The 68757-nt window shown below is 37.3% G+C and overlaps 4 protein-coding genes across 7 annotated transcripts; 2 read left to right on the forward strand and 2 right to left on the reverse strand.

The window, feature by feature from the left end:
* Positions 1-7165: 7165 nt before the first annotated feature.
* On the reverse strand, positions 7166-17406 carry LOC105185437 (protein Fer3). 2 transcript variants are annotated; one of them, XM_011144950.3, is made up of 5 exons: positions 17051-17406; positions 9544-9675; positions 8471-8743; positions 7979-8183; positions 7166-7662 (listed from the first exon to the last, which is right to left on the reverse strand). In XM_011144950.3, exons 1-5 carry the CDS (start codon positions 17131-17133, stop codon positions 7384-7386), a joined length of 972 nt encoding a protein of 323 aa, XP_011143252.2. In that variant the 5' UTR covers positions 17134-17406; the 3' UTR covers positions 7166-7383. The 2 variants fall into 2 exon arrangements, with proteins under 2 accessions (XP_011143252.2, XP_025158318.1); XM_025302533.1 differs by lacking the exon at positions 17051-17406 and having other exon boundaries at positions 8471-9833.
* Positions 17407-17508: 102 nt separating this feature from the next.
* On the forward strand, positions 17509-26601 carry LOC105185439 (odorant receptor 9a-like). Of its 2 annotated transcripts, none has more exons than XM_019842467.1 (9): positions 17509-17680; positions 18032-18151; positions 18319-18436; positions 20999-21248; positions 21340-21462; positions 21600-21690; positions 22364-22500; positions 23307-23439; positions 25570-26601. In XM_019842467.1, exons 1-9 carry the CDS (start codon positions 17537-17539, stop codon positions 25588-25590), a joined length of 1137 nt encoding a protein of 378 aa, XP_019698026.1. In that variant the 5' UTR covers positions 17509-17536; the 3' UTR covers positions 25591-26601. The 2 variants fall into 2 exon arrangements, with proteins under 2 accessions (XP_019698026.1, XP_019698024.1); XM_019842465.1 differs by lacking the exon at positions 25570-26601 and adding an exon at positions 23499-23590.
* A 2663-nt stretch (positions 26602-29264) lies between these two features.
* On the forward strand, positions 29265-44639 carry LOC105185440 (odorant receptor 13a). The gene is made up of 9 exons (XM_011144953.2): positions 29265-29416; positions 31978-32103; positions 32190-32310; positions 36159-36420; positions 36892-37014; positions 38173-38263; positions 38412-38548; positions 43880-44012; positions 44085-44639. The coding sequence occupies exons 1-9, from the start codon at positions 29273-29275 to the stop codon at positions 44133-44135; spliced, it is 1188 nt and encodes a 395-aa protein (XP_011143255.2). The 5' UTR covers positions 29265-29272; the 3' UTR covers positions 44136-44639.
* Positions 44640-44764: 125 nt separating this feature from the next.
* Positions 44765-53015, reverse strand: LOC109504034 (odorant receptor 67a-like). 2 transcript variants are annotated; one of them, XM_019842472.1, is made up of 9 exons: positions 52654-53015; positions 51454-51573; positions 51187-51304; positions 50701-50980; positions 47092-47214; positions 46716-46806; positions 46491-46627; positions 44987-45119; positions 44765-44907 (listed from the first exon to the last, which is right to left on the reverse strand). In XM_019842472.1, the coding sequence occupies exons 1-9, from the start codon at positions 52807-52809 to the stop codon at positions 44857-44859; spliced, it is 1209 nt and encodes a 402-aa protein (XP_019698031.1). In that variant the 5' UTR covers positions 52810-53015; the 3' UTR covers positions 44765-44856. The 2 variants fall into 2 exon arrangements, with proteins under 2 accessions (XP_019698031.1, XP_019698030.1); XM_019842471.1 differs by lacking the exon at positions 52654-53015 and having other exon boundaries at positions 51454-51846.
* Between the last annotated feature and the right edge of the window lie 15742 nt (positions 53016-68757).

Below are 68757 nucleotides of genomic sequence, written 5' to 3' on the forward strand. Positions count from 1 at the left end.
GATCCCGATGGAGATGAGAATTCTGAAGAAATTAAAAAAAAAAATGTGCTTTTACCTTATAACTTCTCAGTTTGCCTTCTACTTCTTATTTGCGCACACACACACAACGCGTCATTATATTATTCCTATAATTTCTGGTAGATCTGTGATGTGACGCGACTCATCTGCGGTGTTCTTTCTTTATGTTACGTGACGTTAGGCTCCCGTAAAGGCTATTATGGTATCGCGTTTATGTTGCGCGTGTAGAGAAAAGAGGACACGTTTTATTTCGATACGTCAGGTCTTTCGACGACGCTCGCTTGCGAATAACGGGGAATCGTTTCACCTCGTGATCCTCTTAATATATCTGATTAGAGAAATATTCGAGGAACTTTTTATACGTAGACTTGACCAAAATGAGAGAATTAAGTGTTCTATGTACTTCTTTATGTACGACCGGATAATAATTGGATGTAAAAAAGGACAGTTCATTTCCAAGTTTTTCAATTTCTCAAGTTAAAACACCATTCTTTCGGTTATGTACGTTCGGTAGAAATATCGAGAACGCATTCGACAATCGAGCTTAACGCTGCGGCCGGAAGGAACGGTCAAAAACCGGCTGTGCATCTCGTGCGCAATGCAGTTTCTGGTTGAGCAACGAGTTTCTTTGAACACATGTCCTTCGGGGGCATCTTTACCGAGAACTCAGATTATTATATCATAACGATCGGCAGCGTGTTTATGATTTATCGGGCCACTCTCGCTCGAGGAAATCTTTTTATTTCTTTCTACCTCAATTCTGTTGGCCGCGCATCGGCCGTGCGTGATATTGGTTACTAAGCGGTCGTTTGTGCGCATTTCAATAGTATTCATAGATCTTGCAATCTCGATCTACGCCGACTCGAGAATGAAAACGCGTCATGACGAAGGCACTTGATGATTTCTTTCACTAAACTCCGCCGAAGATTAATTTTTAATAACTATCATCGACGTAAAGCGAGTAAAACTAATCGGTCGGCCTCAAAACGCTTATTCATTCTGCGGCACGCTTTTTCTTAATACAACAGGAAGCGTGAAGTTAAATAACTAGGCAGATTATTGCAAAAATTGTAGATTGCACGCACCAATACACTTGATTGATATGTAATTCATACGTACGTGATTCATACGTAAATTCAGAAATAAAATTTACCGTTGAGCTCTTTCTCTCTCTCGCTTTCTTTCTCTCTCTCTCTCTCTCTCTCTCTCTCTCATTCTCCCCTTCTTTTTCTTTCTTTTTATTGTGTAAGACAATAAAAAATAAATAAATAAATTCAATAAGAGAAAAATAGATTAAAATAAATAAATGAATAAAATAAATTCCATAAGATCCGAAAATATGGCTGTGCGATACTATAAATGGATTAAGCAGATTCTAGCAATCGGTTCCACGTCTTTCTGTTAGCACAATGATCTTCAATCACCAAAAGGATTAACGAGTTTCGTGAGCTGAGTGTCGATGATGGTTAGGAAAAATCCGGCCGACACGGAGTCAGATGGCCATAATCGTAACCCTGCGCGGGGTGCCAATTTTGACACCATAAGGGTAGCGGGAAGTGACCTAAAATTTTCTATTCTGGCTCGTTCCGTTGCTGTACCTGTAACCTGGAACGAATCTCTCGTCCTGAAGGAGCCCGCACCGCGAAAGAAGAAGTCGTGGTCTAAATTCGATATCGGTCATTGGGATTTTGACTCTTTCGGCAGAAATTCTAATGTGATTATTATTTGTCAGAAATCTTTAAACGTAGTTTTTGGGCAAATCTAAAATTTGTAACGCGAAATAGAATTTTATCTATAAACAAACATATATCGAATATTTGACGATAATAACGGAATCTGTTGCAAGAATTTCATATTTTTTGTATTCACATACATATATGAAATTACAAATGAAATTTTATCCTAAATTTCGTCGATGATCAAAAGCTAAAAAGCTCTGAAACGAGTTTTGACAATAAAAAAAAAGTCGTGATTTTGTGTTCAATTGTGTTGACTCAGCTGAATCAAACGGCTGCTGTATCGATGCGACTGTACAGGACGCAAACGACTTATTAAATGCTATTGAATTTTGATAAGAGTCAAATATATTTATTAAAAATTCTCTTAAGGGCTGTGACTAATAAAACAGTGCGGGATATTGATATTGCTAGAATGGTAAATAGTGGTCACGAAATTTGAGGTCGTTCACCTGCTGTCGTAACTGTCTCTGAGACGAACCGGCTTCATATTAAGGAGCGTGTTATAAGGAGAATTACTGGATAGATATGTTCCTTGATCGTCAGTACCCTTTTCGTCTGTGTGTCATATTTTCTATATCTAAATTAAAGAAAAAAAAAAACAAACGATTTGAACAGCTTTTTTCTGTGCCATTGATTTTATGATATTAACCGTTATGAGATGGATCGGTCTATTCTAATAAGGCATCCGAATGGATGCAAGAATCAATAATAAAATCGTCGAGCGAGGTCCAAGAAGGTCGAAGAAACCGTTTGTCTCGTAGGAACAGTTAATCGACGAAGCTTCGTCATTACATTCAATTACGAGTGACTCGCGTGTGAGGAATTATGAGAACCGCAAGAACGAGACGATAACTCGGATAACTTGGATGAGCGGAAAAAAACGCGAGAAAGGCGAAGAAAGATAATCGAATCGCTCGGAATCGTCAATTTGTTTTCCTGCTCGAATGGATGCGGTACGACGCGTTCGGCGCAAATTGTGCCTGAAATCGATTTTCAGCGATCCTTTAGAAGTTTGACCATTCCCGGTCACGCCCCACGGATCGAGTGACCACTCGGTCAAAATCTATCTCAGCTTCCCGCTGTCTCTCTTCGTTTTCTTCCCGACATTTTGTCCGTGCCCCCCGCCCCTTTAGCCATTCCCCTTTCCAACGGGATATTAACCATGCTTTTCTTCTAGCTTGCTGGCGATTGTTATTAAAGCGATACCTTTCGGTGATTACTTTTAACTGAATATCATTTGAGTATAATAACGATAGAACGATCGAATAATACTGACAACAATAATCCCATAACAGCAAACATAAAAAGTTTTTGAGACAATCGTTGGTAATTAGACGATTGAAAGCTTCATTACGAAACATCTGTAAATGAGTTGAGTGAAAGGGTCGCGATGAATGGTCGTCTGTTATATGGAATTTCATCAATCTCGGAGCATTGAATTGTCTTTTTCACACACACTACTCACATATAAACTATTCTTTTATTCTCTTATTTTTAATTACACGCAGTATATATCTCAAGGACGAAAATCTTGTTCAAAGGATTTTACTGTCCAGTAGATATATATCCCAAGAGATCGAGACTCTCTCTCTCTCTCTCTCTCTCTCTTTTCTTCTCTCTTTCTATCTCTTTCGTAGAAGCCTAAACGCCGAACACTGGTCCGACCGTTCAGGTAATTAATGATCGCTAATTACCGGACATCTGGTGCTGGAAGGGATCCTTATTTACGACAGAAAGGTGGACGTCCACCTAGAAAAAGAAACGAAAAAGGAAATCATACGAAATCGCTAACGAGCTCTATTGTGAGGCACGTGCCGCTGTCCGCCTACGTATATCTTGAAATGCGACGGATCTTTTCCTCTTCTCCTGATCTGGCCAATCCTTCTGGAAGGATAACGGAAGGATAGGACCCGATCGCGAAGTCTCTCCCATTTGTTTGTCACCTCGCTTTTCACACTGGAGCGAAGTATTATAATTCGTGGAGTGAATAAACAGGTGTATTTGATCTTCTCTCTCTCTCTATTGTGTTGAATTCAAAAGATGTGTGAAACAGAATTATAATGCTGTATTGTTATGACCCTATGTTGTCGGAAGTTTGATTGTTGAACTGAAATCGATATCGAACAACGAAGGAATTGAGAACGACAGAAAATTGATATGGCACAAGACAGTGGAAAGTGGAAAGAACCAAATAACATCTCGAATATGCAACTAGGGCTCTATAAGAGCACATTCTGCAGATTGAAAACTAGCGATTTAGCGAAAAACAAAAGGCGATTTTCCCTGATCCTCTACACCAGGTCCTCCATTAATGTGTTTAGAAGTCCATGAACACTATTTTAAATATTTGGTAAAAAATTATTCAATAATATGGAGAATCTATTTGTTTCCCTACATAATTTAATAAAAAACATAAAGTTGTTAATATCTTACAAAATATTACCTTCTCTATTGTTACGTCCTGTAGGAGGAACGTAATTGGCACTTGCTTTCACAAGCTCCGACGTACTAGCAAGTCTGCGGTGCAGACAAAGAATCGGAATGACCCCTTTATCTGGTGCGGACGTACGTTGGTGGTCCGTTTATTCACCCATTAACGCCCAAAAGTCCTAAAATATTAGCCTTACTTTGCAACTGTATTTTATGTAGAGAAACATATTATATAAGGTTGGAATAGCATTTCCTTATGTTTTCGGGATCGTTCTACAAGATTCCGGTATCAGAATTCGTTTAGATCCACAATAAAATTCAATATGGCGGAATTTTTGGAAAAAAGTTGTGAAAAATCGACAATTTTATTTTTTATAAGTTTGATTTCGTATCAAAAACGTTACTTTGATACAGATACAAGTGTCACATCTTATCTCAAAAACGTTGAACTTTCAAGGTACGCATTGGTGAAAATGTGAATTCAAAATGGCTGCCTCAAAATGGCGGTTTGAGCGAAAAAAACTTAAAAAATAATGTATTTTTAGAATAACTTCGCAAAATCCTAGTATTTAGCATCAATTTAGTATCCAGGGTACTGATTTTAGGATATTTGCTAACAACTAATTTATATTAGAGAATTTCAAAATGGCGGATCCAAGATGGCGACTAAAAGGCACGAATAATCGTGAAAATTTCCAGATTTTCATGAATTTTCTTCTATTATTGTCATATTCATGAATTATTTTCGAGACGTATACACGCACATATACATGGTGGGTAATTATAAACTTACAAACTTTATAAAAAACATAAAAAACATCGAAATAAGTACAATGGACGGGAAAAAATAGAAATCGACTACGTAAAATTTCGAGACAAATTGCTAAATAAATGAGCGAACAAACGCTCAGTGGGCATGCGTTGTGGGCAGCACACGTGTATGCCCGCAACGTTACATTAATCCGTCGACCCATCCGGTTTTTTCGGAAATGGAAGAAAGAACGAGCAGACAAAGAACAAATGCAATGCGAATAATTAGCGAAATTACGGAGTAGCGTTTATGCAAGCTGAGGAATTCTCACGGCGTCGAGGCATACCCGAATACTCGCGTTAACGTAAATAGGAGGAAGCGACTATTATCGAGGAGGATGTATGACGACAAAACTGAAAATAATGAAGGCGCCATCGAAGAGAGTGCACGTGAATCGCTCATATCCGGAATGGCACCCGGTGAACGGTTCTCGAGGTGAACCGAAACGGGGGAAACGGAAAGGTGAACAAGTGCGTGTGCCGGTCACGCGCCCGCGTGCAGACCGGAAAATCGACGTTTATGCACGAAATGACCGGAAGAGTGCGGTACGACGATCAAACGTCGCTATATTCTTCATACTTCCCATCGCGTACGGTGAACGTAACTTCAAACAATATACGAAATAAAGCAAGATTCTTCGTTGGACATTCCTTCTCTTACATTTTCAATATGGAATGTCAAAAAGTGGCGGTTTTATTCGCGATTGTGATCGCTGAAACATATACCTCTGATCAGCATGTTTCTAAGATCGCGACTTTGTCTCTCTCTCTCTCTCTCTCTCTCTGAAGGGCCGTCGTCAAACTCTGTAACACATTTTTATTTGTTTCTCTTGTGCCTGCGCGTGCAAATGCACAGTTCTTTATTTATAATAGTACAAAATTATATCACTATACTGTACAGTTGGTCGCGTTACACTTATCCGCTTTAAACTTGTACGCTTATTATGCGCAGTAATTTGTCTTATAAAGTTTTCAAAAATCTCCCCCCAATCCCTCTAACTATCCTATACTTCTTATTTTATTATAGAAAGTCTTTGGACACAATTTCTTCGTTACTATTCGTTACAACGCTATTCCTATTTCGAATCTTTGGCGTTGATTGTTTAAAAATAGAGCGCATTGTTTTATATTAAGATAGATAATTTAGATAGTGCAACATTCAACGTATAGATAAAATAGACAAATATCTTGACTAGATACGATAGTAATTAGAGATTTATAATAAACAATTCATACGTCTCATGTCGCTACTCGTTAAAATAATATCATTAATCTTAAACTCGGAACTTGTCGTTGGTCTTAAAACTTAAAACAGTAAAAAACTTCCATGGTAAGTACAATAACATATAATCATACAATAATTATAATCATCGATTTTATTTTATATCTTCGGTAGAGAAATCATCGAAGAATTTCGTTTTACTTATTTATATCTATTTATATGTTTTACTAAAATTACAAAGAGGATTGATATGGTATAATATACATATATATATACATATATATATATACATACATATATATATATTATAAATTTATAATAATTAAATAATAATATTTGTACACAGACAAACCTAACATATCTGTAAAGTTACAGATAGGCTTTCTTTATATCTATTATCGCGCTTAATCTTTGGAATATTAGCTGTTTTTTACCTTAAACCTTAGCCTTAAACTAAAATATATACCACAAAATACAGACGTATCTGTTCTTCGTTACATCGGTGACTCATATGTAAATATCTAGTTAACGAAGTCTAACACACTTCAAAAGCGAAGTTCAAAAGTATATTTTCGACATCTTAATTTCATGCAGCCATATATATTAGAAACATTTCAAATCAGATTATAAAAATACATATTTCAAAAATCACACGTATTATACTAGTATATATTAAGTACACAATGAAATCAGTTCCGATTAAAATGCTCTTCACGTAGTAACGATAAAAGTAATAACTTACAAAAATATTCAGCTCCAATAAGAATATGCAATTAAGCTTTATCGGTCACATAAATAAAATATTATGTATTAATCTTTCGAAATCAGTTTATAATAGCGTACATTTTTTATGCTAGCTGTGCGAGATTCAGTCTTCCTGCATTTTTCCAAAAATAGCCATACATAGCTCGCTTTTCTCTTCCAATATTTATTAAAACATAATTTGTACATGTTTTCTACTTTTTTTTTTTAGTGCTGTTTATAGACTACATGACTTGATTCGGTTTTGCTTAAAATTAGGAACATTACAAAGAGATTCAATCAATTCTCTGAAGGAAAAATATATCCAGAAGAAACACAGGAAAATTCATCCAAGATCAAATAGAAAACATTATTAAACATCATTAAATTAGCAGATAAAACGTATAGTATTTGCGTCTAATTTCATCTCTTTCCATCATGCCTTTGGAGAAGATCGCACAATGCTGCTATATAGCTCTGTGCCATCTGTAGGGTCTCGAACTTACTGAGTTTGTGATCGGTCCCGAGATTCGGCACAACTTCGCGCAATTTGTCGAAGGCGTCGTTCAGACCGTTCATACGACGTCTCTCGCGTGCATTTGCAGCAAGGCGTCGACGTTTCAAAACCGTCGGCGACGGCGGAACGTCGCGGGACCTTCGTCTGCCTTTTCGCGGACTCACCGGCGGTGTCGTCGACATTTTCTGCAAATTCATTAATTCATTAATTGAGCTACCTGCGATGCACGATTAATTGGTCGATTTTTAGTTTTGAAAATTTTCTGGCAATTATTGATTATCATTTCTTTGCATTTCAAATAATTAATAATAAAAATAAATATAGAAAAATGTTTCATATTAAATTAAGATGGGAAGATTTTAGAGCGTATATTTTAGTAGAATGTGCAAGCAATTGTTAGGCGAATCAGACTAAAAATTTTTATTTAAACGTCGGCTGTTTAAAGAACACATATAACGAAAAATAATTTAAAGACAATTAGACAAATAATCAAAGCTGTACTTGAGTCGAGATGACAGGCTCCCAACAACTGGCGCGTGGTTCAACGATCGTGATAGTCGGTTTGCTATTCTCTAGGGGTTGGTATCTCGGTTCCTGAGGAGGAGTTTCGTAGCAATAAGACGGTGGCTGATAGTCTATAGAATTCTCCTCGTATAATGTCGATCGCGGTGACATCGTCTGTTCCATCGAATGTGGCGGTTCGTATCTATAAATAATGCCAACGACAAAACTTAAGATGAACCGATAAGACGGCAGTAATTTTGCCGATTTAATTCAAGCGAGATTTTCGACCAGAATCGAAACAATTTCTAACTAACGATTAGCGATTGATCTGATCAATCAACAACCATATATTGACAGTAATATTAATCTGATACACAACGATTACTACTTTCGATTGACGGTAGCGCTTGAAAACGATCACGACAATCGCTTACACTTGACGCACTCGTGACAAAATAAACCGAAAATAAATCGACTGCGTCTGTTTACCTTTGTGGTGTGACAGGTGTCAAGACGCCATAAGATTCTCTTTCGTATACCTCTGAAGTTTTCGTATATTCGGACATCACGTCTTTAGTGTAATCGAGTGTCTCAAGCTCTCTTCGTGGCGTGAGCTCACTCTCGTGCGCGCAATTATCTCGGTATGTGATCCTGCCGGAGTCGTAGTTCGGGGAGTTGTACGGTGACGGATACAAGGGGTCGTAATTCCTCGCCACATTCGGATACGCAGGTGTCAACATCTCGGACTGCGTGTTCTGATAGCTACAGTGATGGTTCGACAGTAGAGCCATGATCGCGCAAACGAGGGTGGTTATTTGGGCTCGTTACTCATTGGCTGAACACTTCGGGAAATCTCTGTTTCATCGGACTGAATGCGCAAGGTAATCCTGTTTCACAAAGTCGGTCTCGCGAGATGAGTTTTACACAAGGCTTCTGCAGGGAGAATCGTTTTTCTTCCAGTATAAACGAACTCTACGGAATCTCTACTTTCTTCAAGTTACCCCGTTGTTACGTTACGTCGAGGCAAGGGATGGACCGCAGCGCGTCAACACTAGTCGCATTCCTTTGAGTTCATTAACGCGATCGGTTAATGGCTTTTGCGTGATGCACACTACAACAAATGATTTCGAGGCAGCCACCTCGAGTTTTTGATAACTCTCATTGGTCGCGATATGACCGTTGTCCTCCGTTCGTTAATCGGACTGCGAACTGTTGCGCGCCTCAACATTGAACAACACGTATCCAGATTAACGTCAAGAAGGGAATCCCTTGAAGAACATCACCTACTCGCGTATTCGCTAATTTCGTTTTCTCACTCTCAGTCCCCGTTCACTACGTTCGATATATCGCGTCTTTACCGTAATCAGAAACAATATGTGAAAAACACGGAGACTGCACTGTCGAGTACTCGGGTCAACAGGATACCAGAGTGGACAGCGCAGTCACCGATCCTCACGGTGTAAAGGCTCGAGTCTGAGTGCGGCGCGTGCCAGAACGTCCGTCAGCAGATCAACATATGGTTCCCACCTTGTTTTCTACCGATCCCTATGGGTGATACGTACACCTGGCAGCTCATTCTGGTTCCTCCTGTATCTACCCCTCTCCTCTTCAGGTTCTTGGTCGTCCGCTCCGCAGGCACGCCCGCACCGCGAGCGCGTCCTTCCTCCGTGACCTGCCGAAAAGCGGTCGACGATCTGAAAAGAAACGACCGCGAATATTCTCTGCCAGGAAACTGAGGTCTCCTATCGTTATTGATAGGATATTGATAATTATCGCAATACGCGGCGGCCACACATATCTCGACGTACACTGAGAGAAAGGAATGGTTAATCTCATTGAAATTTTAGCTTTATAAATAAATAATTAGTAAATATATATGTATACACACTATATATTTTTTATAACACAACTATATGGGGTTTGCTTGTGTATACACACATACAAGCAAACCCTATATAGTTGTATTAAAAAAAGTTATTCAAAATTTTACCCTCTATAATATATTTTAAAATAAAAAATTGGTGAGATGTTATCTTTTATATTTACTAAATAAATAAATAGCGATAGCAATAGTATTAATAATAAATAAATAAATAGTAGTATGTCCATATAAGGTTATGATCACCAATATTATAATTGCGTTGGGTAAAAAAATGGTTTTCCATGGAATATAATTATTTTATTATGCAATTATAACCATAGATACCAAATACTCTTCTCCCAATGTGTGAGTGTCACAAAAGATTATAGGAATAAAACATAAAATAATTGTATCAGTGTTATGTATCCATCATGATAGATACGTATCATTGACACATGATCATTGAATTTGGAATGTTTGAAAGATCTATCTCGAGTTTGTTAAAAACAGATGACGAGTCCGTAACAATACTCTAGCGACATTGTCAAATTTTACAGTGTTGTCCGACGAACGTCGTTGTTCGGACGTCATTCAGGCGTGGCGCGACGTGCAGAAATTAATTTTCAATTTCCGATTTCCCGCCTTTCTTTCTTCTCCGCTGTCAGCGTTCGCGTCACGAAGGCCGGCGGAACAACAGATGCTTTCACAATAGAAGCCATGCCACGTGTAATAACTATATGTGCTATATTATATCGCCGCTGTGTAGGTAACGTGAAAAGGACAACAAAAATGTACTTGCGGGGGTAAGCAGAAGGGGGAAGCAGCAACTACGGTTGTCGTATAAAAGCGGTTTGTCGTTGGGTCTAATTTGCAAAAAAAAAAAGGAAAGCGTTCCAATTTAAACGAGTTCAAAATTTACTTTTGCGTGACGGGAAAATGGAAATATTTCTTTTGCTAAATTATTTTGCATGAATTAACGGTCATTAATGGAGCTGACAGCATAAAAAAATAATACTGTAAAGTATTAAGATAGATTATCTAAGAAAAAAATAAAAAATATCAAACTTCTTGACATTAAATATCTAAACTTACTTAACATTAAAATGTACCTGAGCAAAAAGAAAGGTTACCTGAGGGTTCTATTTTATTTCAGAATGTATGTTTCATTTATGGGAATATTTAAATTTTTAGCAAAATACGCGCGTATATAATTTGTATCGTACGAACATCGATAGCACGTCATTGAAATGTTAGATATACATTCCCGCGTGTAGTTGTAATTAGTTAACTACGCATTAGCATGTAAATTATTTTTAATTATCTCTTTCGTCAGCTCATCATACCGTATAGCATGCGTTATATCATACGTTCAACTGTTTGCATACCGTGCACGTATGGTACGTTCACAAAGTTCCTCGAGATATCGATCGAGTCGATCCGCAATCGAACGCTAACGTCCTGTGAAGGAATCGTGCGGGATGACGTTGACCGATATGGTCAGAGAGTGCAGATAGAGTAGAGAAGCAGCAGGATACAACGGTCGCATGCTGCTACCACCGTGGGCTATTCGCCTTGAGACAATTAGCGATATCCATCTCTCACCGGGATCCACCCCTCGAACGGAACGGAAGGGAACGGAAGGGACCCAGACTCGGCGCGTGGCGTACGTCTACGAGCGTATAACGAAAGGAGCCGCAAGGTGTTGTTGCCCTACCGGCCAAGGGCGGGAGATTTCAGGATAAAGATGCGCCGGAAGGAAACCCTCGAAGGGGCATCCAAACCGAAACTCCTGTATTCAGTATTGCACCGTATGAGATTAGGACGCGTCAATGCTGATGAAATTAAGATTCGAGCTGTGACATAATGGGACTTCGAGACTTCAAAATAATTTTAAATATTGTTGTTACAAGCATGCTGAAGTATTTTATATTATTTTTTTATATTTTATATTCATTTATATTTTATATTTTATATTCATATATAAATATATATTATCTTTTATATACATATATATATATCATATATAAATCCCACATAGCACATAATATTACAGCAGTATCACAATAATATTCTTCTCTATTGTAATATTACAACATAATATTGTAGAAATATTACTACATTATTACAGTGATTTCACAGTAATATTATGGTGATATACTATAGTAATACGAGTATTGTGATAGTATATCATAGTAATATTGTCATAGTGATATATCCCAATAATATTATTGTAATACTGTAAAGTTATAGAATATTCTTACGGAAAAAACACTCAAATTTGAGTATATATTCCCAGATAACACACGGACGTCCAACGGACGTCCGGTGGACGTTTGAATTTGGACTTCGGGATGTCCATAAGACGTCCAAAAAAAATCCGACGGACGTTCATAGGACATCCATAGGACGTCCGTTTTTCACAATTCTGGACGTCCATAGAATATCCAAACCAAGGATCTAAAATGGACATCATTCTCAATTCTCCACTATTCGTAATTATTAGCGAAATAAACATTCAAAAATACGTAAAGGAAAGATTTATCAATAACAATAAAATTCTGAAATACAAAAAATATTATTTATTTTTATATCAATATATAAAATTTAATTATAAAATTTTATTTCTCTAATGCGTTTATCGATCTTTGGAAATTTCAAAATTATTAGGTTAACAAAAGTTAGGGCACTATTATATTAATATATTCTTGATAGTAAATAAAGTAAAAAAGTTTAATACTATTTTTTCTTTCGACGAATAGTTAGCGAGATATCGTAAGTTAAATGTTGAAAAAGTTACCAAGTTTTCCTTAAATATTTCAAAAAATATTAAGCAAATAAAAAATGTTTCAGTTGTTAAAATAAGTTGTTAAAATTGATTGGTAGAGAAAGAAGATATAATAAAAAATTGGGCTTTCTATTTTAAAAAATTTTAAAAAATTAAGTTGACCTTCAACTGACCTTGAAAATGCCTTCCAAATAAAAAACTGATAATGCCATTCTCTTTCCTCTTCGAAATCATGGAAGATGTATTTTAGCTTTTTTAATATCTTTCATAATTTTCGAGATTTTTTACTTATTACGTTTGAAATTTAGCACCTTGTATATATATACGAACGAAATCTAAACAAGTCTTAAAGCACACTTAGTGCGCATTAGTGCAAGCAATCAAATTCACTATAAAAATGTTTGGATAATGACCATTGACATCCAACATTGGACATCCTATGGATGTCCTAATATGGACGTTTTGATGAGTCCAAAATCGGATATACAATGGACGTCCATTTCACATTCATGGACGTGCGGACGTAAAATGGACATCAAATGGACTTCCATAGGACATCTTGTGCTGTCTGGGTTTGAGAGTAAATTCGAATAATTGAGTGTAAACACTCAATATTCGAATGTTTCTTTCATGAAAGTTAATGTTATATTAGTTAATCTAATATTAGATTTGAAATCGTTATCGTTGAATGATGTTTGTTAATCATTTATACTTCCTGAAGATGTAAGCAATTCAGTTTCCTATGATGTATTCACATCTTTTAGTTCGAACTTTTCTGCCTTTATTCTAAAATTTTACATCTAAAATTTTACAACTGTTATATCTCGAAAACTGAACATTTTAGAAAAAAATATTTTAGACAAAAGTATAGTTTCAAGGGATACATAGGATAATATTATTTTGTTTACAGATGATACCACTTTCGGTATTCACTGATTATTACTTTTCTTAAATGGGAATCCCATTTTTTTATTACCTTTTTCTATCAATTAATTTGAACAACTTTTATCTGAAACAGTTTTTTATTTGCCTAATATTTTTTTAAATATTTAAGGAAAACTTGGTAACTTTTTCAATATTTAATTTACGATATCTCTAATTATTTGTTGAAAGAGAAAATAGTATTAGATGTTTTTACTCTATTTACTCTTTTTTGTCTGAAACTTAATTTTTCTTAATATTTTTCATATTTTTCGAAATTTTTACCTGACTCATTTAAAATGGGATGCCCTATATTATCCCCAAAATATTTTATTTATACTCCAATGCGATGTATAACGTTTAAGTTAAAGTAGCAAGTGACATTAAATGACGTTTCAATGACGTTTCTAATGTCCATAAGACGTAACAAAAACGTCATTTGACATCATCTTGCTACTTGAGATGGAATATATATTGCAATACAATATTACAATAATCTCTTAATGTTACATATAACCATAATATATTATTCACTATTGTAATATTTCAACATTATATATGAACGTAATATATTAGTAATATTTCTGTAATATTGTATTATAATATGTAATGTTAATGATATATTGCAATCTAACTATGATATAACATTACGTGCTATGTGGGATATATTTTATATTTATATATTTTACACCCTTTTTCTTTTTCTTTGTGTTTCTTTTTCTATTATTTGACTAATAATACAACGATTTTAAATACTCATAATTGCAAGAAAAAAGAACAAGATGGAAGTTATAGAAGTTTCACAACAGATTAAATTTGAAAAAAATGACATCAGAATGAAATATTGGGACTCGCGGAAAAATTTGGCATTCCCTGCTGAAAGCTGAGTACCGTTATCCGTTGATTCTGGTACATTACAAATGAAATGGAAAGAGAAAGGTGTTGGAACAAAGGTTCAATTTTACTCGTGCAGCGATAGCTTGACGCCGATAAAGGTTTTTTAATAAGCTTCTACTACAAGAAGAATCGTGATGTGCGATTTTAAGGAAAGCGTAAGGTGTTGGTGACCGAAGGCAGGAGATTTCACGATAAGTCGAGGGGAAGACAACGTAGTGCACTCGAGAGGAAAGACACCTTGTGGCTGAATAAGCAAAATGGATTAGTCGGTACTACCAAGAGGACATTTAAATGCATTTAATATCCTACGTAAATAACATAATTTAGACGCTTTTATATAAATTTTCCGAATTATTCATAAATCGATATATTAGGTTGAATTAGTTCTAGTCCCTAGCAATAGATAGCTTTAGTAACAAATTAATGATTAGTATGAATGTTGAAATCTGACAACACTGAAAGATTTGACATTTCTCTATGACATATGACAATTTGCGTACTATTATTATTAATAATTTCATTGTTTATAAGCTCCATAAATAGATCGTACAAAATTGCATTTTCGATATTACTTCTTCTGTTTAATTTAAAAAAATCGGCAACTAAAGTTCATGAAATGCTTATTACAACTTATGGTGATAAGATTTCCATCGTATTACAACTGTAAATTTTGGTTTCGACGATTCAAAAGTCGTGATTTCGATTGGAGGGACAAAGGACTGGTGAAGACATACTGGTCAATCAAAAAAATTCGAAGATTCTGAATTGCAATTATTAAATGCAAACACTGCTCAAACGAAAAAAAAAACATTTGTCTGAACAACTCAACGTTGTTCAATCAACAATTTCTAAACGCCTACACGCCATAGGAAAAATTCCAAAGAAAGGCAAATGGATTCCACATGAATTGAGTGGAAGTATCATTGTAAATCGTTTGAATATCGCCATGTTTTTGCTTGTTAGACAAATAAGTTTTTTGTAGCGAATTATGACTGGAGGTGAAAAGTGCATTTATTTGGATAATCCAAAGCGAAAAAAATTATGGGTTGATCCAGGACAACCATCAACATCGACACTAAAACAGAACATTCACGGTCACAAAGCAATGCTCTGTATTTGCTGGGACGTGGAAGGTGTAATGTACTATAAGCTTCTAAAACCGAATAAAATAGTTACGTGGGAGTGGTACTAGCAACAATAGAACAAATTGAATAATGAACTGATGTAAAAAAGGCCAGCGATAGTCAGCAATAGACGCAAAATTCTTTTGCGCGATAATACTCGTCCACATGTTGCTTCAGTCGTTAAATAAACATTGTTAGAGCTCGAATGGGAAATTCTTCTACACCCAACGTACTCTCCAGACCTAGCACCAACTGATTACCATCTATTCCGATCCATGCAACACGCTTTAGCAGATACATACTTTAAAAGGATATGCAAAAAGAAGTGTCTGATTAGATTGTTTCGAAAGACAGATTGTTCTATCGTCACGAAATCGCTATGTTGCCAGAAAAATGGGAAAAAGTCAGCTAACGACGGAAAATATTTTGATTGATGTAAATTTAATCATTTCTTTAAAACAAAGATAAAAATGTTAACAAAGTAAGACCAAAATTAATTCAACCTCCTAATATTACCTATGAATAAATAGCAACTATCTGTTAAAATATATCTCGGTGTTCATGTATAAAGGAAATACTTTTTCGGTTCTAAATTCGGGGCAAATTTAGCCGTAGCTGCGATTGAATGCATTGTCATATTATAATCATTAACTTTTCATCAGCCTGTATTTAATTTTATATCCAATTAGGAACGATCAGAGGGGCAGAACGCGTGACGAGCATGTGATAGATCGATATTGCTGTTTTCAGTTTCGACACTTCGCTTATGTCGAAAACGAATCGTTCCCGAGAGCCATATGGCATCGTGAACGCGTGGCGGAATGCCGAACACAGCCTAGTAAATTTTCACGGAATAGTTCGTGTACGCTTTATCTTCGAGCGTTTTTATTCGTCTCAAAGACGTTACTGCTCGTGGATGGTGCCGTAACGAAGTAGGTATTATTCATTCGTTATTTCGTTGAAACGAGTCGCTTCAACTTGAGGCTCCTAACTACATGAAACCTGCAATTCCACGTTGTACCAACTGTTGCATATTGAAGAAGCATACTGAACATGTGTAACCGTATAACGGACTGATGCATGGATTGAATTGAATCATAAATAACTTCCGTTTCTCTTTTTAATTTTTCTTCCTATATTTCGTCTGCCAATCTAATATATATTCGTTATTAGATAAGAAAATAAATAAATGATTAATGACTCGTTTTCCCAACTAATAACTTATCCCGCTTCTTCTGCGGGAAACAAATAAATATTATTTATTGTTTTTGTCAGAAGTTATTTGTAACTGGAATTAATGATACAATGATACAAACACCGTATAACTTGATTTGATTTACAACTTAATGATTTTGAGACACTTTTAGAAATATCTTGAAGTATAGATACGTGTTAAATATATACACATACATAATAAATCAAGATTTATCGCGTTCATAAATTTTGTATCTAACGTGACAAATTCTTCACCGGATACTTACTTTCGACGAACGTTTCTTGCAATAATGGAAGCATTACGCGTACACCGTACGATTGAAAACACATCGATAGTAAGTATATCCATAATATCAGTTCCGTTTCTTTCCTCGGTCTTTCAGTGCACCAACAGAGACAAAATTAGAGAAATTCTGTGCGTAAATCGAGACAACATCGGATAAATTACCCTGAAAATTGACATTTTCAATTGAAACGACAGATAATAGAGAGGAAAACACAAGACACCCTGATGATCTCGTTTTTTTTCGATTTGGTATCAAACAGCGCATGTAGATATGTATACGTAGCATCAGTAATCGTTCATATTGACTATAAGAATCTAATTGGTATGATTGCTTCGACAATCAAGTCGTACAAAGAATTGATAACGATGAGAATGATCACGTATGACTAGTCGACACGGTAGGGTTCGAAGTCGCTTCAGTGTCAGCCTCAGTGCTAGTTTCAAGTTCTTGTAACTTAAGTGAAAAATGAACTTCTTTGATGGACATAATTATAGAATCAATAAAATTCTACTATCGACAGTCGGCCAGTGGCCGTACCAATCGTCTAGAACGAGTCACGTTATAGTTATCGTCATAGCTACTATAGCTTGTTCGCAATTTCTTACTAAGGTACGAAGATGAGATATCAATGTTATCATGTTAACTTTTATTTTGAATAAAAATTCAAAATAAATTTAACTCTTACAAATAAATCCTTAAATTCACGTTACCTTCGTAACACTGCATAAACTCTACAAAACTACGAAATCGATATATCGCCAATTTAATTACTATTTTACATAGTTAATATTGCAATTGAAAACATTAAGAAAAAAATCCTATAAAGGTTTAAATCACGTTTGTAAAGATTTGGTAGACTTATTTATTTTGAAATTTGCACATAATAATTTTATTATTATTATCAAAACAACCTTTATCTCTTGTGCTTAAATTGTATATTTATATTTGATTCCGTTGAAGCTGTGTGGTATGTTCTCTTATATTCATGACATGGACGTTGTGATCGAATGTCTTATACCGATAATGATCGATATATCAGGTATAACGAAAATAACAAACTCCATACTGTATGCGGATGAGGTATATGCAATTATAATTTTTAGTATATGGTATATCACAGTTATTAATACAGTTTTATTCGACGTAGTCTATCTATATATACTTTTGAGCTATGTTATCAAATAATGTATACTGTATATCATATATTGTCAAATCAAAGTGGATAGCTGTAACAAGTAAATTTGCAGATAAGAGCAATGCTCGATCGGATACAAGCAGATTTTTGTTCGCTAAATAATTTTGACGACATAGTAATTCTTCAAAAATATGCAAACAATGGTAAAAGATTCTCGACTATTTATATCTGTGAGTAAGTAATGATCTTAGGACCCCTCGAAATGACTGTAAATATTTGGTATATTATATTTATTCATTAGGTTTAATTATGTATAACTTCTGTTTTCCCTTTTAGTTAAATTAAAGTTATCCTTTAAATTGTATTTTAAAATTTATTTATTTTAAAATTTATGTCCTTTGTAAATTTTATAATGCAGTCTAATGTAATATATGTCCGTCGTTATTAATTATATATATATTATAATTAATTATATATATATATATATTTCGTGTTCTCAACTAATAAACAGCTCATCTAACTTTTTTTGAATGAAGATGAAAAAATAAATATTAATTTAGTTAAAAAATTTACTTCAATTTTTAAATCAAATATGACTTTTCTTTTATTCAATGGAAACAATTTATTTATTAATCACATAATCGCCATCTTTATCTATGATCTTTTGCTGACATTCTGGCAACAAAATATTATCAACATTGTCACATGTATTAGGTAATTAGGAGATTGAATTAAAGGCTTTAGTTTTGAATAAAAGGCTTTAGTAACAAGTTAATGGTTAGTACGAATGTTAAAATCTGGCAACATTGAAAGATTTGACATTTCTCTTTATGATGATATTTGTTACAACTTATGGTGATCAAGTTCCATCATATTCCAACTGTACATTTTGGTTTCAACGATTCAAAAGTGGTGATTTCGATTTGAGTAACAATGAACGTATTGGTCAACCAAAAAATTCGGAGATTCTGAATTGCAAGCATTATTGAATGAAAATGAACAGTACCGCTCAAACGTAAAAACAATTGGCTGAACAGCTCAATGTCGATAAATTAATAATTTCTTACTTCAATAAACGCTTACACACCATGGAAAAAATTCGAAAGGAAGACGAATGGGTTTCACCTGAATTGAGTAAAAGTGCCATTGCAAATCGTTTGAATATCGCCATATCTTTACTTGGCAGACAAAAGAGTATTTTGTAGGAAGTTGAATTATAACTGGAGATGAAAAGTAGATTTATTTTGATAATTCAAAACGATAAAATCATGGATTGATCCAGGACAACCATCAACATCGACACCAAAACGGAACATTCACGATCACAAAACAATGTTCTGTATTTGATAGAATATGGAAGGTGTGGTATACTATAAGCTTCTCAAATCGAATAAAACAGTTACGAGGGAGCGATACCAACAACTATGGAACAAATTGAATTGTTACGTCCTAGAGGAAGAACGCAACTATATTGTTAGCGCAGAGTTTCCAATTTTATAACTAAAACGTCGAACACATCTGGAGAACGTTCCCAGATATAAACTTTGCATAGAGACGTATAGGTTAGATTTTTACAACAGGGCACTATTTCTTGTTTTTAAATTTTTCCGGATCACCTTTGATTTGACGCGTGCGGCTGTTCGCCAGATGTATCTGTTTCTTATATCCGTTATATTAAGAAAATAGAGGTTCGAGAGAAAAAAAAGAATTTTTTAATTGTCCGGAGTACGCAGGACGCGAGCGTAACATTATTGATGAGCCAGTATACATATATTGTGAAGTTTTAGACCTAGAGCTTTACGCTTTGTAAATATATGCTTCTTCCATGTTAGTTACCGATTTAGATAAAGATAAAGGCCTAGGTATTTAACTTCCTCAGCTTGAGGGATTTAGGTTCCATTTAATTTTACCGGGGGACATGGATCACGTTTGGTGGTGAATGTGACTTGTACTGATTTAGTTTCGTTTACTTTAATGCGCCAGTCCCTGAGCCAAGTTGAAATTTTGTCAAGGCTACTTTGTAGCTTGAGTGAGGCTATGTTAGGATACTGAGCAATAGCCAAAATCGCTGTCATCAGCAAATGTTCCAGTAACTACACTCTTCCGTCACTGGAAGATCCGTAATATACAGAGGATATAAGGTAGGGCCCAAAACGCTACTTTATGGGACCAGCCAGGATTTTACGAAGATTAGTTGTAGTCTCACCATACTTCACTAGAAAATATCTATTCTCTAGGTAGGAACTGATGAAGGTATAATAGTTAATTAGGAGTGAGATTTTGATCTTAAACAAAAGACCTTTGTGCTAGACACAATCAATCGTCTGGGATATATCCAGGAAGACAGCTGAACAATCAAGTTTATGTTCAAAGATTGAGTGTTTTCTTTAAATATCTTAAAAATATTAGGCAAAAAAATGTTTTAGACAAAAATTGTTCAAATTATTTGATAGAATAAGCTTATTAATAAAAAATTGAGGTTTCCGTTTAAGAAAAGTATGTTCAATGAATATCTCGAAAGTGCCGCCATTTGTAAATAAACTGATATAGTTGTTTTATGTCTTCATTGAAACCATACAACTTTTGTTCGTAACGCTTTTTTTTCTAAAATACTTAGTTTTCAAGATATTTTACAGGTCCGGGATTTTTGGACACCTTGTACGTGATGTTATTTTTTGGAAGTTTGGTCAAATCTTATGATTGATCTAATGTTTGCTAAGTTCATGAGGATTTACAACTCAGTCCGCAATAAGTATTTCAGATGTCACCGAAATCATAAATATTTGTTTAAGGCGTAATGTACTCGGTAACAATACTATTCATGCTGACGCCGTTCCAACCGTTAATCCTTCATGTTGTAAACGCTACGAGTCGCCCGATGTTGCACAGGGTCGAATATTACGTTGATATGGATACATATTACTTTCCAATTTTAATTCATGGATATTTTACCGTGATTATTTGCATGACTTCCATTGTCGCAGTGGACGCCATATTTATAATATTGGTGCAACATGTTTGCGGACTCTTCATGATTATTAGGTGAGTGACAGTATCTTATGATAGAATATTTGATATGGAATGTTTATTTCTTTATATGTCTCTTTTCAATTTCATCTTATTATTTTCCAAGTACGCGAATAGAACGTGTGATACAGGAGAAACATTTAGTCGGAGATGCCGATCCTCCTGTTGTAAGAGATAAGACATATCAAAATATGGTACGATGCATTTACGACCACAAAGCGGCTATAAGGTTTGTGCCATTCGTGCTCTTATTGTTACTGACCGTTATTGTTACTTATCTTATTGTTACTGTTAGACCGTTAAAGTATCTATACACGTCGTGTATTAATGTAATATTACGTGTATTAATGTAAAATTCAAACTAAGGTTCGCCGATCTCATGGAAATTGCATACTCGAAACACTTTCTATTCAACGCCGGGTTAAATATGATGGCTATGAGCGTCACGGGTGTTGGGGTATGTGTGATTCATATTTTAGGTTTGTTGAGTTAGATTAGGATAAATGTTCGGTGATAAATGTCTTTGATCAATTTGAGAACAGAGCAGGGAATGGCGAGCAGTCAAGAAATGTAAATCCTATATTAACTCTAGCTAAGAGAAAAGCGATTGCAGGTTGATGAACAAACTTTTTGTATCACCATGCGCGTGCGTGGTGTGTGCGTATGCAGATATCGTTTCTTAATTTATTATATTTTCCGATTTAATGTATTTAAAAATTTAGTCTCGCCAAAATTATTTAATCAATCTTTAATTCAATTCTGATTAACACATTGAGTACCATGTTAATTTTCGTAGAAAATAATTAAACCTCAACTGATGATTAATTATCAAAGATATGATAAATAAATATAGTTTGTATATATACATATATCTTCTTGTTATTTTATTTTATTAGCTTCCTATTTTTCAAATGCGTTTAATTATATTTTTTTATATATACTATATTTTATATTTTATAAGTTATATTTTTTTATAACTTTTAATGATATCATTAACTATCATTAAAAAATACATATAAAATATAATTAATCGCATTTGAAAAGTCGATCATCGATTAATTACATAATATTGAACGTTTTAATTTAATATCAGGCCTGTGTTAATTTAATGTTAGACATTTAATGTTTAGGCCCTGGCAAAAATAGACGACCCGTCTGAGTTTTTCAAACTAATAGCGATCTCGTGGGCATTACTGTTTCACTTATGTTTCGAGTGTTCGAACGCTCAAAGACTGATGGATTACAGCGAATATCTTCATATGAAACTGTACGTATTTATTGACACGAGATTTAGTCCTACTGTAAACAAGATGGTTGATATTAAATTATTATTGATAACACAGCCCTACAAAAAAAATGGTCGGTACCGGACAAAACCGGACAAGTATATTCTTATGTATTTTGATCCGCTGAATTCGAATCCGAGGTCAGAATTGGACAATTGCTAACTATATCGTCCCTAACTTCAAAAAACTGATTATAACTTCACTTAACAAAATTAAGCTATATATGGTTGAATTCAGATTAAAAAATGCTACAATTCTTGTCGTTACAAAAATTTTCAATTTGCAAAAATAAAGATGATGGGAGGGGGATATAAAAAAATATAATATTTTTAAGAAATCTAACTACACAGTTGTAAGGAGTGTCAAAAACCATACAACTTTTATCTGAAACATTTTTTGTATCTTTTATAGTTTTTGAAATATAGTCTCTCAAAACCAAATATACCGATATACCTTGTAAGAGTGATTTTAACCCCTAAATATGAAATTGGCCACGTATAAAAAAATACGTGTCTCTTATTTTTAGCTACTTCATAACATATAATATATATTATATTATATATTGTATTATATAATATATATTATATTATATATTGTATAATACATATATGACCTTGATAACATATATCACGATTACTGACTTTTGAAATTAATTTTTTATAAATATTTGTCTTATTGTTACTCAGATAACATTTACTCAGATAACATTTACTCAGATAACAGTTACTCAAATAACATAAACTTAAATATATATGACTTGAAAGCTTCTTCTTACTTATCATTGCAGAATAAGTTTAAACTGGTATGACGCTTCGCCTAGAACGAAGAAGCTCATTATTCTCATGATGATGAAAGTTCAACAACCTTGCGTGTTGACTGCTGGCGGTATATTCGTTTTATGCATGGAAACATTTGCCACGGTAAGATAATATGAAATATTATAGGTTTACATGATTTACATTCGTTTTTTTTCTTCAAGATTGTGAAAACCGCTATATCATATTTCGCTTTTCTACGGTCGATACAATAATAGATTTTGTTTCCCGAATTTGATGTAAGAAAAATATTGGAAACACCCTTAAAGATTAATTACAAATTTTCATCTAAAATGGAAAGTAATTTTTATTCGAAGATGTATGTTTAAAACAAAATTATAAAATAAAAACATATAAAAACGATATTTACCGGTGATTTATTAATGCAATGAACTTTTTCATTAATATTTTACATAGGAATAAGTGTAGATGTTAAATGTATAGCAATATATATTATCAAACCAAATAATATAAAGTTTCAGCATGTATATCTATATCTTAAAGTAAGTTAATGATATTTATATACAGGATGGCCCACGTAAAGTGTTACATGTCCATAACTTTAAAAATATTTATCAAATTAAAAAATTGTTCGCAAGGAAATTTTATGTATTCGAGAGGCCTCTCTAACTATATAAACGTAAAGTTGCCCTCGTTTCCCCTTTAAAGGAGGCCAGGGATAACATCATAATTTTAAATGGAACCTCCTATAAAATGTTGCATATTTGGATCCTACGGGAGAAAACAAGTACATTTTATCTGGAACATTTCTTTGAAAAATGCTTCTATCAAAAGTTATAAGCATTTAAACTTTTAGCGATTTCATTCATAATTGAACTCCATTGACACAAAGTTGCGTTCGCGATACAACAAAAACAAAAAAGACCTTAGAGTACATATTTGATGTTAACCAAAAGAAACATAAATAAACACATTTATCAGGAAACGTAAATACAGATCACAGACAAACACAGATCATCAGATATTTAATTAATTTTGAGCTGGTTTTCATGCTATCAAGTTCGAAAATCATGGCATAAAATTTACTTGTTTTTTTCTTGTGGAATCCAAATATGCAACATTTTATAAGGGGTTCCATTTAAAATTATGATGTTACCCCCATCCCCCTTTATAGAGGAAGCGGGGGTGACTTTACGTATGTAGTTAGAGAGGCCTCTCGAATATATGAAACTTTCTTATGAACAATTTTTTGATTTGATAAATATTTTTAAAGTTATGGACTTTTAACACTTTACGTGGGCCACTCAGTATAGGATATTTATTATATATAGAGGATGTTCCATTTTAACTTTCGCATTAAAAAATCTCGAAAATCATGAAAGATATTAAAAAAAGCTAAAATACGTTTTCCATGATTTCGAAGAGGAAAGAGAATGGCATTATCAGTTTTTTATTTGGAGAGCATTTTCAAGGTCAGTTAAAAGTCAACTTAATTTTTTTAAATAGGAAGCCCAATTTTTTATTATATCTTCTTTTTCTACCAATTAATTTTAACAACTTTTGTCTGAGACATTTTCTTATTTGCCTAATATTTTTTAAAATATTTAAGGAAAACTTGGTAATTTTTTCAACATTTAACTTATGATATCTCATTAATTATTCGTCGAAAGAAAAAATAGTATTAGATTTTTTTACTTTATTTACTATCAAGAATATATTACTATAATAATGCCCTAACTTTTGTTAACTTATTGATCTTCGGAAATTTCAAATTATTAAATTAACAAAAGTTGGGGCACTATTATAATAATATATTCTTGATAGTAAATAAAGTAAAAAAGTCTAATACTATTTTTTCTAATAGTTAACGAGATATCATAAGTTAAATGTTGAAAAAGTTATCAAGTTTTCCTTGGATATTTAAAAAAGTATTAGGCAAATAAAAAAATGTTACAGACAAAAGTTGTTAAAATTAATTGGTAGGAAAAGAAGATATAATAAAAAGTTTGGCTTTCTATTTTAAAAAGTTTTAAAAAATTAAGTTGACCTTCAACTGACCTTGAAAGTGCCCTCCAAATAAAAAACTGATAATGCCATTCTCTTTTCCCTTCGAAATCATGGAAAACGTATTTTAGCTTTCTTTAATATCTTTAATAGTTTTCGAGATTTTTTAATGCGAAAGTTAAAATGGGACACTCTGTATATAAGAGCACCTTGATATGCTAAGACGAAATTAATTATAGCTAATAAGTAATGTTTCTCTTAATAATGTAGGGCAATAAGAGGAGATTATAAAACATGCATATTACCCAGTATATTCCATCTAAACCTGCAAAATATATCATAAAAATATGGTAGATTTGTGATGACAAAAATGCTTATCCACTAAATGGAATAATTTACATCGAGAAGGCTGGAAATGTTTGAAAGAAGAGCCAAGAAGAAAGAATTGTGAAGGAACTTGCGGAGCCATAAGGAGCCAAAGGAAGTAAAAGAAATATATGCATCGACAACTTTCTCACATCGCTACCTTGCCAAACATTTATTGTCATGAAATTTGATCATCGTTGGCACTTCGAAAAAAAATAAAGCCTATATTTCAAAGACAATGTTTCTATCAAAAACAAGGGAAGAATATTTGATACTGTTTGGTTTTCACGAAAAAGTAATTATATTCGTATGAGCTGAAGAAAAATAAAGCCATAATTGTATTATCGACAATGCATTCGGATATGGCAGTGACAAACGATGTTAAGAAAAAGCCAGAGATTATATTATATTATAATAAGTACAAGACTAGTGTCGATGCAATGAATCAAATATAAAGGCGATACACAACACATCGCTATACGAACAGGTGGTTACTCGCTTTATTTTTTAATATTTTGGTTCAAATTTTGTCGCGCTTGCCGTGTACATTATTTATTATATTATAAAAATAATAAGATGTTAAAAAAGACCTACAAATGTCGCTTATTTTTGCAACAACTGAGCGAAGAATTTGCCATACCGAGTTATTGAAGATCATTCTCAAAACGTGCAACGTCATAAGAAATTACTCGACGAAGCTTGCGATTGAGAGCGTTCTCGATAAACAGGTGAATCTTGCTATGCTTCCTGGTTCTACATCTGTAAGAGATAACACATGAAGAAATATGATCAAAGTATCATGTCATTTGTGTTACTGGGGGATCACTAAAAAACGCAAGAAAACAAGAAAATCCTGTGTAGAATGCGGAAAACCTGTTTGCGATGAGCATGCTGATGAGTCACCATTACCAAATGTAAAGAATGTGATAAATAAATAATTTTCATATTTTTAATTTATAAAAACAATTGCTTTAATTATTAAATTCTCCTTGTAATTATATTAATTATTTATTGGTCAATTTATTCAGTAACTACAGATAAAACTCTATTCTAACAAGTGGGCACTCGGGTACCCCGAGTATTGAAATCAAGTAGGTAAACTTAACGATGATAATTTTTCCAGGCCTTAAAAAAAAGGTCAATGCATATTTTGATAGTGAAAAGGTCAAATTACGACGATCCGGACGGTCATAAAGAAATTCTCAAAATAACATTAAAAATTTTTCCAATATGTGCTTAGGTGGATACATATTGACCCGGGTATTGACATAAGGGTTAAGTTTAATATTTTATTGGGTTCAATGAAAAGTAGTTTCGTATTTTGCGGACAGATGGTTTTAAGAGGAAGTGTTTAGTGCAATATTTACTCAATATTTGACATTACATATTTTTTTGAAAAGTTAGGTTTTTCTGCGTATTTTAAGCTGTTATTTTTCAAAATCTATTAAGCAATTTTTATTTGGCGACATTGTAAACATGGAGCAAAATAAACAGTTTTTCGGCGTTTAATGCTTTTCTATTATATTCTTGTAAAGGGAAAAATGCAACGCAAACCAGAAAAGATACGTGCTGTGTATGGAGAAGATGTCGTCAGTGAACGTGTGTGCCAAAACTAGTTCGTGAAATTTCATGTTGGTGACATGTCAAGGTGGTAAGCGGTCAGGTAGACCATTGGTAGTTGATGATGACCAAATCAAGATATCGATTGAAAATAATCCACACGTTATACGAGAGGTTGCAGGGATAATCAACATATCTCAAAAGATCATTATGAATTTGCATACTTTTGGCTACGTATCTCGGTACGATATTTGGATATCTCACAATTTAAATAAAAAAAATTTAATGGACCGCATCTCCATCTGCGATTTATTGCTCAAACGCAATAAAAACGTTCCATTTTTAAAATGATGAATGATAACGGGCGACAAAAAGTGGATTGTGTATAACAATGTAAAGCATAAAAGATTATGAGGAAAACGAGATGAATCACCGCAAATCACATTTAAGCGAAACATTCATACGAAAGTTATGCTGTGTATTTAGTGGGACTGGAAAGGAATCGTGTACTACGAGTTACTTCCGCAAAACTAAATTGATTCCAATAACTATTGTTCCCAATAGAACTATTTAAAGGCAATCGATGAAAATCGCCCAGAATTGAGTAATCGTTATGGTGTTATATTTCCTACCAAAACAACGCTAGATCTCACATATCTCTGGCAACCTGGTAAAAATTATTGCAGTTTGGCTGGGATGTCTTCCGTATTTATCTGGCCTGGTACTATCAAAGTTATTCAAGTCTGCAGAATTCCTCCAATGGAAAAAATTTCATTTCTTTGGAGGCCTGCAAAAAGTATCTTGAGCAGTTTTTCGTCCAGAAAACTGGAAAGTTCAGAGAGGAAGGAATCTTTAATTTGCCTGAAATATGGCGAAAAGCTATAGAACAAAACGGTGCATTGTACATTAAAGGTATTTTCTAATACGAAAATGTTATCTTTGAATTTTATCTAATAATACGAAATTACCTTTTACTCAACCAATTTAATTTAAATAGTTTGTAATAAAACAGATATGTAATAAAACATGTGCACTGCTATTAAAAAAAATTGATCTAAATTTTATCAGGCTCAAAATGGGTCTCGGGCTTTGAATCTAATCAGTCCATGAAGGTCCTCTTTGAATCGAATAATTTTTGTCTGAAACGTTTCTACCTCAAACATAAAAGCTATGAGATTTTCTACAACTTATCTTTAAAACTTTTAAAAACTTAACCTTTAAAAACACTTGAACAATTTAAATTACATTAAAATATTAAACTTCAATTAAAACATATTTTCAATATCTATAATGAGGAATATGCATGTTTTATAATTTTCCCTTATATTATTAAAAGAAATATTATTTATTGGCTATAATTAATTTCGTCTCAGCATATTAAAATGCTCCTAAATTATATATAATTTTTTCACAATTTTTTACACGGTGTCGAACATTATACCATTGGTAAGTACTACTTTGGTTGTTATATATTTGATGAAACACTATAAAAGTTCTATCGTGCGAAGCACTTAGTGCGAAAGTACTAAGAAAGGCAAGGTCGGTCCCGGTAAGATATTATTGGAGCGGGAATCAAAGTGAAATTTGCCCTGGCTTCTTTTGAGGATAATGTTTCTTTCGAGGAACGATCGTGAAGTTCAAGCGTTGCTGATGCACTTTTAACTTTCCGCGAAATCGAGACTTAATTCAATCCCTTTCGTGTACACGTAACGATCGCGTCGGCGACAAAAAAGAATATCGCGTACGGTGCGCCGAGAATTTATCGTTTCTCTTAAGTGCCTTGTAATACTACAATATATCGATTTAATTCTGTTCGCGGTGTAATTTTTCTCAATTACGCGTCGTCATCCGCGCTCGCCCAAACGGAATGCATAACGAAGCCAGTGAGGTCTTTCACCGCCTATATGGGCGTGTGTCGTGTATGTGTGTATATGTGTATGGTGTATATGCGTGTGTGCATGTATGTGTTTGTACATGTGCATATGGGCATGTATAAGCTGCTTCGTTGCAAGCGCAACAGTGCTATACCTGCTGCGAAATAGTCAGGATGGACAGCGTTCAAGGTCAATATATGCGTATCAATCACTTCCTAATGTATCTCATCGGTCAATGGCCGTATCAGGAGAATTGGGAAAAAGCTTTGATCCAAATCGTCTTCGCGCCCTTGGTTTTCGCCCAAGCGGTCATCCAGGTAAACCCACGCTTTTCTAAATCTCTGTCGAATAATCGTAAGGAACGTGCAGTGTAATTAGTGCCACTGTTCTCGTAAAAACGAGATTATACTATTGACGAAATAATATTATACATGTCGTGAAGTTCTTGAATAAAAAGATCAAAATGCAGAGTAAATTCTTTCAAGCGATTTTATTGTATAAACATATCAAATTATTGGGTTGTTCGAAAAGTTATTGCCTTTATTTTCGATAGATATCTTTACCCACCCTGATAGCATATATCCTCCATGAGGATGAAGAAACATCCCCAGGACGTCCTCAAGATGTCAGTAGCTCTCGGAGTCGACAAATTATTCGTTTCGAGGCGGTTACATAGGGAAGTTCTAGGGAAAATCCACAAGGAAGGAAAATAGGTGCCTCATCAATTGTCAATAAGCTCAAAGTTGAATTGCTTGAACATTTGCATTTCCTTGCTTGCTAAACATAGGAAGAAGAGCATTTTATGGCATATCGTGACTGGCAACAAACAGCGAATGTATTACGAATATCCGAGACGGAAGAAGACATGGGTGGATCCCAGTCAACCTTGACACCAAAACAGAATATTCATCGAATCTAGATAATGCTATGCATTTGATACAAAAGGCATAATGTACGCCTTTCATATCAAATATCAAATATCAAATGCATAGCATTATCTTTTTTCCATGAATATTCTGCTGATATCGCTAGTAGTACTAATTTCGTGTTTGATGGAACGGCTATACTTGTGTTTTGAAGGTGTATTTGTGAGCTTTGAACCGCAGTAGTAGACATTCGTTTGAAGCGTAAACATCTTTTTTTCGCGTCGAAAATGGCAACATTTACCCCAACAAAGCAGCATTTGCGGGAAGTGTTACTCCATTACTATATTCTGAAGAAAAGTGCTACTGAAACGCATCGAATGCTTGTTGATATTTACGGCGATCATGCTCCGTCGAGTACCACATATAAAGAGTGGTTTTCGAAGTGGTGATTATGGCGTGAGCGACCGAAAACGCGACGGAGCATCTAAAAATTTCGAAGATGCACAACTGTAAGATTTACTCGAAGAAAATCCGAGTCGAACGCTCGAAGATTTTTCAAACGAGTTAAATGTTAATAGATCTACTGTGGGAAAATGTTTACATGCATTGGGAATGGTCCGAAAATCAGGAAATTGGGTGCCACATCAATTAAAGGAGAGAGACATTGAAAGACGTCTGGTGACATGCGAGATGCTGCTTCAAAGACAAAAAAGGAAAGGTTTTCTGCATCGAATTGCAATGAAAAATGGATCTACGACAACCCCAAACGACTGAAATAATGGGTGATGCTAAGTGAACCAGGTTCATCAACTCCAAAATGGAATATCCACGGTTCAAAAGTTATGTTATGCATCTGCTGGGATCAGAAGGGCGTTATTTATTATGAGCTTCTAAAACCGTCCGAAACCATCACTGGGAATCGTGGTCGACTGCAATTAATACGTTCGAACCGAGCTTTAAAAGAAAAATGGACTACCGGAATGGGAGAATAGGCATAATAAGCTGATTTTGCTACACGACAACGCTAGGCCCCATGTTACAAAAATACTTGGAAGGATTGAATTGGGAAATTTTGCCTCACCCGCCGTATTCACCAGATATTAGTCCTTCAGATTTCCACTTATTTCGATCCATGCAGTCGGCCCTTTCTGGAGAGCGGTTCCCATAAAGCACTTCTCATAAAGGTATCGAAAAATGGCTGAATGAATGGATCGAATCAAAAGAAGATTTTTTTCTTCGAGGAATCCGTTTACTACTTGCAAGATGGGAGAAAGTTGTCGCTTCCAATAGGGCGTATTTTTAATAAAATCATTTTGTATTTTTTTGTTTAAATAAACAACTAACTTGTATTTAAAACAGGCGGAAACTTATTCCCATACTAAATAAATAGTAAGTTTTTTGAGAATGGGATCATGAACCGAAAGATGGCAGAAGAACCGAAAGATGTCATCAACAAAATGGACAATATATCATTAACTAATATTCATTTTTTGTATAAAATAAACGGTCTTGAAAATCACTGAAAAAAACGCAATGAGTTTTTGAACAATCCAATACATATTGTTAAATGTAAGAAAGAATATAATAACAAAGTTAAATGGGCAATTATTTCAAGTTTAAAAACATTCTACGATAAATAATGTAATTCCAGAACGGATAGAAGGTTGAGTTACATCAATATACACATACACATACATACACAAACAAAATCAATAATTTTTGTTCAATTGTGATTACTAATATGTTATTATTGGACCATGTTTAATAATAAAAAATACGATTATCAAATTAATCAAAATGATAATAGCAATTACTATATTACTATTTTTGGAGACAACGATATAGTGACAATATTTAATCCGAATTACTGCTTTATGTGCATATCATGTTTTCTCGATAAATATTGTATTTGACTGTTAATATTCACGAGGTTTTTTGTTCTCGGAAGTAGATATTATTGCCAGTACACAGCCGTTAATTAGGAGTCTCTCAAACCTTCGGAAACTTTGCAGGGCGGCGGTATGATCACCGCTTTGTTGGCAGGTGACATTGACGTAGCTATGGAAAGTTCGTCACCATTCGTGATTAGTTTAATGTGTATTTGCAAGTACATTAATTATACGTACAATCATAAGCAGGTATTTCAGTTGTCGAACACTTGAGTCTATTACTTATTTATTACCTTGTTGCACTACACTAAGCCTAGCTCTTCTCATAAACGTAGATGAAGAGGCTCACAGTTATAATGACGGACGACTGGAATATGCATTCGAAGTCTAGTCAAGAATATGATATTCTTTGCAGGAATTACGAGATTGGCAGAAAAATCACGATTGGTTACGCAGGTAAAGCAAAACAAAATTTATTAGGTACCAAGCAAATTTCGCGTATCAGATTTTATAGACGAAATTAGAACCATGCACGTATGCAATTTTTAGAAAAAATAATTACTTAATCTTTATGTAGAATAAAAGCGTCAAATTGATTATGCAAGAGGCAATAAAAATAAAGATAAAGTTGAACCATTTCAGAAATATGTAAAACAATTTGATATGACTCAAAAAGATATCCTTTGCTCTTTAGGATTTTACGCTGTAGTTCGTCAGAGCAAATGGAAAAAATAGAATTTTGGAGCTTTAAGAGTTTACGACAGAAATCAACTTAACATACGAACGAACAAGAAATATATATACAAACGGATTTTGAATGAATTTACTAAGTAAAAGGTTACGTTTCTATTACATTAGTTTTAATGAAAAGTAACATTAAATTTGTATAAACAAACGAACTCTCCGAATGAAGTTCGCTTGGAATTATGCTTATGGTGTCGTCCGGATGGATATTGTAGTAGTGTCCTCTGTACACGCATCCCCCAACAGTTCATGTTTCAGCCAGAGCGAAAAAAGGGGGCGCGTGCGCCACCGCTCTCCCGCGCGCTCGCGCAGAACCATTTCATTTTTCAGAACGAAACAGCAAATCGCCCAATGTGGAGACCGCGGGTGGGAAACGCGGAAACTGTGGGAGGGAAAGTCCACCCGGACAAGACCACAAGCATAATTCCAAGCGAACTTCACTCGGTGAGTTCGTTTGCTTATACAATTATGCTCTGTGGTCTCGTCCGGATGGATATTGTAGATGTTCAGAAGACGATTTGCAGTGCGCAACTTGCTGCAAAAGAGTATATTAAACGGAGTGTATTAAACTGCAAGGAGGCAGTCGAAAAACAAAGAAAACGTGAGCTTAAGCGCGAAGGACGGAGTTCGTAAAATCCTCACGGTGGAGGATAGGACGATTATAGAAACGTGCGAAAAACTTAGGAGAAGCCTGACTAACCGGCCGCATTAAGTCCGGCCGTTTGATTAAGTCTAAAGCTACCCCGTTTCGCGCTGCCAATGAGGTGGATGCATGACGGGTAATACTATGCGGTGTGAACAAATCAGTGCGGACATCGCACTCGCCAAGGCTAACTCGCAGTCAGCGACCGATCGCCTGCGTGTCGATGGCACGATGCGGGCGTACATAAGAAATAAAAAGTGAATAAAAAAGGAATTGCCCGAAGAAATACGCAAGTCGCGAGCAACTTCCAAATAATGCTTAACTAAGGAGCAAATACATAAGCTCGTGTTATCCGGAAACGGAAAAAAAGAAAAGAAAGGCTAGGAACGTCCGGGCGCAGAAGTCTTGAGGCGATTCGAGACTTTTTTTTTATAATAAGTTTGTCTGAAAAGATTATCCGAGAAAGGCGGAATGAGGCGAGCGTTTGCGCACGTTGACCTGTGCCAAGAACTAGGTGCAAGGCCAACTTTCTGGATAAGAGTGACAGGGGAAGCGAGTCGTACGGATATATAGTAGCGAGATGAGCAATAACACATGTTGAATCGCAGACGAAATCGTAGCGAGGGCGAAGACCACCTTCGCCCACTCCTCCCACAAAAAACGCTTAACAAGCGCATAGTTATCAATCTCACTATATGTGATAAGAGGGACGGCGCTACGAATCGTATCGAGTGTCGAATACGAACGGACACACATGAACTCGCGAACAAGAAAATCTAGAAATTGCTCCGGAGCTGGCGAGAACAGAGGGACGCTTGAGGAATGACCATAAAAAAACCACCAGTCGCGAAGGGGGCGAGAATATTGACGGACCGTAACGTCCGTGAGCGAAGCGACAGTAGTCTTCACTGCACTAGGTACCTGGCGGTCAAGGAAAGCTAACCGGACAAGCGCCCGACCACCAGGGAAAACGTTCGCCAGGCCGGATGACGATCCCTGAAAGGAGAAAAAAGCAAATCAGGAAATGGCGTAAGGATGAGAGGCGTCTCCATAGGAAGATGATTGAATAGGGGAAAACCACGCTTGAGATGGGCATGAAGGGGCAACGACGACCGCCTCTGCGCGGTCGTTAATAATTTTACGAAGAACACGCGGTAAAAGAATGAATGGGGGAAAAGCGAAAAAATTTTATATCTGCCCAGGAAAGTGTAAACGCGTCCACCGTCATAAAGCTGGGATCGGGAAAAACCAAGAGACGTAGACGGAACATTTTGCATTGATAATAGATACGAACAGGTCTAGGTCAAATGGTCCAAATGTAGTCAAGATCTTCGAAAAAGCGGCGTGCGTCAATGACCATTCAGTGTCTAGGCTGACGGCTCGTGATTCGCTATCAGTGATGGTATTATGGATAGAGGCAATATAAGAGATAAAGATAAAAACGTTACGGTCTTCGCACCAGGTCTAGATTTGCCGCGCCAATGATATAAGGCGCGGGTATTGCACCGAGCCGAAATAGTTGATATAAGCAATGGCTGTAGTATTGTAGTATTGTCGACGCGGAGAAGGATGTCGCAGTTTCGAAGATCTGCTGCAAAGCACTGCAAAGCATAAAAAACAGCTTTGAGTTCAAGAAAATTTATATGACGGGACCGTTCAAACGCCAACCACCAACCACGGGTATGATACGATCCACACGATGCACCCCAGCCAAAGAAAGAGAGAGAGAGAGAGAGAGAGAGAGAGAGAGGCGCGCGCGCCCCTTTTTTTCGCTCTGGCTGGAATATGAACTGTTGGGGAGTGCGTATACAGAGGATACTAATACAATATCCATCCGGACGAGACCACAGAGCATAATTCTCTAAATAGAAACACATCATTTTAGATAGATTTATGTTAATATGTGAGAGTATTTTCTGTGTCAAATGGAATCGAATCGAATCGTTAAAATTCCAATCAAATCGAGTTGAATCGGATTACATGGTCGAAACTTAATTTTTAATTAATAACATAACCTGGTATATCAGTTATCAGATATTGCGAATAATTTTAAAGAGAATATGTGAGAATAACAATAGTTGGTCGTATGTATGATAAAATAGCCACACAATATTTTTTCCGGGCTTGCAACTTCCTATATGAATCAACTACCCATACAAAAAAACATTTTTTTTATTTATAATCATCAATATTAGAATTCGACTATCCAATTTCTAATTATTATATTTAATTGTGCGTTAATAGACTTTTGTTTAAGAGTTATGAAAAATATTATCTTAGCCAAGAATTGAACCTGAACCTTTCTATTTGCTGAACTTTAAATATATTTTTCGAAATTCGAATTCTTTGAATTCGCAATTCGAAATCTTTGAATAATTCTAATTCGAACAGCAAGGATTCGAAGTCGAATCGAATGCGAATAGTTCCTACATCTCCAATATAATATAATATGATTAAAAATGATTAGTTTATAATCGCTCGCAATTATTCACAAATATTCTTTAATCAATAATTCCAAATTTTATATGGTTTCTTGCAAAATAGTACAGGACTTTTTTATTCATTTTGATCTGATCTATGGTAGAGGTCGCCATCACAACTCATTTAACAGAGATCGCATGAATAAATTCAACAATCTTTGTAATTAATCTTTTTTAATTAATAGTTTAATATTTTACATGGCTATTTGCAAAGTAGTAGAGAAATCTTTTTTTCAGTTTAATTTAACCTACATACGTAAGAGTTTTATGTATTATTGTCAGACATCCTGCGCGCGCGCGCGTGCGTATGTATATAAAGCTTATTTTATTTATGGATTTTGAACAAAATTGGAATTTCGCTTGTGGAATATTGAAATTTGCTCAAATCGAAGGATCGGCGTAAATGGCATCGTTGATAAATGACATCGCATTTACAGCTTCCCTCTACGGCTCTATGACCCCTTTTCTGGTCGTGCCGGTAATATTAAACACAGCTAGCTATATGGGATTATACAACGTCTCTGAAGGGAGACCTGTAATGTTCCGTTCGGACTATCTCCTGGATGTCGAAAAGTATTACTATCCACTATTGGTGCATTCGTATATCGGTACTCTTGGATTCGTCTCAATAGTCGTAGCAATCGACTCGATGTTGGTGTTTCACGTTCAGCACGAGTGCGGCATGTGCGAAATACTCGGGTAACTCCGCAATAACGACATTTTATAAGAAAAGAAACAGCATTCTCATTTTCAACATTTACTTCACTTCACACATCTCATGTGACAATTCGCATTTTCATATACGTATGTTTTTCACGAGAAAAGAGATCTCAGTGACGTTCATTTTATCTCATGCTGACAAATGTCTCACACTGTCACGCATTTTTTTTACGTTTTATATACGTTTAATATGAAGATACATACATTTTTATCATGTGAAACGATTGTTGTCAAACGAACGACAAGGAAGACTACAATAAATATATATCATTATGGTCGTGGTTTTCATTAATGCGTATATTACCCGATTTTATCTCATCCATATATGACATTTAAATGTCTCGACTGGTATTCGGACATCGCGACTCATTTGAATCATGCGCGATTAAATGTCGTCAAATTCCATGTTCACTCACGTTTAAAATATGTTCATCAATGAGCATTTTTTAGATATCGGCTAGCACGGATTGTTGACGCGACTACTTTAGACACAGATTTGCGTCCGAGTAGAGAAGAGGATATAGCATACAAACACGCTAAAGATTGTGTCATCATGCATAACCACATAATAGAGTTAGTATTTCTAAATTATACTTTGTGCCTTGTCGTTATATATTTTTATATTAAGAATTACCGCACAGATGATAAAACATATTGGATGATTGCATATATATACAGGGTGTACCAAAAGTCTGGAAACGGTCGAATATTTCATAAACTATGCATTTTAGAAAAAAAATGTTTCAGACAAAAGTTATTTAGTTCGAGGGGATACATAAGATGGTGTCATTGGATTGACCTGGAGTGAACGTTCCAAGGTCATACAGAGTTCAACTTTGTTTTTTAAATAGAACACCCTATTTTTCATTGCATTTTCTTATAGTTCGTCTTGAGAGCTTTCCAAAATGTTATAAATAAGTTATGTTCCATTGAGTATTTTCCGAGTTATGGGGCTTGAAAGTTACATTACCGCTGGCATTAACCAAGGTGTACTGCGTGGAGATTGCACGATCGGATTTACGCCACCTAATACTGGTTTCTAAAAACTTTTGCAGCAACTCACGTATTACTGTGGTGCATTTTGGCAGATATTTTAATATTATTGTAATATCATTGTAATAATGTATTAATATTTCTACTATATATTACATTGTAATATTGCAATGTGGAAGTAATATTATTGTGATATTGTTGCAATATTATGTTATGTTATGTGGGATAATAACATTTATATAAAATCACAAAAGTAGTTTTTTAATTATAATGAAAATTACAAGTAAAAAAGAACATTTTTTAACATAGTATGTTATTTGTAATTTCAATTTTTTACACGTTAACGTTAAAGTGTAAGTGTAAGTAAGTGTAAGCTTACAAACACTAGTGTTTGCAAACAAACTTTAGTTTGACCGATATTGATTCGATATTCAGATACAATAAACTTAGCTAATTACATATTAATTGCTATATATCCCACAATATATTTATAAATGTAGTACTTTTAAGAAATTTTCAAGAAAAATTTATATCTCTTATAAAATATTTTTTCCTAAACATTCACAGTATTTTATAAAATAGAGAATCGGATTTTTCTTAATGTAATAATGTCATAATTAAACTGACGAACATTTTGCAATATATGTATTTGCTAGAACTTACGCTCCATACAATACAGTTAGCACATATATTTCTGTTGTTATTGATAAATACTATTAATTTTTCTCGGACTTGAAGATATGCTAAAAGCCTCGAGAACGCGAATACGACATCATACTTTTTTCAATTAGGTTTCAACATGATTGGCATGACTTTTACGATATTCCAGGTTAGTATTGCAACAGATAAAAATACTTGCAATCGTAATATCGTTAGCGACAGTGCGTTATCGGTAATACTATTAACAAATTCCAATATAATTCCTGTAAGTACAATTACACATCCAGAAAATGACAAAAACTCATATTTAAAATTAGGCGGTGGTAAAGTTGACTGATCCGAAGCAAGCGTTGCGATACGCATCGTTCACGGTGACCCTTCTTTCCGTTCTTTTTCTCGAAAGCTGGCCGGGTCAGCAGTTATCGGATTATACCGATAAAATTTTCGCATTCATGTAAGTACCGTACTATATATTTCGTAATGGAAGAATTTCGGCCTTTAACCTCTGTTGCCTTATTTCGTCGAATGCAATTCGAACTAATTTTTAAATTTTATTTAAACTTTAATATAATATTATTCTATTTAGTGTTTAATGTAATAAAATTCAATTCTCAAGCAACGTACGATGAAAAATATTTTATACAGGGTGTCCGGTAATTAGCTGCCAATCCGAAGTGTTAAGGTAGATTGAATTATGTTTCAACATGATTGGCATAACTTTTACGATATTCCAGGTTAGTATTGCAAGATAAATATACTTGCAATCGTAACATGCTAAAGCCTCGTAATATGCTAAGCTGAAAAGAAAAGTACAATTTTGCAAAAATCGCAAGTAGTTAAACAAGGCGGGTTCTAACTTACTTTTTAAATTGAATTTTTAAAAGCCTGACCTTTTTAATGAAATATTTTCAAACCTGACCTTTTTAATGAAATATTTTCAAACCTGACTTTTTTAATGAAATATTTCTAAACCTTACTTTTTTAATGAAATATTTCCAAACCTGACTTTATTAATGAAATATTTTAATTAATACCTCTCCCCCTCTTTATTGATACCCCCTCTTTATTGATACCTTCTCTCCTCCCCAGAATTGTTTGATTCTATGGGCAAGAAAGATGGCGAGCGGTCGTGACATCACGCACATGTCCAGAGAAAAACGTGTCGGGTGTTGCTAGACTCGAACCTGGGCCCCGCGGTTGCTATCGAACGCTCGAACCTCATATACCACTGCCTCCTATTGCTAGTAGACGTCACGTTTACAGGTAAGAGATGGCGGCCGTGACGTCACGGACATGTCTAGAGAAAAACGTGCCGGGATGTAGGTAGGCTCGGACCTGGGCTCCGCGGTTGCTATCCGAACGTTCCAACCTCCTAGACCACCGTCGCCTATTGCTAATAGACGTCACGTTTACGAGTAAGATGGTGACCGTGACGTCACGCACATGTCCAGAGAGGAACGTGCCGGGATACGTGCCGTGTAGGTAAGCTCGAACCTGGGCCCCGCGATTACTATCGAACGTCTATCGAACGTCTCTCGAACGTCTATCGAACGTCTCTCGAACGTCTAATAATCATCATACCGCAAATAAAGAACTGTATTTTTATCAAACACAATTATCATATAAAATCCTAAGAGGTGAAAGGGGATAAGCGTGTTGGAAGAAACATTTGTACATTTGAAATAATGTTTCATTAAGCGTCATGCAATTTTCTCCAAGATCATCAATTGAAAATGTTTAGTACATTCTGTAAGGCATAATTTTTCATATGATTACTACATCGAAAAGTATTATTCAATTTTTGCAGAGAAGGCATGTCATCATAATCGGTATCCACGGTCCTAATGATTACGTTGCTTCTCACATTGTCATCCAGAAGATGTAACAACCATTCCCGTTTCTCATGCCCCTTCACATACACAAGTTGAGATGCGACATCTTCAAGCTCGCCATACATATCACCCACCACAGCTGTAATAATCAAATGTTCAAGCAGTATCAAATGTTCTGCAGTATTTGACGGTTCCATCTTCCCATCGTAATCCATGATGATTAGCCGTTAACTAGTAGGCTCTCGATTTGTCTGATCTTGTGAGCAGATGCCATGGCATCGGATTCGTGAAGATATAGTGTGAAAGAATAGTTACATTCTTCAATATCGCCGCTTCTTTTACAATAAATCTCTTTCCAACCATGTACCCTTGTAGATCCACAAAAGTCGATACATCCATGGTGAAATATTCTTCGACACGTCCGGGAGAGAAATGTTGTTAATACTACGTGCGCAACTAAGTTTCCGGGTTTCACACATGGATGGCGCTAACGACATATGTAGTCGACATACATATCTGAAGTTTTTTTATAGCTTGAACATCTGTTAACAATAACCAATCGTAATACCAACACATATCGCAACGCAAAAATATTTTTTCTAACAACGAAAATGTCGAGTTTTGCGCCAAATAAACAGCATTTGCGGGAAGCTTTGCTTTTCTGCTTTAACTTGAAAAAAAAGTGCAGCTGAAGTACGTCGTTTACCTGAGGAGGCCTACGGCGAACATGCATCATCGAAAACTGCCTGTGAAGATTGGTTTAAACGCTTCAGAAGTGGCGATTTCGACACTGAGGACAAGGAGTGCTCCGGAGGACCAAAAACAATTGAGGACGCCGATCTGCAAGCGTTATTGGATGAAGATGATACGCAAACACAAGATCAACTTGCGGAGGCATTAAACATGACTCGCCAAGGTATTTCCAAACGTTTACATGCCATGGGAAAAATTCAAAAGGAAGGAAAGCCGCAAAAGGAAGAGGGACCGCATGAGTTGACTGAGAGACAGATGGAAAATCGAAGAACCACTTCCGAAATTTTGCTTTTGCGGCATGAAAGAAAGAAAGAAAATGTCCTGCATCGAATTGTTACTGGCGATGAGAAGTGGATATATTTCGAGAATCCCAAACGTAAAAAATCGTGGCCTTCACCTGGCGAAGCATCAACATCGACGGCACGGCCAAATCGCTTCGAAAAGAAGACAATGCTCTGCGTTTGGTGGAACCAAAAAGGAATCGTGTACTATGAGCTGCTGAAAAGAAGCCGGGCAAAACTATCAATGGGCATCGCTACCGACAACAACTGATCAATTTAAACCATGCATTGCTCGAAAAACGGCCAGAATAGGACAAGAGACACGAACGAGTGATATTGCAGCACGACAACGCTCCGTGTCGTCGCACTTCCATCGTCCAGGATACCATCAAAACGTTGAAATGGGATCTGCTACTGCACCCGCCGTATTCGTCAGACCTGGCCCCTTCCGATTATCACTTGTTCCGGTCGATGGCGCATGGGTTGGCTGGGCAACGCTTGGCCAATTTCGAAGAAGTGCAAAATTGATTGGATGAATGGTTTCGGTCCAAAGACGCGTCGTTTTATCGTCGCGGTATTCATGTATTGCCAGAAAGATGGCAAAATGTATAGCTAGCGAGGGACGATACTTGAATGAACCATTTTTTGTATTTCTCTTGAAATTTTCCATTTTTCATTGATCAAAAAACCCGGAAACTTAGTTACGCATCTAGTATAATGAGACCAGCTTCGCGGAGTTTTTCGATAATCGATAAAATTTCGTGCGAGTTGTTGCCAGCTTGGCGCGAAGCGTCAAGCAATCGCAGACGATCCACCAGCTCGTTAGGATCATCCCAATGCGCGTAATTGATATTGCTGTCATTTAAGGTCATCATAGCTTGCAATGCGTATAAACCTTTTCCTCCCACTTTATTGCTCGACGCATGTGATCCTAAGGGCGCGATTACATGTTTATATTTGTATACCTTTTTACCGAGTATAGGGTTTTGCGGGAGGTACCCGCGTCTGCGAATATTCCTCGACAATAGTATACTTTTGTATTTTTGCATATCAGCTTCGGTGTACACAGAATCGTCGGGGATTCTTTTGAATATTAGCTCGTAAAGACCGGGTGTTCCAATGTATCCCGTTTTGCCTATGATTATATTATCGTCTCTGTCCACATCACAGTGCTTTGAGTGGTTTAAAAAATTCAAACGTGGCGATTTTTACGTGAGAGGATGACGTTCAAACGCAACAACAACTCGCGGATCAATTAAATGTGACACGAGAAGTCATCTCCATACGTTTGAAAGCCATGGGAAAGATCCAGAAGATGAGAAAATAGGTTTCACATGAACTGAATGAAAGACAGCAGGAAAACCGAAAAACCACTTGCGAATGCTGCTCGCCAGGTACAAAAGAAAGTCATTTCTCCATCGAATTATGACTGGCGATGAAAAGTGGATATATTTTGAGAATCCTAAGCGTAAAAGATCATGGGTAACTCCAGGCGAACCATCGACATCGACTGTAAGACCAAATCGCTATGGACGGAAGACAATGCTCTGTGTTTGGTGGGATCAGAAGGGTGTGATCTATTATGAGCTGCTAAAACCTAGCGAAACCGTTCATACTGAACGCTACCGACAACAAATGATCGATTTGAATCAAGCTTTGCGTGAAAAACGACCAGAATATCAAAAAAGGCAACACAAAGTGATTTTGCTTCATGATAATGCACCATCACACACAGCAAAACTGGTCAAGGAAACGATTGAGGCGTTTAGTTGGGAAATACTTTCGCATGCGGCTTACTCACCAGACTTGGCTCCGTCCGATTATTACTTATTTGCATCGATGGGACACGCACTTGCTGAGCAGCGCTTCACTTCTTACGAAAATGTATGGAAATGGCTCGATGACTGGTTTGCCTCAAAAGAGCAACAGTTTTTTTGGTGTGTCATCCATAAATTGTCAGACAGATGGGAAAAATGTATAGCTAGCGATGGGCAATACTTCGAATAAAATATTTTTTATCATTTTCATACAATAAACGTGTATTTTCTATACAAAAATTCCGGTTTCATATTTACATACCTGGTATTTCATTAAAAAAGTCAGGTTTGAAAATATTTCATTAAAAAAGTCAGGTTTGAAAATATTTCATTAAAAAGGTCAGGCTTTTGAAAATTCATTTTAAAAAGTGAGTTAGACTTTTTTAAGTCTAACTACCGCCTTGTTTAATTACTATCGCAATAATTATCGTGTTATTAGTGACAGAAATCTGAAAAATGGGAGCGCGCCAACATAGATGATTGGAGAAACGTTGCAACCGCTCGGGCCACAGCGCGGCCTAATAGATCCAGCAACTGTTACCGGTGCGCAGTGAGAGGAAGGACAACGTGCTGCTATTCGTATTTTATCTCGCCGTACGTACATCTCGTCGCACACCGCCAACAGTTGCTGGATCAACTAGACCGCACTATGGTCCGAGAGGCTGCTACACTCCTCCAATTATCCATCTCGGCGCGCGCTCATTCGTCAGATTTCTGTCATTAATAACTCGATAATTATGGCGATTCTTGCAAAATTGTATTTTACTTTTCTTTTCAGCTTAACTTAATCTACCTTCACACTTCGGATTGGCAGCTAATTACCGGATACCTTGTATATTGAGTGGAGTCAAAAATAACTTTCGACAGAAATAATGAGTATTTATTTTTCTCAAACACTCGTAGAAAAAATCATTAAATTTCTTATTGATTGAGAACTAAAGCCATTTATTAATAATGACGAACATATTAAATATAAAATTAAATTTATGAAACGAGGAAAAAACGTAAATTATTTATGATTCAATCTTCAATATATCACGCGAAATGCCATTCGTGTAGACTTTGCGAATATAATCAATGATTTAACAAATCGCCCTTTTAGAACCAGCGGAAGATGGTATCAATCTTCGTTAAGAGTACGAAGGATAATCAGTATTATGCTAATAAGAAGTTACAAGCCAATTAGGATAACTGCGGGCAAACTATACACCTTAAACTTGGAGAACTTTTCTTCAGTAAGAGAACTTTTTTAAATTGAAATTCTCTCAATGTGCTGGATTCGCGTTGACGCATTGTTTTTTTTTAAGGTCGTGCGCACATCGTTCTCTTACTTCACGGTTCTCTGTTCAATGCATTAGTATTTGTTATGATTAGTAAAACATAAGGATTATCATCAATGATAGTCTAACTGCGAGCAATAAACCTTTTCCCTCCCATTTCTTCGATAACTTTCGTGAGTTACATACACAAGCAAGCGCAAATTAATATGTACCTACAAGAATTAACCGCTATATTTAATAATAATTGTAAATATGTGATTATTTCGTTATAATGAAATTTTGCAGAGCATGCGCAACATACATAAACAGACATAAACACATTGTTTTAGGTATTCAAAAAATCTTGTGAGAAATCTTGTGAGTGAGAAAAGCTTTAGATGTTATGTTTTATGTTTTAGCACTGAAGCAGATTGTCGATACTTGTTCCAGTGACAAATTCAAAGAAATTATTAGATTTTCTGTTCGCGACATTTGTAAATTTAATTCTTAGAGAATACTGAATTTATATGTCATCCGTATATAGATCGTTTACTTATATGTTGGGTACAACGCAATAAATAATTCGCGAAGGTTATAGATTAAGATGTTTATTATACTTATTATATTTATTATACTTACAATAATACAAATAAATATTTCATTCATTTACGTGAAATATTTATTAGTAAAATATATACAATTAAAATTACAAATAAAATTTATGGAGCTTGATCGTTTTAAAATATACAAATAGTACGTCATTAAAACTTGGTGATAAACGTGTAACATATCTAAACATCGTTTGTTACATCTGGAATTTTTACTGTATAGATCGTAGTAGCATAAAATACGACGACGATGTACGTATCACCTTAAATTGAATCAGATAAAATTTCCTGTCAATATAAAAAACGAAAGTCCGCACGTTCTAACGAAAAGTTTTTACTTACCGCATTAAAATTAACGTACGATAGGGCGACTAAATTGCCAGCGATTATTTGAAGTGGTTTTTTACTTTTCATCATGATCATTATGAGAAACTTCCTTTGCTCTGGTGACATTTTGTACCATTCTGCATTATATCTACAAACATATTAGAAGTTTATTTCTATCTATATATTATGACAAAAGTTACCATAAATATCTGTGACATCATTTTCGCGAAACGTAAAATATATTTTATATTAGATATCGAACTCAATTTCCGACCTTTTTCTTAAAAGACGCACTTATTTCAATAACAAAATGAATGAATACATTAATCAAAATATTTTCCATCATTCTCTAACTTTTTCCTATTTTTCTAAAGTAGTAAAGCATTATATTCAGCTGAAAGACATAGAGACCGGCAATCTTCATATTCACACTACACCAGAATATTCAATCTTCAGGATATTGAATTCCCCCCATGACAGTTAAACAAGTTACAAAATTTAAACATCTAAACAATATCTCTATCAACATATACACTATACAAGATAAAAAGAAGCAGGAAAAATCATATGCGATCGTTCCGATATGTCTCGCTGATAAAAAGGAAAAGCATGTAAATTTGTTATATATGCAAGATCCACGAGACACAACGTGGGACACTTCATGTGGATTAAGAATTTGCCCCGCCTCACAACTAAGTAAAAAAAAATGCAAGAAATATATATGTGATCGGTAAGGATATTTTATGAATGATATTTAATGAATATAATATATCAAAATATAATATAAAAGAAAAACTCACAAGAACAGTGTTCAGCATTTTATAATGCGACGCATTGTTACATATGCAAAAAATCATTCACAGCTAAAGATATACGCGTACGCGATCATTGTCATTTAACCGGACGGTATAGAGGCCCTAGACATTCCAATTGTAATTTAAATTATAAAGATTCTTACAGCATTCCTGTAGTTTTCCATAATTTGTCAGGTTATGACGCCCATTTTATAATTAGGGAAATAATCACCGCGTTTGAAGGCCCAGGTTCGAGTCTTGTAGCAGCTCGACAGTTTTTCTCTCGTGACGTCATCATACGCACTTAAGAACCTTCACTAGACGTTTACTAGCAACAGGCGACAGTGATCTAAGGAGGTTGGAGTGTTGGTTAGTAACCGCGAGGGCCTAGGTTCGAGTCTAGCAGCAGTCCGACAGTTTTTTCTCTGGACATATGCGTGACGTCACGGCCGACATCTTTGCCCATAGACGTAAAAAAAATTAATTAATAAAGAGTGCATTTTGCAAAAAATATTTTGCAATTGGATTAGAATCCCCTTTGCTTTACATTTACAAATCGTTCCATCGTCACGGAATCGCTATGTTGCCAAAAAGATGGGAAAAAGTTACAACTAACGACGGAAAATATTTTGGTTGATATAAATTTTACTATTTCTTTAAAATAAAGACAAAAATATTGACAAAATAATTAATTCAACCTCCTAATAATATAACATGAAACGTACGCGGATTCGAACACCTTTTCGCTGGAATCTATGATTTTCTGACCTTGCCAATTTTCAAAAAACGTATTGACAAGGAGCGCGCTCAAATAACTGGCGTACTTGAGAACGCGATTAATGTTTTCCGTATTTGTTATTACCTATGAACGAATGCAAATGTAACTATAAAGCGACAATCAAAGTTATAATTATCCCGTGAGCAATAATTTAGTGGTAATTTAGGAGTACCTGAAATCCTAATATACTCAAAATCGATATATTTGCTCCCACGTGTACAAAAAGAGGTATCCTATATATTGCCTCCATAATGGTAACGAATCTGATATAATACGTATGTATAAAAACATTGCTTTAATTACTATATTGATTTGTAACAATAACGAGTAAGGTTGAATTCTCACTGTTTATCTAGATAACGACAGATAAGAGTCTGTCAATTCTCTATCAAACTTGTTTTGAATAGAAACAATTGATATGTAACAATGGCGGATACTATGAATATTCTAAAACAAGAGCATCAAAGAATGTTTTCATGAACTTCTGTCTGTCGTCGTCGAAATAGATAGTGAGAATTCAGCTTAATTGTATAAACACATATACCGACTTAATGGCCTCCGCATGTCTTCGGATACTGTATAAGATGTTCGAGTGAATTTTATCCTGACCGGATACCAAAATTAAATCACCATTCTCGTTTTCAAGCTTGGTCGCATATTCTAAGCGATACCTAGAATATTTAATATTTATAGGAGATATTAAAAGAGATTCACACCGAGTATTTGAACTTACATAAAGATTTAGGTAAATATTGGTTTGGCCAATAAGTTCGTGCGGTTTTTTACTTATAAATGATCGATGATTATTTTTATAGAAGGTATTAACTTTAATCAATTATATATTGGGCGTTGTTATCTACTATCTTTTGTCATCTTTCGGGCAGCTTTATAATTCCTCGTTCAAAGAACGCAAAATATAGTAGATAACAACGCCCAATTTTGTCTTTCTGGGCAAAAAACTGTTCCAAGTATCGTTTATCAGCTTCCTCTCAAACGAAGTGCTTTCCATTCAAGGAATTTTGAAGGGAGCGAAACAGATGGTAATCTGAAGCTGCAATGTCTAGAGAATACAGAGGATGTGGTAAGACGTTCCAGTCTAGCACCAATAATTTTTGCCGGGTTTGTAGAGATGTGTGCGGCCTAGCGTTATCATGGTGAAAGACGACGCCTTTACGATTCACCAATTTTGGACGCTTCTCGTGGATCGCTGCATTCAATTTATCCAGCTGACTACAGTACATATCCGAGTTGATCGTTCTGTTCTTCGGAAGTAGCTCATAGAATACAACACCCTCCCAATCCCACCAATTGAGAGCACGATCTTGCTCGGGTGAAGCCCTGCCTTCGAAGTGGTTTGTGGCGGTTCGCTGCACTGCCCCCACGATCTTTTGCGCTTGATGTTATTATAGACGATCCATTATTCGTCGCCAGTTATTATACGCTTCAGAAATGGATCACATTTCCGAGTGAATCGATGATGGAAATGCGTTGGATTAAATGAGCTTCGCTCAGTTCGTGCGAAACATCGAGATGGCTAACATAATTAAGTTGATGCAGATGATTTTCCATGCTCGATTTCGATATTTGGAGAACGTCTGCAATCTCCCGCGTCGTGTAGTGTAGATTGGTGTCGATTACCGCCTTTAATTTGTCTCTGTCGTTCTCATTTGATCAGCCTAAGTGTGGTTTATCTTTGACGGAAAAATCTCCGCAACTTAATCTCGTAAACCACTTTTGGCACACGCGACATCCTCACTATATATTGCACAAATCTTTTTACAGGTTTGCGCCGCATTTTTGCCTTTTTTAAAATAAAAAGCATGCTGAAAATGCTTGTTCTGGTTATCCATTTTCAAATGACGCAAAACACACAAGATACACAAGCAATATTTACGTATATTTTTTAAATGCATGTTGAAATGTCATCTGTCAATGACTATACGCTTTCAAGACTTTCAACTGAAGATAAAGCTTAGCAAAGCACCTTGAAGTCATCTATCGAAAAAAACCGCACGGACTTATTGGCCAATCCAATATTAATATTATTGGCGACTTAACCAATTTCAATAACTTTGACATATGTTGTTAAGGACATGTCTCTGACTAATTTGCGAAAAGTTTTAGCCGTCGTTTATTGTTTATTAAAAAGTTATTAACAAAAGAAGTTTCATAATGTACGTTAACAACGTTAAACAGTATACAGGGTGGCTCACGTAAAGAATTACAAGTCCATAACTTTAGAAATATTTATCAAATCAAAAAATTGTTCATAAGGAAGTTCCATGTATTCGAGAGGCCTCTCTAACTACATAAACGTAAAGTCGCCCTCGCTTCCCCTTTAAGGGGACACGGGGGTAACTTCATAATTTTAAATGGAATCTCCTATAAAATGTTGCATATTTGGATTCTACGGGAAAAACAAGTAAATTTTATCTGAAATATTTGTTTGGAAAATGCTTCTATCAAAAGTTATAAGCATTTAAACCTTTAGCGAGTCCATTCATGATTGAACTCCATTGACACAAAGTTGCGTTTGCGATATAACAAAAACAAAAAAGACCTTAGAGTACATACTTGATGTTAACCAAAAGAAACATGAATAAACACATTTATCGGGAAACGTAAATACAAATCACAGACAAATACAGATCATCAGACATTTCGTTAGTTTTGAGCTGGTTTTCATGCTATCGAGTTCGAAAATCATGGCTCGTTTTGACGTGGAAGTTAATATGTTGCTAATTCTGGGAGAATGTGAGAAAAATTATCGACGTGTAGCGCAACTATTTTTAGAATGTTACGGTATTTAAAAATCGCATATAGCATTTCTTCGTTTAGAAAATCGTTTACGTGTACATGGTCAATTAAGTACAATTAAAAGACAAAAGCAAAACCAGTTGTTAATTATGATAACGCCGCTTCATTGAATACCCTTCTTACTAACTCGTACACTTGTTGGCTCTTTTCTTTAGACCGTTTTTTCTCGAAAATGAAAAGGTATTGCGTCGTATGCTATTACCATGAATTATTAATAGTCAAGTACTATTAACTCCGTAAGTTTCGTTCCAAACCGTTTTCCGGTCGATACGTTCTCCCCTTGTTAGCCCAATGAGACGAAATGTATATAAAAATATAGAGTGTATCTTTAAGATGCTTCTTTACCGAGCTCGATGTAATTATTTTTTGCTGAGTTATACAAATTTAAAGAAAAAATTGTTTTTTTAATTAAATTTGGAATAACTCAGCGAAAAATAATCGCAATGAGCTCTGTAAAGAAACATTTTAAAGAAAACACTCTATACTTTCATGTACATTTCGCCCCATTGGACTGCGATATTTGATTCACGCCATGCATCGTCGCAGATTCGGATCCTTGATTATCAATTTTGCATCCTCTCACTTTGTCATCCGCCATTTTGAAAAAAATAACCGAATATAATTGCCATTCAAATATTCTTAAAGTGGACATTTCAAACTTCATTTTACATTTTTGCATATATTTTTATTTTCATTATTTACCAAGTTATGATCATTTGAAATTTGGTAAATTTTCCCAAATTTTTAGTATACCGCTTTTTTTGAAACTGAGTACATGAACAGGGTGTCCAGTACTTAGCTGCTAACCCGAAATATGAAGGTAGATTAGGTTAAGACAAACATAAAAATCCCATACCGTTTTGCGAGATTCGCAATAATTATCGAGTTATTAATGACAGAAATCTGAGGATCGAGCACGCGCCAACATAGATGATTGGAGAAGCGTTGCAGCCGCTCAGGCTACAGCGTGGCCCAGTTGATGCAGAAACTGTTGCCGGTGTGCAGTGAAGGGAAAGACAATGCGCTGCTATTGGTATTTTATCTCGCCGCACACCGCCAATTGTTGCTAGGTTAACTAGGCCGCGCTGACTCGAGAGGCTGCGACGCTTTTCCAATCATCCATCTGAGCGCGCGCTCATTTATCAAATTTCTGTAATAACTCGATAATAGCGAATCTCGCAAAATGATATGGGATTTTTATACCTAATCTACCTTCACACTTTAGGCTGGCAGCTAATTACCAGACACCCTATATAATTCAATTTTCTAATATATCAAGGTCATTGAAATTGATAAGATTACCACTAATATTAATATTTACCGAGATTTATTAGACTGACCTTAAAGCTTGGAACAAACCACAGCAATGCTGGACAAGTGTCAAATACAACACGTCGAACGTGATCATTAAGAGCGTATAAAACACGACACACGTAGCGCTATGTATGAAAATCGGTACATAATACGTCTCTACGTCGACTATGTAATTGACATGATAAAACAGTCCTACTTGCGTTTCATGCGTGATACTTGACGAATTATTGTTGCTACTCCCCGTATCAAGAAGCTTAGTTAATAACGTCGCAAACACGAAAACGACGGTATGGCTGAATAAGATGCCTAATTTAGAAAACGTAATGATTTTCTCTAATATGAGAGTGAAAGAGGAAGAAAGAGAAAGAGAGTGAGAAAGGGAGGGAGCGGGAAGGAGGGGAGGACGGGGAGGAGGGGAGGGAGGGAAGAAGGAAGGAGGAGAGAGGGGGGAGATAAGGAAAGAGGATGAAAGCGCAGTAAATTAATGTTGCTTTCTCGATGAATAGACTTACCCATATATGCGTAACCTAAATTTCGGCCGTACAATGCGTACGAGTGCAGTATATTAGTCTCTTCGTTCGATTTCAGAGAAAGACAATAATCCTGCATCTTTGTTAGAAGTATCGTTATCTGCAGCACAAAGTCAACTTAAGTATGATCTAATATTGTTTTATTATTATTGTCTTAATCGTAACTGTTTCAACTGTTGAATATCGATTGAGGCAATGCTATTTTTCTCTCTCCAATTTTTTTTACTTCCTCTTTTTTTATTTACGTACCTCTGGTAATGTATATACCGCACAGACCAGTTTAATCATCGACACTGCACCGAGAACTAACAACGGCAAACAGTCGACCACTTCGTAAGAATCTGGCCAGACTTCTATCATACCTAACACCTGCGTTCGGCATAGACAATATTGTTCACGTGATGATTGAATCGCACGATTGGTTGAACCGTTCGATTTCGCGTTAATTTTATCCACTGCTACATCACATCGATCGATGAAAACCGTAACGCACCACAAAGTGCACGCAATTTTCAGATATATCGAACAATCGAGATACATTTATCGAGAGATTGACGTCTTTCAATCTCTAATTATACAGATTTGCTCTCTCCTTTTACTAAATTTGCAGTTAATCGAACGATAGAAACGGTATAGAGAAAGCTATAGAGAAAAAAGTGATTAAATTAACGATGAATAGACCAAAAGCGTTCTAATTGAGGGAAGCAGAATATCTAGTTCTTATAAGTCAAATTCGATCGTGAGAATCAGAGATTCTATTTTCTTGAACTGAAATGCAATTGGTTTCTTCATTGTCACGTTAATTCAATCAATCCTTCTTTTGTATATATACGAGGTCTGTCCCAAAAGTATCCGACCTCTGCGTATATCTTTGTCTTTGGGCATCCTATCGTGGAAAACAAGTATTCAGTATTTAAGGTGGACCTTTAGGAGTACCCCCACCAAGCGGCATGACCCAACAGCTGTTCAATTGGCAACGGTATGCAGTTGTGTGAGCGTCGAAAACTCCGGGCGTTGCATTTCACAATGACTACATGAAACGCACCTGCTCATTCACCTGATTCAGAAGTTTCTGACTAAACGCGCCATTGTCCAACTTCGTCAACCACCGTACAGTCCAGATATAGCCCCGTGTGACTTTTGATTATTTTTTAAGTTGAAACATCCGTTGAAGGGCAAAGGATTTGACGATATTGAGGAAATAAAGCGAAATGCGATGAGGGAGCTATTTGTTGGCTATCAGAAGAAACGACTTCTAGGACTGCCTTCGCAAGTGGGTGACCGCACCGTTGGCAGAAAGTCATTGCTTCGGAAGGAAACTACTTTGAAGGCGACGTTGTTCATATCACTCCGAAATAATTCATTTTCATGATACAGGCAAAGGTCGGATACTTTTGGGACAGACCTTGTACATATTCGGTGATTCGCGGTATTCACAGACTTTTTTACCTCGAACGTCAAACCAGATCCGAACACAAGTAGGAAACCAAAATATATCGCACGACGTTTACTAGTTGTGTGATAAGGCCATAGGCCACTGATGCTTAACAGAACGCGAATAATATTATAGTGCGATTGTTGAAAGAATAAGTCGACGCTGTTCATCTTGCTCTTTTTGTTTCAGTTATTTTACTACTTTGCGAGAACAAAATGCAATCGCCTCAGGATATAAATCGCATTTAGCCTCTTATTGAGAATTCCGTTTAACAGCGATTACTATATGCCGCAAAGAGCGTGTCACCGAGATGTTTATAGCGCAAAGTCAATGCAAGGAGGAATCGTTTCGCGATCGATCGTAAAATTACAAGATACCCCAGTATAAATTACACTATAGGTGAAGATATTATCCACATTATCTTATCGGTTAGGACATGTTAGTCGATTCAACAGAGACGACGGGTCATTTAACTTGCTAGCAAGAATATATTTATTCTAAAAATATATACACAGTCCGATAAGAGTTCTTATAATTTTCATCATCTTAAATACATAAAATAGTGGTAATATAGAAACGATAAAGAAATATGGGTATTTTTGCATAAAAGGGACCCTCTCCCCGATTTAATTTATTTTTAAATATGGTGTTAGGGGAGCTTTCTGAGTCGTTTCATATATAAGGGTCGGACACAAATAGCTTCGGAGATACAGATTGAGAAATGATAGAAATTCGTGTAGTTTCATTATTCTTCATGTTCCCAAAACTATACGATGAGACGGTCTCTAAGTGAATGCTGAATGTTCTTCGTCGAAAATATATGAAGAAATTCAAACATAAACAAACCAGTAGAGTCATTTTGAAAATATAAACAAACAGGCGCCCTCACCTGTACCCCCCTTGACAGATGAAATTTGCTTCATATGGAAAGTCGTATTGTCAGTTCTGTGTCACATGAGTTTGCGATTTTCCACGTGACGCAAATTTGATCAGACGAAGGGGGTCGAAGGCCCCTTTGCACCCCCCCCCTTCGGTGTGTGTGTGTATGCTTCGGTGATTCATTACTTTAAATGAATTTTCATATTTACTACTTTCATCGTTTCTCAGCTTGTATCTCCGAAGCTATTTGCATCCGACCCTTATATATGTATATGAAACGACTCAGAAAGACTCCCCCAACAACATATTTAAAAATAAATTAAATCGGGGAGGCCTCTTTTATACATAAATACCAAAATATGTTATCGGTTTTCTTCGGTCATCCATTTACTTATTACTTGCAACGAACATTCTCAAAGCTCATTCATATTAATTCCAAATATATGTTACGTCCGGAAAATTCGCAATTAAAAATCTAATCATAATAGTATAATTAAAAGTGTTCGATGAACTTCAGTCTGAGTTAGGAAAATACTGATACTGTAATCCTGTGCGATTAAAAACCTAATCATAGTAATATTTGATGAACTTCAATCCGAGTTAATCCCGTGCGATTAAAAACCTAAGCACAATAATATGATTAAAAGTATACGGTGAACTTCGGTCGGAGTCAGAAAAAAACCTGCATTAAAATATGTTACGTACTAGGGCGCGATAATTTTCGAATCTCTGAAGATTTCGATACTCCAAAAATTGCTTAACAAAAATAAAGTCCTCGAATTGACTCAGATTTTGTTTTTCACTTAGTGCTTAATCCGTGATAACATCGCAAACACATTTCTTAATCATAACCCAACCCAACTGTACCCCAATTTGTTGCTAGGCAACCTAGGTATAAATACCGAGTTTTCCTGCCAAGAGATCTTTTTTTCGTCGCGATCGTAGTTGCAGTCGGATTCTCTTGTTGCAGTCGAAGTAGCGGTCATTTTTACGGTTGTTATACCGAATGTCCTAATTATCACATTTTTTTGGTCCGGGAGTACTACAATTCTTTTTTCTATCCGAATAGTTGCCACATTTTTCTGTCCGAAGCAGCTGTTAAAATTTTCTGTCCGATAATTTTCTGTCGAGTTTTCTGTGAATTTTCTGTCGGGAGGTTTCCAGATAGTTTGAGATGAGTTGTCCCTTGTCAACTAACCATGTGTTTCACGGTTTATCATCTCTTTTTTGAAGCGGTACTGTCTCCAAATCGGTAAGTCATTTCTTTCCTTTTTTAATTATATAAATGTAATTTCGATTTGTTGCCATCAGGATGGAATCTTTACTTTTCTCTGACCTTCTCCCCCACCGAACCTTCTATTTTTCACTTTGCGCCACACATTTCACGACACTTTACATACACAATCGGCCGTTTATTTGTGATCATGCGTAATTTTAAACTAATCTCGCGAAGTAATTGTACGCAACTGTCCTCCGGCAAAAATTGTTAAAGTTCTTAAATATTGTTTCCAAATTAACCATTAATAAAATATATTTCGATTTATACTCGTTAATTTATACTATAATTTATACTCGTTAATTTATGATTTAAATCACATTAACTTCTTCCGAATCATCTCTGATTCCTATTATTAACACGCGGTCCAATTCTAGGTAAAGAGATTGAGTTCTCTGATCTAAAAGTGGACCACCTGCCGTACGTCGCGGGTAAAGTAAATGGACCCTTCTGGTCTTTGACTTACATCGTGCATATACAGGGTGGGGAGTTATAAGTTTATAATCCGAAATGTGAAGGTAGATTGGGTTAAGATAAACATAAAAGTCCCATACCGTTTACCGCGCACCGGCAACAGTTGCTGGATCAACTGGGCCGCGCTGCGGCCTCAGCAGCTGCAACGCTTCTCCAATCATCTATGCCGGTTTCTCCAATCATCTATCCCACTCCTCAGATTTCTGTCATTAATAACTCGATAATTATTGCGAATCTCGCAAAACGGTCGACGATTCAGCGGGCTGTTTGGAGCTGTTTCAGCGCAATAAAAAGGATTTGTTGATGCGGTATGTGACAATGGATGAAACATGAATCCATCACTACACTCCAGAGTTAAATCGGCAGAGAAAGCTTCAGGGATCCAAGAGATTTGGCTCTAATGAAGAAGTGATTGCCGAAACTGAAGCCTTGCTAAAACGAGTCGACGTCGTGCGTCACTAAAACCACTGTAACTTGTGAACTAAACGTCCGATTGTCATGAAATTTTGACACGTATCATTTGAAGGTTAGTACTTCCTAAAAATCATGTGGATTTGTCAATAGTAGCGCCATTTATATGCCATCCTACGAACTTATTGAGTGATGTGTTACATAATAATGCTAGAATTGGAACACTTTTATAATTTGTTGTACTTTTCTATTGTATACTTGATTTATGAAATTCTTAACAAAACTACGTCAAACTACAAAAAATACTGATATTCTACAAATTTCTATGTCCATAAAAATACAGTATACTACAATGAAATGCTGGAATTAGAATTTTGTAGATTTTCGTAGTTTTCGGTCGAAACTTATAATTACATTGCTACGACTTGACTTATAAATTACAGGGCAAAATTACGTCAAATTACTATTATTAGCGATGTTCTACGTATTTTTACGTCGAAATAAGTGTTGTATAAATAAGGAAATGTTACAATGGAAACAGTTATGTAAATTTTTTTATGTTTTGTGAAAACACGTTGTTTATATTGTATTTCCAACAATATGTACTTGAATATATGTTTCCACAAAAATTGTTACAATGCAGTATACTACTTTTTGTGTACAACAATCCATGTTCACGAAAAATAGTATATTGTACTGTGAAGATTTCGGTAAAAACATTAATTGATTTACATATTGTTACAAATAATTATATCTTCAATTACCCTTTTCCACCCTAAACCAAAAAAAATTAAAAACTGAGAAAACAATTATTTTTAGTTAAATATATAACTTTGTACACAAATCTACCAACATTTATTCAATATTAATAACTTCTTCAATTAAATGAATAACATTAATAATAAATAATTTTTAATAAATTTGTGTACAAATTTGTACTATTTTAGTGAAAAGTATAAATTTTAATTAGCAGTAATTGTAATACATTGTACAGCCGTAAAAATAAATCGATATTTGCAATTATATGTAAAAAATTGTATTTTATGGAAAACTAAAAACTGCATTGGATTTAAAATTACATAGTTTTACGATATGAAAATTCTTGTAGATGTGCATAGATATTTCTAAATATTTATAATATTCTACAAAAAGTAAGTATTTTTATTTCTTTCACAGAACTTTGTTGTCTTTCAATTTTTTAAATTTGTAGGTTTTTGTAATTGCTTCTATAAAAATTGTAATTGCTTCTATAAAAATTCTATAAAAAATTGTAGATTTTTACAAAATATTACTTGCAATGATTTCTAGGTTATAGAATATTGTAATTTGTGGTATTATTTTGTACAAAATTCTACAAAAAAATAAATTTCTCTACAAATATTTATATCTGTATACAAATTTCTACAGATTTCTATTTTTAATAAATTTGTAGTTTTTTGTTAAAGTTTTTTCCGCCAGGGTCGTAGTCACCTGTCCTCGAAGGGGCCGGACCTCCACGACCGGCAATATGGGTTCAGGCTCGGACGATCCACGTTGGATGCTATTCAGTGGGTCCGGGACCTGATCCGGACGATGGAGAGGAAGGGCGGGATGTTGTTGGCGGTGTCTCTCGACATCACCAACACCTTCAACACCCTGCCCTGGCTGGAGATTGGGTGGGCCCTCGTGTATCACGGGGTGCCCGCCTATCTCCGGCGGATCCTGTCCGACTACTTCGGGAGCAGGGACCTCGCCTTCACCAAAGAGGGCGGGGTCCAGGGCTGGCGCACTATGGAACGCGGTGTCCCGCAGGGGTCGGTTCTCGGCCCTCTGCTATGGGACATCGCGTTCGACCGGATGCTTCGCACTCCACTCCCCGACGGCTGCCACGTCGTCTGCTATGCAAACGACACTTTAGTGGTGGCCGGAGGGGAGAGCTGGGGGGAAGCCCGCCTCCGAGCGGAGGCGGCAGTGGCATTGGTGGTGGGAACCATCGGGGACTTGGATCTCAAGGTGGCGCCCCTCAAGATTGAAGCCGTGTACTTTCACGACGGCAGTTGGGGGGCGCCGCCGGAGACCCGGGTCCTGGTCGATAGCGTCCACGTCCGCGTCGGGCCGACGATCAAATATCTCGGCCTGACGTTGGACAGCCGATGGGGATTCGGGCCATATTTCAGGCAACTGGCCCCCAGGGTGCGCAAGGCATCGAGGGGGGGGGCTTTTTCGGGTCCGGATGGGGATGATGATCATCATCCGTTTGACCCGGGGGGCGGGGGTAGGCAGGGAGAGGTGCGGCTCTCTCACCTGAGTCTGGCGTAGCGGCGCGTATGTGTGGCGGGGGGTCCGGATGGCTAAGTGCCATCTTGCATGGTGTTGCCCCTCGCACTCAGCACGCTGTGGGCCGGGGGGGTTTTAGTGGGTGCAAGCCCCACACTACCCTGGGATCACCCCCAGCACGGGTCCCAGGGTGTGCGTTAGGCATTTCCCCTCCTTAACAAAAAAAAAAAGGGTGCGCAAGGCAGGGATGGCAGTTGCCAGCCTGCTGCGCGCCCAAGGGGGCCCAGGATGGCGGGCTCGCTGCTTGTACATCGGTGCGGTTCTCTCGATCGCCCTGTACGGGGCGCCAATATGGGCGCCCCAGTTGCAGGTCAGCACGGTGGCCAAACGCCTGCTACGGCAAGGCCGCTGCTGATCAGGGCGATCAGGGGGTTCCGCACTGTGTCGTACATGGCGGCGACCACCCTGGCCGGTTCCCCACCCGTGGAGCTCCTAGCCGAGGAGCGGGCAATCCTCTACTGGAGGGTAAAGGAGCGCGAGGCGGGGGAGTTGACGGTCAGGGGCCTGAAGGCCCTGAAGACTCAGGCCAGAGCCCGGACCCTGGAGCGGTGGGAAGGCGTTTTAGCCGACCCCCGAGGGTCCGGGCTCGCAACGGCCGAGGCTATCCGCCCCTACCTGGCCGAAGTGTCAGGCAGGCGGGGACGTGGAATGTCCTTCCATCTGGTGCAGATACTCACCGGGCATGGTTGCTTCGGGAGGTATTTGCACCGGATAAGGAAGGAGCCTACCGCTCGGTGCCATCACTATCCTGAGCCTATGGACACAGCGCTGCATACCCTGGCCGCCTGCGCGGCATGGGATGAGCAGCGCCGTGTCCTGGCCAGGGCGGTGGATTGCCGGGAGGGGGGCTCTCGCTCCCGCATCTAGTGAAAGCTATGTGCGGGAGCGAGGAAGTCTGGGAAGCGGCGGCCTCCTTTAGCAGGGACGTGATGTCCCGGAAGGAGGCCGCCGAGTGGGAGCGTCGGCCCGGGGTACGTCGTCGTAGAAGACGACGGGGCCGGCGCTCCCCGGGAGGGGGGATTCACAGCAAGCCCGAGGTGGCATCGGCCGAAGAGAGGCCGCTGACCTATACGGGTCGGCGCCTCCCTCGGCCGCCTCGGGCCCGACTCCGTCAGTCGGGGGGGGGTGATGGGTTAGACCCATCCTCCTCCCCCGACTGATCGAATGATCGAACTGAGGAAAAGGGGAGGTGGACAACCCAGTTGGGGCTGAGCCCACCTCCCCAATTCTCCCCTCTCCCTGGGATTCACAGGGGGGGTATAAGGAGGAAGAGTGGATGTCCCCTTCCTCCTAGGTGACATCAGAAGGTCAACTGGCGGGGCAACCCGCCGGGGATCGCGCCCTCCCACTAATTCCCTGAAAGGGGAAGGAGGGTGCGGGACATGGCACGTGGGGCTCTTCGTTTTAGAGTCCTGGGGCCGGGGTATTGGGGAAGGAATGCGGGAGCTGTTCCTCTAACTCCTCTCCTCACGGTCCGATAGATAGACATCCCGCAGGGGTTTTAGTCGGTAGGAGCCCGACATAACCCCCACCCCTCCAAGGGGTGGGGGTATCCACGATGGATTTCCCCTGCGTGAAAAAAAAAAAGGTCTCGTATTGCGGCCGTTTTTCCTTTAATGGTCGGCTCAAACGCATTAATTATAGTCGATAGCGATCTCCCGTGATGGTTTCGTTGGGTTTGAGGAGCTCATAATATACTACATCCAGCTGATCTCACCAAATACAGAGCATGAACTTGGAACCATGGATATTCGGCTTTACTGTCGATGCATGGCCGGGCTTATTCCACGATTTTCTACGCTTCGGGTTATCGTAGTGTATCTTTTCATCGCCAGTCACGATACGACTGGCAAAAAACCTTTCCTTTTCTGCCGTTGGAGCAGCTGTTCACACGTGAAAAAACACCGTTCGACGTCTCTCGGTTTCAATTCGTACGGCACCCAACTTCCTTGCTTTTGAATCATTCCTAATGCTTTTAAATGTTTGGCAACTGTTGTGTGATCAACTCTTAATGATTCTGCAAGTTTATTTTGCGTCTGACATGGGTCTTCATCGAGTAATGCTTTCAATTCTTCGTCTTCAAACTTTTTCGGTGCGCCAGAGTGTTCTTTATTTTCAACATCAAAATCATTATTTTTAAAGCGTTTAAACCAATCTCTGAATGTTGTTTCCGACAGAGCATGGTCGCCGTAAGTCCACAAGAATTCTATGTGCTTCAGCTGCAGATTTTTTTTTTTAAGAAAGTAATGCAGTAAAATTCCCCGCAAGTACACTTTTTTTTGGCACAAAATTGGACATGTTTAACGCTGTGAAAAAATATGTTTACGCTTCGGCGGAGTAACATATACTGCCACTTCGAGCCTAGTGGTGGAGCATCATGAATTAATTTGACTGTAGTATTGCCCCATACAAAAAGGCTAAGATAACACTATCTGTCGGGAAACAGCGAGAACTTATTCAAGTCCCCAATATATTATAATATCTCGTTGCGTGTTAGTTATATTATCAACATGCTGTTTATTCATACTAATTGCACTGATATCTACAAATATATATATATATATATATATATATACCATTGGTATACATACATACCATGGTATACATATTACATTGCAGCTTTAAAAATTATAGTTATTGTTAAAAACATATAAATATGAAAAATACTTTAATAAACACAAGAAAAATTAATAAATTGACACAAAGGTTACGTATTAATGGCAACCGTCTGGCTATATTTTTAGAGGTATCTTCTTTTTCATCTTCAATGACATAATCTTGCATAATACTTAAATTATCAATTTACATCATAGACGCTTTTGTCTCTGACATAAAGATGATCCCTTTCTGCAACAGCTGATTTTGTGATGTGTCCTTATAAACTTCAATTGCGTCGGCTAAGCTATCAAGATTATCTTCAATTACTTTCCTTTTCTCTGCAATTATTACAGATAAAGTTATTTGTGCAAAACAGTTATTTATTGAAAAATGTGTACTCACTGCATACTTCAATTTCAGTAAAATCTGATGAAAATTGTGTTGGTGTCATTTCAAATAGATTAGGAATAATGAATGCAATATTTGAATCTATTTCAGGGATCTTCCCTTCCGGGCCACCTCCTGTAGCCAAAATTGCTTGACGTTGTTCGTTAAAATATTTCGCTGTGTTGCTTTCATGTTGGCCCACAACTTTTTAAGCTGCTGTGCTGACCTCTATAATTTAAAAAAATTTGTGTGATAGACATAAGAATTGCCTATAACGCAAGAAATATTATTATAGATTATAAACAACAAACTAACCTCTTAAATGATAGTGTTCTTTCGACGTTGATATCTCCGCTTCTACTCGGAGTTGAAAGTCGTCATTTATGGGAAAATGTAGGGCTTTGAGAGAACTATATTTTGGTGCCAGAAACAGGCCTGTACCTCTAGCCGTTTAGGAGATATCGAAGGTTAAAGTTTTCCAACCTTTCTGCGTTGATATCTCCGCTTCTACTGGGAGTAGAGAGTCGCCACTTACGGCAAAATGTAGGGTTTTGAGAGGACTTTAATTTGGTGCCAGAACCAGGCCTGTATCTCTAACCGTTTAGGAGATATCGAAGTTTAAAGTTTTCCAGCATTTCTCCGTCGATATCCAGCCTTCCTCCGTCGATATCTCCGCTTCTACTGGGAGTAGAGAGTCGTCCATGTAGTCGAAAATGTAGGGATTTGAAAGGACTTTAATTTGGTGCCAGAACCAGGCCTGTATCTCTAACCGTTTAGGAGATATCGAAGGTTAAAGTTTTCCAACCTTTCTGCGTTGATATCTCCGCTTCTACTGGGAGTAGAGAGTCGCCACTTACGGCAAAATGTAGGCTTTTGAGAGTACTTTAATTTGGTGCCAGAACCAGGCCTGTATCTCTAACCGTTTAGGAGATATCGAAGTTTAAAGTTTTCCAGCCTTTCTCCGTCGATATCCAGCCTTCCTCCGTCGATATCTCCGCTTCTACTGGGAGTAGAGAGTCGTCCATGTAGTCGAAAATGTAGGGTTTTGAAAGGACTTTAATTTGGTGCAAGAACCAGGCCTGTATCTCTAACCGTTTAGGAGATATCGAAGGTTAAAGTTTTCCAACCTTTCTGCGTTGATATCTCCGCTTCTACCGGGAGTAGAGAGTCGTCCATGTAGTCCAAAATGTAGGGTTTTGAAAGGACTTTAATTTGGTACCAGTCCGAAGCCTGTATCTCTAACCGTTTAGGAGATATCGAAGTTTAAAGATTTCCAGCCTTTCTCCGTCGATATCCAGCCTTCCTCCGTCGATATCTCCGCTTCTACTGGGAGTACAGAGTCGTCCATGTAGTCGAAAATGTAGGGTTTTGAAAGGACTTTAATTTGGTGCCAGAACCAGGCCTGTATCTCTAACCGTTTAGGAGATATCGAAGGTTAAAGTTTTCCAACCTTTCTGCGTTGATATCTCCGCTTCTACTGGGAGTAGAGAGTCGCCACTTACGGCAAAATGTAGGGTTTTGAGAGGACTTTAATTTGGTGCCAGAACCAGGCCTGTATCTCTAAAAGTTTAGGAGATATCGAAGTTTAAAGTTTTCCAGCCTTTCTCCGTCGATATCCAGCCTTCCTCCGTCGATATCTCCGCTTCTACTGGGAGTAGAGAGTCGTCCATGTAGTCCAAAATGTATGGTTTTGAAAGGGCTTTAATTTGGTACCAGTCCGAAGCCTGTATCTCTAACCGTTTAGGAGATATCGAAGGTTAAAGTTTTCCGACCTTTCTCCGTCGATATCCAGCCTTCATCCGTCAATATCTCCGCTTCGACTGGGAGTAGAGAGTCGTCCATGTAGTCCAAAATGTAGGGTTTTGAAAGGGCTTTAATTTGGTACCTGTCCGAAGCCTGTATCTCTAACCGTTTAGGAGATATCGAAGGTTAAAGTTTTCCAACCTTTCTCCGTCGATATCTCCGCTTCTATTGGGAGTAGAGGGTCGTCATTGTAGTCCAAAATGTAGGGTTTTGAAAGGGCTTTAATTTGGTACCTGTCCGAAGCCTGTATCTCTAACCGTTTAGGAGATATCGAAGGTTAAAGTTTTCTAACCTTTCTCCGTCGATATCCAGCCTTCATCCGTCGATATCTCCGCTTCTATTGGGAGTAGAGGGTCGTCATTGTAGTCCAAAATGTAGGGTTTTGAAAGGGCTTTAATTTGGTACTGTCCGAAGCCTGTATCTCTAACCGTTTAGGAGATATCGAAGGTTAAAGATTTCCAACCTTTCTCCGTCGATATCTCCGCTTCTATTGGGAGTAGAGGGTCGTCATTGTAGTCCAAAATGTAGGGTTTTGAAAGGGCTTTAATTTGGTACCTGTCCGAAGCCTGTATCTCTAACCGTTTAGGAGATATCGAAGGTTAAAGTTTTCCAACCTTTCTCCGTCGATATCCAGCCTTCAACCGTCGATATCTCCGCTTCTATTGGGAGTAGAGGGTCGTACATGTAGTCCAAAATGTAGGGTTTTGAAAGGGCTTTAATTTGGTACCTGTCCGAAGCCTGTATCTCTAACCGTTTAGGAGATATCGAAGGTTAAAGTTTTCCAACCTTTCTCCGTCGATATCTCCGCTTCTATTGGGAGTAGAGGGTCGTCATTGTAGTCCAAAATGTAGGGTTTTGAAAGGGCTTTAATTTGGTACCTGTCCGAAGCCTGTATCTCTAACCGTTTAGGAGATATCGAAGGTTAAAGTTTTCTAACCTTTCTCCGTCGATATCCAGCCTTCATTCGTCGATATCTCCGCTTCTATTGGGAGTAGAGGGTCGTCCATGTAGTCCAAAATGTAGGGTTTTGAAAGGGCTTTAATTTGGTACCTGTCCGAAGCCTGTATCTCTAACCGTTTAGGAGATATCGAAGGTTAAAGTTTTCTAACCTTTCTCCGTCGATATCCAGCCTTCATTCGTCGATATCTCCGCTTCTATTGGGAGTAGAGGGTCGTCCATGTAGTCCAAAATGTAGGGTTTTGAAAGGGCTTTAATTTGGTACCAGTCCGAAGCCTGTATCTCTAACCGTTTAGGAGATATCGAAGGTTAAAGTTTTCTAACCTTTCTCCGTCGATATCCAGCCTTCATCCGTCGATATCTCCGCTTCTATTGGGAGTAGAGGGTCGTCATTGTAGTCCAAAATGTAGGGTTTTGAAAGGGCTTTAATTTGGTACCTGTCCGAAGCCTGTATCTCTAACCGTTTAGGAGATATCGAAGGTTAAAGTTTTCCAACCTTTCTCCGTCGATATCCAGCCTTCAACCGTCGATATCTCCGCTTCTATTGGGAGTAGAGGGTCGTACATGTAGTCCAAAATGTAGGGTTTTGAAAGGGCTTTAATTTGGTACCTGTCCGAAGCCTGTATCTCTAACCGTTTAGGAGATATCGAAGGTTAAACTTTTCCAACCTTTCTCCGTCGATATCTCCGCTTTCTACTGGGAGTAGAGTGTCGTCCATGTAGTCCAAATGTAGGGTTTTGAAAGGGCTTTAATTTGGTACCAGTCCGAAGCCTGTATCTCTAACCGTTTAGGAGATATCGAAGGTTAAAGATTTTCCAACCTTTCTCCGTCGATATCCAGCCTTCATCAGTCGATATCTCCGCTTCTATTGGGAGTAGAGGGTCGTCCATGTAGTCCAAAATGTAGGGTTTTGAAAGGGCTTTAATTTGGTACCTGTCCGAAGCTGTATCTCTAACCGTTTAGGAGATATCGAAGGTTAAAAATTTTCCAACCTTTCTCCGTCGATATCTCCGCTTCTACTGGGAGTAGAGAGTCGTCCATGTAGTCCAAAATGTAGGGTTTTGAAAGGGCTTTAATTTGGTACCTGTCCGAAGCCTGTATCTCTAACCGTTTAGGAGATATCGAAGGTTAAAGTTTTCTAACATTTCTCCGTCGATATCCAGCCTTCATCCGTCGATATCTCCGCTTCTATTGGGAGTAGAGGGTCGTACATGTAGTCCAAAATGTAGGGTTTTGAAAGGGCTTTAATTTGGTACCTGTCCGAAGCCTGTATCTCTAACCGTTTAGGAGATATCGAAGGTTAAAGTTTTCTAACCTTTCTCCGTCGATATCCAGCTTCATCCGTCGATATCTCCGCTTCTATTGGGAGTAGAGGGTCGTCATTGTAGTCCAAAATGTAGGGTTTTGAAAGGGCTTTAATTTGGTACCTGTCCGAAGCCTGTATCTCTAACCGTTTAGGAGATATCGAAGGTTAAAAATTTCCAACCTTTCTCCGTCGATATCTCCGCTTCTACTGGGAGTAGAGAGTCGTCCATGTAGTCCAAAATGTAGGGTTTTGAAAGGGCTTTAATTTGGTACCTGTCCGAAGCCTGTATCTCTAACCGTTTAGGAGATATCGAAGGTTAAAGTTTTCTAACCTTTCTCCGTCGATATCCAGCCTTCATCCGTCGATATCTCCGCTTCTATTGGGAGTAGAGGGTCGTCATTGTAGTCCAAAATGTAGGGTTTTGAAAGGGCTTTAATTTGGTACCTGTCCGAAGCCTGTATCTCTAACCGTTTAGGAGATATCGAAGGTTAAAGTTTTCTAACCTTTCTCCGTCGATATCCAGCCCTTTCAATTCCGTCGATAATCTCCGCTTCTATTGGGGAGTAGAGGGTCGTCATTGTAGTCCAAAATGTAGGGTTTTTGAAAAGGGCTTTTAATTTGGTACCTGTCCGAAGCCTGTATCTCTAACCGTTAGGAGATATCGAAGGTTAAAGTTTTCTAAAGTTTTCTAACCTTTCTCCGTCGATATCCAGCCTTTTCATCCCGTCGATATCCTCCGCTTCTAATTGGGAGTAGAGGGTCGTCATTGTAGTCCAAAATGTAGGGTTTTGAAAGGGCTTTAATTTGGTACCTGTCCGAAGCCTGTATCTCTAACCGTTTTAGGAGATATCGAAGGTTAAAGTTTTCCTAACCTTTCTCCGTCGATATCCAGCCTTCATCCGTCGATATCTCCGCTTCTATTGGGGGGGTAGGGGGGCTCGTCCATTGGTAAGTCCAAGAATGTAGGGGGTTTTTGAAAGGGCTTTAATTTGGTACCTGTCCGAAGCCTGTATCTCTAACCGTTTAGGAGATATCGAAGGTTAAAGTTTTCTAACCTTTCTCCGTCGATATCCAGCCTTCATCCGTCGATATCTCCGCTTCTATTGGGAGTAGAGGGTCGTACATGTAGTCCAAAATGTAGGGTTTTGAAAGGGCTTTAATTTGGTACCTGTCCGAAGCCTGTATCTCTAACCGTTAGGAGAATCGAACGATTGAAGATAATGGGAGTTACGGACGGTGACAAATTGAAAGGCGTTACGCCAAACCCTGACAATTTTGGACCTAACTGGGGCGCACTCTAGCTCCCCGCAAGAGATAGCTACTCGTCCGGGAGGATACGAATCAGTGCGAACAGTAACCTGGCAGGTGCACTGAGATTCCCTCGGAACGACTTCGCAAGAAGGTTGAGCAAACACTTTACAATCTCCGATATCTGCCTTAGACGGTATTGAAGACGATAGCCACAGGGATTTCGTGTGACTGGTACCAAATATTTAAAGCTCCTTTCCCCTCCCTCAGCTTCGACCAATTTTGAGCACCAATAGCGGAACGCCCCTCCTCGATGCCGCCAATAGAAGCCGGAGATTCGGAGGCAATGAAGCGCTGAGGATATGCGACGGAGAAGTTTACGAAACTTTTAACCTTCGATCTCTTCCTTAAGCGGTTAATTGTCTGATAAAGTGCCTTCGCGTAGCATGTAAGTAGGTTCTTCCCATACTCGTGAAGCCCATTTCCCAAGAACGCTACCTGTAGGATACGAGACAATGACGAACTCTAAATCTCCAATAGAGCCGGAGAGTTATCGACGGATTGAAGGCTGGATATCGACGGAGCAAAGGTTCGAAAACTTTTACACGCTCTCATATCTCCTAAACGTTAGACGATACAGGCTTCGGACAGCGTACCAAAATTCAAAGGCCCTTTTCCAGAACCCTACACTTTCTGGACTTAGCAATTGGCGACCCTTCACTCCATAGGAAGACGATATGATTATCGACGGATGAAAGTGGATATCGACGGAGAAAGCGTTAGTAACTTTAACCTTCTATATAGTCGCTTAAAACTGGTTAGCAGAATCCAGGCTTCGGACAGGTTACCTTATAACCATCTTTCAAAACCCTACATTTGGATACAATGACGACTCTACTACCCATAGAAGCGGAGATATCGACAGGATGAAGGCTGGATATCGACGGAGAAAGGTTAGAAACTTTAACCTTCCGAATATCTCTCAAACGGTTAGATAGTAAGAGCTTCGGACACGGCCAAGATATAAAGCCCTTTCCAACCCTACATTTTGGAACTCAATGACGACCCTCTAACTGCCAATAGAAGCGGATATATGAGGTGAGGTATCGTGACGGAGAAAGGTTAGAAACTTACCTTCGATATCCTAAACGGTTAGGATACAGGCTTCGGCAAGGTACCATTAAAGCCCTTTCAACTACATTTTGGATCAAATGGGCCCTCTACTCCCAATAGAAGCGGACGTACGGATGAAGGCTGGATATCGACGGGAAAGGTTAGAAACTTTACTTCGATATCTCCTAAACGGTTAGAGATTACAGGCTCGGACAGGTACCAATTAAAGCCTTTTTCAAACCTACATTTTGGACTTACATTGTACGAACCCTACTCTCCAATAGAAGCGGAATATCGACGGCATGAAGGCTGGATATCGCACGGAGAAGTTAGAAAAACTTTAACCTTCGATATCTCCTAGACGGTTGAGATACAGGCTTCGGACAGGGTTACGCAAATATTAAGCCCTTTCAAAACCCACAACTTTGGACTACATGGACGGACTCTTCTCCAGTAGAGCGGAGATATCGGACGGAGAATAGTTGGAAATTTATCTTAACCTTCGATTATCTCCTAAACGGTTAGAGATACAGGCTTCGGACAGGCTTACCAATTAAAGCGCTGTTCAAACCCTAATTTTGGAACTACGATGGACGCGACCCTCTATCCCATAGAAGCGGAGATATCGACTCGGATGAAGGCCTGATATGAGGAGAAAGGGTGGTAGAACTTAACTCTGTCCGATTCATCTCCTAAAACGGTTAGAGATAACAGGCTTCGGACGGTACCAAATTAAAGCCCTTTAAAACCCTAACTTTTGGAACTACATGGAACGGACCTCTCACTCCACTAGAAGCGGAGATATCGACGAGAAAAGGTTGGTAACGAGAAGATTATTAACCTTCGATAATCTCCTAACGGTTAGACGGTACACGGGCATTCGGGACAGGTACCAATTAACCTCCTCCATAAACCACCGTACATTTCATGACAATGTGACCCTCTACTCCATAGAAAGCGGGTTCCGAACTTGAAAGCTGATGACGGAGGAAGGTTGCGAAAACTTTTTAACCTTCGATAATCTCCTAAACCGGTAGAGATACAGGCTCGGACAGGTCCAAATTAAAGCCCTTTTCAAACCTACATTTTGACTACATGACGACCCTCTACTCCATAGAGCGGAGATATCGACTGAATGAAGGCTGGATATCGACGGAGAAAGGTTGAATAACTTTAACCTTTCGTATTCCTAAACGGTTAGAGATCCGGCTTCGGACTGGTTACCAATTAAGCCCTTTCACAAACCTACATTGTGGACGTAATGGACGGACCTCTACTCCAAGTAGAGCGGGAAGACGATGAACTGTAAGACGGAGAAAGGCTTAGGAAAAGATTTAACTTCGAATATCT

Source organism: Harpegnathos saltator, unplaced genomic scaffold (assembly GCF_003227715.2).
Source record: "Harpegnathos saltator strain DR-91 unplaced genomic scaffold, Hsal_v8.6 scaffold498, whole genome shotgun sequence".
Lineage (NCBI taxonomy): Eukaryota > Metazoa > Arthropoda > Insecta > Hymenoptera > Formicidae > Harpegnathos > Harpegnathos saltator.

Excerpts from the sequence above, each read along its gene's own strand:
- LOC105185437 (XM_011144950.3), bottom strand. The coding sequence starts at position 17,133 with ATGGATATACTTACTATCGATGTGTTTTCAATCGTACGGTGTACGCGT. Across the intron at positions 8,184-8,470 it reads ACACCTGTCACACCACAAAG|ATACGAACCGCCACATTCGA; the intron begins GTAAACAGACGC and ends CATTATTTATAG. Across the intron at positions 7,663-7,978 it reads AGCCTGTCATCTCGACTCAA|AAAATGTCGACGACACCGCC; the intron begins GTACAGCTTTGA and ends ATGAATTTGCAG.
- LOC105185439 (XM_019842465.1), top strand. The coding sequence starts at position 17,537 with ATGAACTTCTTTGATGGACATAATTATAGAATCAATAAAATTCTACTA. Across the intron at positions 17,681-18,031 it reads GTTCGCAATTTCTTACTAAG|CTGTGTGGTATGTTCTCTTA; the intron begins GTACGAAGATGA and ends ATTCCGTTGAAG. Across the intron at positions 21,249-21,339 it reads GGACTCTTCATGATTATTAG|TACGCGAATAGAACGTGTGA; the intron begins GTGAGTGACAGT and ends TTATTTTCCAAG.
- LOC105185440 (XM_011144953.2), top strand. The coding sequence starts at position 29,273 with ATGGACAGCGTTCAAGGTCAATATATGCGTATCAATCACTTCCTAATG. Across the intron at positions 36,421-36,891 it reads GGCATGTGCGAAATACTCGG|ATATCGGCTAGCACGGATTG; the intron begins GTAACTCCGCAA and ends AGCATTTTTTAG. Across the intron at positions 38,264-38,411 it reads TGACTTTTACGATATTCCAG|GCGGTGGTAAAGTTGACTGA; the intron begins GTTAGTATTGCA and ends ATTTAAAATTAG.
- LOC109504034 (XM_019842471.1), bottom strand. The coding sequence starts at position 51,744 with ATGTATCTCGATTGTTCGATATATCTGAAAATTGCGTGCACTTTGTGG. Across the intron at positions 51,305-51,453 it reads CGGTATATACATTACCAGAG|ATAACGATACTTCTAACAAA; the intron begins GTACGTAAATAA and ends TTTGTGCTGCAG. Across the intron at positions 46,628-46,715 it reads TGAGTATATTAGGATTTCAG|GTAATAACAAATACGGAAAA; the intron begins GTACTCCTAAAT and ends ATTCGTTCATAG.